Source organism: Salvia miltiorrhiza, chromosome 6 (genome assembly GCF_028751815.1).
Source record: "Salvia miltiorrhiza cultivar Shanhuang (shh) chromosome 6, IMPLAD_Smil_shh, whole genome shotgun sequence".
In the NCBI taxonomy this organism is placed as follows: Eukaryota; Viridiplantae; Streptophyta; class Magnoliopsida; order Lamiales; family Lamiaceae; genus Salvia; species Salvia miltiorrhiza.
The window spans coordinates 39,867,152-39,939,240 of record NC_080392.1 but is presented as its reverse complement, the minus strand read 5'-3'; the positions used below and the strand labels follow the sequence as shown (position 1 = coordinate 39,939,240).

Genomic DNA, 72,089 nt, shown 5'->3' with positions numbered 1-72,089 from the left:
AAGGAACACTCTCTCTCTCTCTTAATTATCAAACCCGATTATCTCTCTCAAAAATCAAGAAAATAAACGCTGCAACATCTCTCTCTTTCTATTCTCGCAACAATCGGTTTTCTCCCCCGACAGAGCAATCGGCAGCCACCGCTACAACTGGATTTCGGCGAAGTCCAACATCGCTGCCGCTGCTTGGGTCGACGGGAGCCGCTGGAGCCTCGGCAGCCGCTGCCTCTCCTGGAATTGCTGCTGCTGCTGCTGCTCTGGAGTTGGCGAGAAACGGCAGAACAGCCGCTGCCGACAGAGGCCAGCTCGCCGGGCTGTCTTCCTCCGAAGTTGGCGCCGCTGTCTGCTGCTGTTCGCTGGAGTCGCGGCCTGGAGTTGCAGAGCTCCGACACCCACTACTCTCTCCCTCTCATTTTCCTCCTCTCGCCTACCACGCTCCGGCGGACAGCCACGACGATTGCCGCCGTCACGCCTGCCGCCTCCTGATCCAGCTCGGCGTCGCCCCTCATCTCCTCTCTCGAACTTCTGCCGCCGCGGCTCTTCTCTTCAACGGCGAGGAGCGTCGCTTTCTGTTGCTCCGGCGACTCACAGCGAGGTCGCCGCGTGGAGCTGCTGCTGCTGACTACTGCTGTTCAGCTCTGGGCCGCGACCAGCGGTGCTTGGCCTTCGGCCACGCCGCCCCGCTCAGCCGCCTGGAACTGCTGCTGCTCGCCCGGAGTTGCTGACTGCTGCTGTTCGTGGAGCACCAAGGCGAGCTTCTCGCCTAAAACCGCCGCCAAGCACTGAGTCGCTGCCATATCTTCAAAGTCGAGCGCGTTTTGCTGAGGTTGGGCGGATGAAGGTAAGTCGTCGTTGCTTAGTTTGGAGTCCGGCGAGCGGTCGCCGCCTCCCTCCACGATGCCGCTGCTGTTATTTCTCAGATTCTGCCGAGGTAGCAAGAGCGTCATCGTCGTCGTCTCGGTTCGACCGAACAGGGCCGTGTCCCTTCTTCCTAAAAACTAAGTTCGAAGCTTGTCTACTTGAAGTTTCAGTTCTCTATATTGTTTATGCAAGGCTAGTGGCGTGTTCTTTTGGTTCTCATGCTATTTAGTATCTCTTGATGCATTTGCCTTGTTTAAGGATTCTAGTCTGATGATTCTATAGCAGAAATATGCCATTAATTAATATCTCAGTACTTCTTATACTAAACATAGATTTTGTTGGGATGTGAATGCGAAGCATGAAAATGGAGAGAGTAAACTGGGATAATAATTACCTTGAATGATGCTTGGTTGATGTTCTGTATGAATGGTGATTTTGCTTCGTTTAAAATCCTTTGCAACTGCTAAGGATTTTAGGTAAGTGAGGATGCCTTTTATAGGGAGTAAATACTGAAGCTGATAGTGTGAAAATATGGTGAATAGTGCGGCTAAATTGAGGCGTGGTTGAAGAATTTAATTGATGAGATTTTCTGCTGACAATTGAGATTTGTCTGTTGAATATTTTCTTTGACTATGTAGGAGTGAAATAAAAACTAAGCACGGGTGAGAATAGAGTGGCTGAGGGACCATGGCGTGCTAGATTTAATACACGGAATAATATCTAAATTAATATCGTAGATTTAATTCTTCACAATGCGGAATAAATTCACGACTCAAGAAATAATAATAATAAATAAAAAAAAATAGAAAATAAATTCTATTGTGATTAATAATTAACATGACTTAACTAAGTCAGTTATGAATCTGAACTGAATAATTATTGGCTTACTCAATAATTCTCATCGTGGTTTTACTCACGCGAAGCTAACTGGCTTAGAAATAAAATAATAACCCTGCTTCAATTAGAAAATAATTCAGTGTCCTAAGCTGAATTTAAATCATAAATAATTACTGAGCTTGATTTACTGAAAGATGAATTAATAATTATCGTATTACTGGATTTAAATATAATAAAAGAGCGGGTTGTTACAACAAGACCCAAATAAGACTTAATAAAACCCAACACATTCAAATAACATAGACTTTAATTAAATCATGTAGTATTAAAAATAATATTAGCATATAGAATTAATCACATATTCATATAATTCATTTTATGCAATGCACAAAATTTCAAAAGACTAAATTTTTATATAAGGCTTCTGAAAATAAATTTTGTTGAAATTTAAAATATAAATCATTTTTTCATTTTTCCGGCGTAAATCATCATATTCTAAGTTTAAAATAAATTCTAAACTTAATATAAATAGGCGGGGTGTTACAGATAGACTGTAAAAATAATTCTAAATTAAATCTGTAAATTTAAATTCGTTTGCTCATCTAATATCTAAATTAAATCCGAAGATTTAATTCTCCTCACAAGCCGGAATAAATTCACGACTTAAACAAGTACAAAAATAATAACAACTAATAATATAAATAATATTTCTACTAAATAACATGACTTTGCTAAGTCAGTTATGAACTTGGAATAAAAATTATTGATTGCTCAATAATCCTTATAGCGGTTTCTCACGCGAAATAAAATAATAACTCTGCTTCAAGTATTATATAACTCAAAATCATAAGTCGAAAACAATCATAGATCAACATTGGGTTTCATCACTGAAAGATGCAATAATTAATTATCGCATTACTAATCTTAAATAAAATTAAGAAAGCGGGTTACTACAGTACTTTTACATAAATAGAATTTATATCAATATCTATATTGGTTTTGTTTATCTTTTAAAAAAATTAATAAGAATAAAATAATTTATATTATCAATTAGTAAATTATGGAGTTTGGGAAAATATGTCAATAGAACCGCGCGGTTCTATAATCCTCTATTATTGATATGTGAAAAAGGAAATAATATTAATATTTTTTTTTCAGTTCTAACTTTCTTATAAAATATAAAAATATATCATCTATACATAACAATAGAACCCCCACTCTCCTCTTTCATTTTTGATCCTCCCCTACTATTTAGTGCAACCATTATTCATTTGTCTTCCATTATAAACCATAAGAGCACCCATATTGGTGGGCTCATCGCCCCTACTCGAGTCGGTTGTGGTGATGAGCCAACCGAAGCAAGGGAGGGGGAGCTCGAGTTGACGCATCTGAATGAGCCCGACTCATCTGTCCTTTTTGTTGAGTTTTTCTTCCACTTAATGTGTAGTGACCCGCTCTTTTATATATTTTAAATCCAGTAATGAGTGTTTATTTTTGTTCATCAGTGAATGAAAATGGATATTATTCTGATATGAATTCAGCTTATGATCCTGAATTTATATTGTTAAAGCAGTCAATGATATTATTTCAGAGTTATAACTGACTTAGCAAAGTCACGTTATTTATTTAAGCGAGATGAAACTAGATTTTTTTTTCACTTAAGTCGTGGATTATTTCCGACTCGTGAGTTAATTAAATCTGCGGATTTAATTTAAATATTAGAACAACAAACGAATTAAATCTACGGATTTAATTTAGATTCACTTTATAACTTATCGATTTTAACGAGATATCACATGTCGAAATCGAGATTTATGTAAAAATTCAGTATCAAGCAGAATCGAAGCCAGTATTTTATTACAGTTACAGAATAATCGAGACATAGATAATACATCATTAATCCTCCTCTACATTTTTTTTTCTTTTCTTTTCTTCCCACTAACCTTTGTTTCCCACTTCATTTTGCCATCAACTTCACTATCATTATCTTTTACACCTTTCTAACATTTCTTTACGTTAGTGGCTAGCACACTTAAGTGCACCACCAAATTCCCTCTTCTTTATTGATCTATCAACCTTTAAACCACCACCTCCAAAGGCTTAATCATTCAGCCAACATACTAATCATTCATTCTTCAAGAATTCAGAGTAAGTACGTTAATTCCTGCTGCCAAGCTTCAATAGGTAAGCTTCGACTTATATTTTCTCCATTTCATTCTTGTTTCTCCTGCATTTGTAAAGAAAAACATTTGCAATTTCAGCCTAAATTTCTCATTGAATACAATAGCAACAGGCAGCCAAACACCAAACTTCACGAGGTATATACTAAGCTCCTTTATTTCGAATTCAGTTGCATATCATCCAACAAGTATATTCAGTTTCTAAAGAATTCAGAGTATACATATATGGTATAGTCATTTTTATCCATATAGAAACAACAAACTTCACTTATACAAGATTATAGAAAGACCAAAGCTCACTAGACTTATGGACAATAGCTTTAAATATTTCGTTTCCTTCCATGAGAATCAAGAAATGCATTAAGAACCTCCATATAGACAGTAGCAAAGAGAACCACAACAACATTTTATTTGTGAAGTAGAAGAAGAATGACTAGAGAACTTAGCTTAAGAAAGGGGTGGCTACCCTATTCAGCCAAGACGAGATGAAGATTCTGACGATAGCTCTTGCTGCCGATCGGAGTCAAAACGGTAGCAGCGGTGGCGTGGCGTGGCTCGAGCCTTCGACTCCGGAAATAGCAGAAACGGCGGACCCCCTGCTCGCCGGACTCGTTGATTGGGCGTATTTATACGCATTTATTTGGGGGATTTTTCTATGTTTTCTGTGTTTAATTTGTATTAAATATCATCTTTAGGATATGATTATGATCTTATATGTATTTTGATGGTATTTGATAGGTTTTGGAGAAAAATATTTGATTTTGAGAAGAATTTTGAAGCTTGAGGCTGTGGAGAATAGAACCTGAATTGCTGTTTGAATTGCAACTATTGAAGACAAAATTTGTCGAGAAGAGGGGATGAATTGCAACTGTTTGAATTGCAACTATTGAGGCTGTGGGCCTGTGCGCCACTTTAATTTGACTAGATTAGTTTTATTGTTAGCTAGGGCCTTATTCACGCCACTTTAATTTGACTAGAATTAGGTTTAGACTTTTTTTTAACTTATATATATATATTAGTATTAGTTGGAACATCAACAAGTCAGATATCATAATTCAGACGGCACTTTGGGAGGAAAATTGTGGATGCAATTTTGGATTCTCAATTCAAGTTTTATTCCTTCATCTTTCCTTTGCAATTAATTATTTATTTTGTTTGATTTATTTTGATTATGAGTTCTAGCTAAATTTCTTTATTCCGGCATTGATTAGGGAAGCACTAGCAAAATTATTCTGTGAGATCTAATTGTTCTTATACTTTATTTTATGCTTGCATCTGCGATTCTCCATGTTTAATGATATTAATTGTTTTAATCCATTAGATAGTTGCAAATATTTATTGGGTTAGAATTAATTATATAGCCAATTGAACCGGCCATCCGTAATTGTGGTTTAGGTTTGATTAGTGGTAAATTGACACATCAGGGTCAAAGGAAAAACAGTCTTAATTCAATAATCCTGCGTCAGAGTTTATTGGTTTTGAATCGGGTTTCTCTAGATATTAATGCTATCGGCTCATTAAACCTATAGAGCGTCTCTTACGGTTGTCAGTCGATTAGGGTAGTAATTAGTGAAGCGTCTTCCTGGTTACCGAATAATTAAGGGGAGAAATAAGATCACGTCAGAAGCGTCTTCGGTGGTTATAACTGGTTTGTTTGCATAATTTAAAGTTATTTTTGCATCGATGATCGGAATAATTGAGCTAGGGTGGACTTAATTGATTGCTGGAATTCTTTTATTAATTGTTGGAATTTTTATTCATCTTTTAGTTAATTGGAAAAATTGGTTTATTCGGATTTTATTTATTTAATTTTAAGTTTAGTATTTTCTATATTTTCTTCTCAAAATTTCGTGGTTACTTTGCAGACTTTAATTAGAGAAATTCTCGCCAGTCCCTTGGGAGACGATTTTGCTTACTGCTGTCTGCGCAGTGTGGGCATACCGGCTGACTGCCGGATATTTTTTGTGTAAAACGACCCACCAAATTTTGGCGCCGTTGCCGGGGATTGGTTTTAAGCAGGATTTTACTGATTTCAGTCTGTCTTTTATTTTTAGTTATTTTATTTTTAGTTTATGCCCCGTTCTTCTCGTACAGGCGTATTAGTTTTTGATCCAGAAATCGAGAAGACCGCACGAAAGTTGAAGAAGCAAGCTAAGGAGTGGAAAAAGAGATCCAATTCTGCTCCACCGAGTCTTGAGGATCAAGAAGAAATTGAAGATCCAATGGGTGACCGTAATAATAGGGATGAGGAGAACGATAGAGAGATCGTTGATCCTCGACAGGAACCACCTCAACTGATCAGAGAGTTAGGCCGTCATAGAAGCAATCTCCCTTTGTGCATTGTCCTTCCTGCCATTAATGGCAACGCTGAAATACGGCCTGGTTTCATTCAAGTGCTACCCAAATTCGGTGATTTACCTGGAGAGAGTGCACACAAGCATCTGGCTGAATTTGATCTAGTTTGCTCAACTCTACGCCCTCATGGTTTTACTGAAAATAATTTGAGGCTATTGACTTTTTCTCATACTTTGCAGGGTAGAGGGAGAGATTGGCTTTTTGATCTTCCTCCTGGTTCGATTAGAACTTGGGGAGATTTAGAAGAACAATTCTTGCGAAAATTCTTTCCTGAGTCCAGAGCTGCAAATTTGAGAATGGCCATTAGCAGCATTAAACAGAAGAAGGCGGAGAGTCTAGCCGATTATTGGGAGAGATTCCAATAGCTGTGTCGCAAGTGTCCTGATCATGGATTTTCTGACTACCAATTGCTTACTAACTATTTTTATCGTGGTATGTCTTCTTTTGATAGGAAAATTGTTGACGCTGCTTGTGGTGGAAGCTTGACCAATAAAACTTTGGACGAAGCAAAGCAACTCATCGTTGACATGGTTTCAAATGGCCAACAATATGAGGATGAGGATGATGATCGTTATAGGCCAGTGCAGAAAGTAGAAGATTCCAACATGAACGAGAGAATTGATGCTCTCACCTCTTTAGTTAGAGGACTTGCTGTCTCTAAAACTCAACACGTTCAATGTGGAATTTGCTTTGAAAATAATCATCATACTGATGCATGTCCATCTCTGCAGGATAATAATACTGAGCAAGCGTGCATGGGATCCGCTGATGAGCAAGAGATGAACGCACAAAGGCAAAGGCGAAACGACCCTTTTTCCAACACCTACAATCCAGGGTGGAGAAATCACCCAAATTTTAGGTGGAGACAGCAGGAACCAGGGATGTACGCGCCGAATCCGCCGCAGGCTGGACAGTATGCCCATACCGCACGTCCTGCACCGAGTTCTGCACCCAATATGAACGATATCATGAAGAGCCTCGCCCAGAGCAGTGAAATTGTGAAGAATTTGGTGCAAAGTCAGCAGGCATTCCAGCATGAAACTCAGGCAGCGTTGAGTAATATGGGCACACAAATCACGCAGTTAGCCACTCAGGTGAACAAGCTGCAGGCGAATCAAGGCCGACTTCCTTCTGTCACGGAGATGAATCCCAAGGAAAATGCAAGTGCTGTAACTACAAGAAGTGGGAGAATTCTAGTTGAGCCACAACCTAAGCAGCAGGACAAAGAAGAAAAGCTCGATGAAGCCAAGGACAATGCAATTAGTGAGAAGTCACCAGAATCCACCGAACCTAGCTCTTCTAAGGTAAGTGGAAAACCTAAGGTTTCAATTCCTCAATCATTGATTGCACCACCTTTTCCTTCTAGGTTGGCTCAGAACAAGAGAATTGAAGAAGAGAAGGATATTCTAGAAATCTTCAAAAAGGTAGAAATAAACTTGCCCTTGCTTGATGCAATTAAGCAAGTTCCCAGGTACGCAAAGTTTTTGAAAGAGTTATGCTCTAAGAAAATGAAGTTTGGGAATGATGCGAAAATTCGAGTGAGTGAGAATGTTTCTGCTGTTCTTCAAAGAAAATTGCCCCAAAAGTGTCGAGATCCTGGTATGTTCACCATTCCATGCATTATAGGTAATAAGACTGTTGAGAGAGCCATGTTAGATTTAGGAGCGTCCATAAATGTCATGCCTTATTCTGTGTATAAGGATTTGCAATTAGGACCTTTGAAAGACACTCGTGTTATCATTCAGTTAGCTGATAGGTCTACTGCATATCCCGAAGGTGTTGTTGAGGATGTCCTTGTCAAGGTCAATGATTTGATTTTTCCTGTGGATTTTTATATTGTTGATATGGATGATTCTGCCTCTGCTAAGCAATCTTTGATTCTTTTAGGGAGACCATTCATGAAAACTGCTAAGGCAAAAATTGATGTGGATAGTGGAATGCTTAGCCTTGAATTTGATGGAGATATTGTCACATTTAATATTTTTGAGGCTATGAAGCATGTTGAGGATCCTGAATCTGTGTTCATGATTGATGTTATTGACCCTTTGGTTGAGGAATTTGTTAAGAATTTCAGGGAGGATGAGCTTGAGCAGGTTATTTTCAGTTCCCTAACTGAAGAGAACATCAAAACTGAGGAGAATGAAGCCATTAGAGATATTATCATGCAGCTATACTCAACGGAGGAAATTCCAGTTCGGCACTTGTCGAGCAGGATGCCCATACCGACTAGCACAGAACCGATTTTGCCCTCTGTTGTGAAGCCACCGAAGCTGGACTTGAAGGTACTGCCCCAACATCTGAAATATGTGTTTTTAGGAGAGGATGACACGCTGCCAGTGATCATCAGCAATGAACTCAGTGCAGAACAAGAGGTAAGGTTGGTAAGTCTTCTTAAGATGCATAAATCTGCCATTGGATGGACTATAGCCGATATCAAAGGTATTAGTCCCTCTACTTGCATGCATAGAATCTTACTTGAGCCTAATAGTAAGCCGTTTAGGGATCCTCAAAGAAAATTGAACCCTGTCATGAAAGAAGTTGTGCTTAAAGAAATTCTTAAATTGCTTGATCCAGGGATTATTTATCCGATTTCTGATAGTACATGGGTCAGTCCTGTTCATGTGGTTTCTAAGAAGTCTGGTTTTCAATTGGTTAAGAATAAGAAGAATGAGTTGATTCCCATGAGGTTGCAAACTGGTTGGCGTATGTGCATTGATTTTAGGAAGTTGAATAATACTACTAGGAAAGATCATTTTCCATTACCTTTCATTGATGAGATGCTTGAGCGATTGGCTGGTAAGGAATTCTTTTGTTTTCTTGATGGCTACTCTGGATATTTTCAAATTTTTGTAGCTCAGGAAGATCAAGAGAAAACCACTTTTACTTGTCCTTTTGGCACTTTTGCATGGCGTCGTATGCCGTTTGGATTATGTAATGCTCCTGGTACTTTTCAGCGTTGTATGATGAGTCTATTTTCTGACATGATTGAGAGTTGCATAGAAATTTTCATGGATGATTTTACTGTGCATGGAGACTCTTTTGACCATTGTTTGACTAATCTTGAACAAGTTTTGCAGAGATGTGTCGACACTAATTTGGTGTTGAACTTTGAGAAATGTCATTTCATGGTGAGAGAGGGGATTGTTCTTGAGCATGTGATTTCTGCAAGAGGAGTAGAAGTTGATAAGGTGAAAATTGATTTGATTGTTAAGTTACCTTATCCTTCTAATGTGAAAGAGATTCGTGCTTTCTTAGGCCATGCAGGTTTTTATAGGCGTTTCATAAAAGACTTTGCAAAGACTGCTCAACCTCTCACTAGGTTGCTTCATCAAGATGTGTCTTTTGTGTTCGATGACAAGTGCAAGGAGGCCTTTGATTTGTTGAAGAGTAGACTCACCACTGCCCCCATCATTCAACCACCAATTTGGGGAGAGCCTTTTGAAATCATGTGCGATGCAAGTGACTTCGCCGTTGGAGCAGTGCTAGGGCAGAAAGTTGGGAAAGAGAGCCATGTGATTTACTATGCTTCCAAAACTCTCAACCCGGCTCAATGCAATTACACAACCACGGAGAAGGAGCTTTTAGCCATCGTTTTTGCTTGTGAAAAATTTAGATCTTATTTGATTGGCTCTAAAGTTGTTGTTTATTCTGACCATGCAGCTCTTAAGTATTTGCTCTCTAAAAAAGAATCTAAGCCTCGCTTGATCCGTTGGATTCTGCTTTTGCAGGAATTTGACTTGGAGATTAAAGATAAAAAGGGAGCCGAGAACTTGGTAGCTGACCATTTAAGCAGACTGCAGACTGTGTCGGATGGTATGCCCATACCAGACGACTTTCCAGACGAACAGCTGCTGCACATCGATGGTAACACTCCTTGGTATGCTGATTTGGTTAATTTTCTTACTGCTGGAGTTTTTCCTAAGGGAATGGAGACAGCCCGTAAGAATAAGTTGAGGAGCCAAGCAAAATACTTCATATGGGATGATCCTTATTTGTGGAAGACCTGTGCGGATCAAGTGATACGACGTTGCATCCCTGATGAGGAGATTCATTCCATTTTAAATTTTTGCCATGCTCATGCTTGTGGAGGTCACTTTGGTCCCAAACGAACAGCACGTAAGATTCTTGATTGTGGTTTTTATTGGGAAACTATTTTTAAGGATTCTTACAATTTATGCAAAAATTGTGACAAATGCCAAAGAACAGGTAATATCTCTTCTCGCAATGAAATGCCTCAAGTCCCTATTTTGGTTTGTGAAATCTTTGACGTTTGGGGAATGGATTTTATGGGGCCGTTTCCTAGTTCTTTTGGGAATTCTTACATTCTTTTGGCTGTTGATTATGTTTCGAAGTGGGTGGAAGTGAAGGCCACCCGCACTAATGACTCTAAAGTTGTTGCAGGATTCCTTAAAGCTAATATTTTTAACAGATTTGGAGTGCCCCGTGCCATCATTAGCGATCAAGGAACTCATTTTTGCAACCGCACTTTGGAAGCACTTTTCAAGAAATATGGAGTCCATCATCGAGTTGCCACGGCATATCATCCACAATCCAACGGTCAGGCTGAAGTTTCTAACCGAGAAATCAAGAGCATCCTTGAGAAAACAGTCAACCCGAGACGAAAGGATTGGAGTTTGAGACTGGACGATGCGGTATGGGCATACCGCACTACATTCAAGTCACCGATTGGTATGTCTCCGTACAGGCTGATTTTTGGGAAGCAATGTCATCTACTTGTTGAGATGGAGCATAAAGCTTTTTGGGCCGTGAAGGAATTCTGTTTAGATGAGAAAGTTGTTGGCAAAGAGCGGAAATTTCAACTGCAAGAATTAGAGGATATTCGATTGGAGGCGTATGATCATGCAAGTCGTTACAAGGAACGAACTAAATTTCTACATGACAAATACATTCGAAGGAAATCTTTTGAAGTTGGGCAGAAGGTTCTCTTGTTTAACGCACGCTTAAGGATTATGCCAGGAAAATTGAAATCTCGTTGGTTGGGCCCGTTTGAAGTTGTTAGTGTGAGTCCTCATGGAGCTGTGGAAATCCAAAGCCTCGAAACACGAAAGTGTTTTAAGGTTAATGGACAATTACTCAAGCCATACTATGCTGGAGTCGAGATGGAGTCGTTCAATGCGCTCAGCCTGACGTCTCCAACCATTGTCTAAGGATTTTGAACTTCTTTTCTGTCCAGCCAAGGACGTTAAATAAAGGCGCTCATCGGGAGGCAACCCGATTTTTCTTGCCCTTGTTTTGTTTATTTTTTTATTTTTTTTTCTCTTAAAAAAAATTAAAAAATAATAATAATAAAAAAAAATATAAAAAAAAGAAGAAAAATGTTGTTTTGTTTATTTTCGTTTTTTTTTCTCTCTCTTAAAAAAAAAAAAATTCCCCCAAAATTCCCTCAATTTGGTTTCCCCCAACGCCACCCCCTCCATTCCGCCGCTGCTCCGTCCGTCCACCCCTGCCCCGACCACCAGCGAACCGCCCAACCACCATTCCCCATCGCCGGAAGCTTCAGCCCCTCATCCACCTACATGATTCCAGTTCAGGGAAGTTTCTTTCTTTTTGCTTTTCGTTTTTGAAGCTTTTGATTTCTTTTAGTTGACTGCTGTTGTTTCTGTTTTGGTCTGTCATACTCTCACACAATGAGGACATTGTGTTGTCCAAGTGTGAGGGGGTGTCTTTGTTCTTTGTTTTGTTTGTTTTTGCCTTTTTGCTCTGTTGGTCTGTTGGTTTGGTCTTCGAGTCAGTTTCGAGTCCTTTGGCAATGTTATGATGGATGATGTGAAGAGTTGAGATTAGGATATTGGATTTGGTATGATAGGCTGTTGCTCTTGTGATGGAATTATTCATATGTTTGTAGGTGTTCTTGTATGAGAAAAACGTGCAAAATTTGATCAAAATTACTTGAAGCCTACTAAATTGTGAGGATTGAGCCTTAATGAGCACACATGACTAGCTCTTATTGTTTCTTTGATGAGTGATTGATTCGAATTTCTATGCTGAATTTCTGGTTTGCCCTGTTGCCATAGTCAAGACTGAGTTTGAGAATTTAATGCATGAAAATGATTAAGGCATTTAGGAATAACCATTATTTTGGCCTGAACATATTATCCGAACCTTCACTATTCCCTTAGTGAGCCGTTTGTGCCTAATTTGCTCCTGTTTTGTTTGATTAAAAGTCACATATATTGAGCCTTAGCCTATTTTAGCCTGCTTTTGTCCCTTGAAAATATGTGAATGCACTAGGTTATGACGAGATGAGAAATGAGTATTCCTATCATTTTAGTGTGTTGAGTGATGATTCATTAAGTTATTGGGGATATATATGTTGTTGAAAAAAAAAAAAAAAAGTGCAAAGAAAACAAAAGGGCTTATTGTGTATACATTCTGACTCAACCTAGAACACCTCTAGTTTGACTTGCAATAGAACAAGGACATCCTAGTGATGGTAAGTTGACCCAGTGTCATCTCTCAAGGAAAGTTTTTAAGGGCTTCTAATTGTATCGCAGGAAAAACAGTAAAGAAAGCAGTAAAGAGATTGATTATTAAGCTAAGACTTGGAATTAAAAACTTAATTAAAAACCGAATTATAAAACTAAACTAGGCGAATTAAACTATTAAATCCTAGGCAAGATTTTAAAGAACTTAAATTAAATCTACTTATGAAATTAAATACTTGTAAATTTAAGGACTTCTAATCTAGGCATGAAACTAAAGTGCATAATTTAAATTGCATAATTAAAAAGAAAGCATGATCATAAACGAAAAACGTAAACATGATTAAACTAAATAAATTGAATTGAAATACGAAATACCGTAAACGTCTTGAACGTGTAATTGTGTCACTCAATCACAATCCAAGAATAAACTAAAAACTGAATTGAAATCTAACTTAGAACAATGAAAACTCGAAAACTATGAAAAACTAAGAAAGCAAGTAAATCCTAAGCTTTGGATGCCAACAGCTATCTAAGATGGCGTCTAAAACTAGGGAAAGAATTTTTTATACAATGAAAACTATGGCCCTATTTATAGACTTCAACTCCTTCTGGATCACCATGGAAATTACCATGCAAAGCCGGACTCTAAAAGGAATAGAATCGTAGATGATAAGGTAACTCCAGCTATGACGCGCTCAGCAAGTAATCTCCACTCGGCGGAAATCGCGGCTCTCGCCAGAGGAATGGTTATCGCCAGAGGAACGGATGACTTCTCTGATCTTGTCAGCGGAATGGGTTCCGCTCTGGTATTGATTCCTCTGACGTATCTCCCCTCTGGCATATTGACTCCTCTGGCGCCTTGATTCTTCTGGCGCTTCCTCCGCTCTGGCGTATTGAGTTCTCTGACTTAGCGAGTTCTCTGACTTAGCGAGTTCTCTGCTCTGTCTGAGACGATTTCTCTGCTCTGGTCTGGTCTGGCGTAAAAACGCCATTTTTAGCCAAAAATCCCCAAAATTATACCCTTCCACCATTAAAACCTAAATCTCCTGAAAAGCATCAAATACACCATAAACGCACCAATTTCCAGAAGATTTATCTTACAATGAGCACATTCAAACCCTTAAAATTAGAACAATTAAGCATAAATCAACCCCCCCACACTTAGCCTTTTGCTTGTCCTCAAGCAAAATTCGTATGAATCATAGGAAGATATTGATTTCAACAATGCTAATTTCCATCCAAACATTCATCAAGTCAATTCAAAATTTTACAATCAACACACATCTCTCGATCATGCAATTAACTCAAAGTTTAAGAAGCAACAAAACAGTAATGTAAGCAATTCGATCAGACCCAATTCTCCGCTAGAAGTGAATTCCCTAATGTGATCGCCTTTATAATCAATATCACCATTTTTCACACTTTGTGTGCTTGAGATTTTTCGACAGTTGAGTCATAATTCGTGAAATAAAAACCATTTGGATATAATCCAAAGTCTTTTCACGTGGTTTCCCATGCTCATAGTTAGACTAGAGGAGCAGAGACTCAGAGCTATCACGTTTTAGAACAGGCCAGATGTTTCAGAGCTGGCAATTTTGAAGTTGGCAATTCGTCCAACATTTTCACAGATAAGATACGATCGTAGGCAATCACAATGACAACACTCCTTCTAGCATCTACCGGACAAATCACGTTTTACTAACTTACAATCATGTTGCAACAAAACTCAAATTCTTTGCATAAACAAGAAACATATATCAAGAGTAAAACAAGAATAACCACCATTCATTCACCAACCCAAAATTCGCATCGAAAACCATCTACTCTTCCACAAATTCATATAAATTAGCAAGATTCGAGACTAAAAACTAAGCATAGAAAAATCAATTTTACCCAATTGACAATAAAACACAATAAAACACCCCCCCACACTTAAAGCATGCCATGTCCTCAGGGCACAAAAGAAATAAGAAAAGTGGAGAAAACGTCCCTGATTATCGGCATTGAGACACTGAAGCATCGTGAGAGGCGGTGAAGAGGGAAATTTGCGGTCTGTGCAGAATGGAGAGTGGCACGCTAGCAGAGCAGCGCAAAAAGGTGCAGCGCGAACTGGGCAGGGACGCGCTGGCGAGGCTGCACTGACTGCAGAGACGCGCTGGTGAGGAGTTAGAACTGCGGCGCTGAAGTCAAAACATGAACACCACATCAAAGTATCCGCGCAAGCACCAAAACTTAGGAAAGACACAAAACAACAACGGAAAACAAAGAAAAACAAAAACAAACCAACGGTGGGTTGCCTCCCACCAAGCGCTAGAGTTAGAGTCGCCAGCCCGACTTCAGATCTGACCCTTAGTGAGGATCATGCAGAGTGTGAGACTCCACCACCATCGGAGTACTCCGCCCATAGTAGGATTTCATGCGATGTCTGTCTCCTCTGAAATTCTCCTTAGAATGGGCTGCGCCAGGCTCAAACACGTCCTTTGGCAACACGCCTTCTTTATTCAGGGACAACGCTACCGATCTGAACCTCGGCTTTTCCTTTTTCTCTTCTAAGAACATGTATTTGAGATTGGCTGGGAGTTCCTTCAGTTCCAGCGCTGGCCTCGTGGTTCTCATCTGTTCATCAATGGGCAGCTCCGTATGGCAGTGCAGCACTGAGCTCGGCATAACTGGCTGGGCAGAGCGGGGCAGCACAGAGCTCGGCATAGCTGAGCTGAAGGGTGCAGCGCTGGGCAGTGGAGAGCTGAAGGTTGCAGAGCTGAAGGTTGCAGAGCTGAAGGGGGCAGCGCTGGGCAGTGGAGAGCTGAACTCTTTAGCTTCCCGAGCTAGCTCTTCCATGTCTGTCGATCCAGCATAGACTTCCACACACTCCTGCTCCTGTAAAAATACCTTCTCAACCAAGCCATCAATAGGATCTATAAAGGAGCATTCGTTGATAAAATTTGCAGAAGGCATAGCACGACTATCATGCACAGAGAAAGACACTGACTCCCCTAACACAGTCATTTTAATATTTCCATCCTTAACATCAATTAAGGTGTTAGTGGTTGCCATAAACGGTCTTCCTAACAGTAGTGTGTGCTCTACACCATTTTCATGCACCTCCCCAATGTCGAGAACCACAAAATCTACGGGAATAATCAAGCCCCCAACATTCACTAAAACATCCTCTATGATCCCACGGGGGTATCTAACGGACCTATCGGCGAGTTGTAGACACATGCGGGTGGGTCTCAAATCACCTAACTCTAATTGTTTGAACATAGAGTAAGGCATAAGGTTAATTCCAGCACCCAAATCTAACATTCCCGTAGCTTCCTTACCATTTCCTAAAGCAATTTTAATCACGAAGCTACCTGGGTCGCGTTGCTTTGGTGGCAGAGGCTGCTGTATGATCGAGTTCGCAATTTCTGAGACCAGAACCTTCTCATTATCCTCGAACTTCCGCTTGTTGGAGACTAACTCCTTGAAAAACTTTACATACGCTGGGACTTTTCTGATCATATCCAGGAGGGGCAGATTCACGTTCACCTTGGCAAGCATGTTGTAGAAGTCGGCGAACTGTTTATCCATCTTTTTATTCCGCAATCTGCCCGGAAAAGGAATTGGTGGCCGATAAGGTGTAGTGGATTTGTGTAGTTTGGCCTCTTTTCCTTCCTCCATCACTCCGTCTTTTGGCTGATCTTCCTTCTCTCCTTCCTTTTTCTTCTGCTCTGGTCCTTTTTCTTCATACGGGCTCGTCAGAGTGGAACTTGGCAGAACTGAACCTTGTGCGGTGGAATTCTGCAGAACTGACTTCTCCAGAGGTAACTTCGGCATCTCTGGACTCGACAGAGCTGGCTTTGCCAGAGGTGACTTCGGCATCTCTGGAATCGGCAGGACTGGCTTCGCCAGAGGTGATTTCGGAAGCTCTGACTTTGGCATGGCTAAACTCGTCAGAGCTGGTGATCGTGACAGAGTGAACGGCTTTGTTAGAACTGGCGGTCGGATCAGCTCTGGCCTGCGAGTCGGCTCTGGTACCTCCACTTGATTGTCTACCACTTTACCACTACGGAGAACAGTGATAGCTTGAGCCTGATGAGTTTGCAAGGGTTGACCATGGAATTTTCCGGGCTGCTGTTGCTGCTGCAATTGGTTCAAAGTGCCCGACAGTTGCCCTACGGTGGTCTCAAGTCTTTTTATGGTGGATGCTTGAGACTCCATATTCTGTTTAGTCATCTCCATATTTTGCTTGCTAATCTCCATAAAAGCTTGCAACGTATCTTCAAGTGATGACTTCTGGAGTTGAGCATGTTGCTGCGAAGGCTGAAAACTCCCTTGCTGTTGATACCTCGGTGGATATTGTTGGGGAAAATTTTGTTGCGGTGGGCAGGGCTGCTGACCTCTCCATCCATTATTGACGTTCTGCCCTTGATTATACTTCTGCGGTCTGCTCTGCCCTTGGTTATAGCTCTGTCCTTGATTATAGCCTTGCCCTTGATTGTAGTGTTGCACGAATCCAGGTCTGCTCTGCATTTGATTATAGCTCTGAAATCCTTGTGCCGCATAGACCTCAGCTTGTCCTTCCGGAGTAAATTCTCCCATTTGATGACACTCATGGGCTCCATGGCTGACATCTCCACAAATACCACACGGCTCTACGTACTGCATGGCTGGATTCGGCGAGGTTGAACTCTGAACTGGAGAATTTTCCATCTTGCCCATCTTGAGATGCTCCACTTGTCTCACAAGATCGGCTACTTGCTTCTGCAGCTCAAACTGATTTGTCACCGCGCTGGCATCAACTCTTCTTCCACGGACAGATTTCTGTTGGGAGCTTTCGGCCAATGTCTTGAAGATCTCTTTCAGGTCTGCCGCTGTCTTCCGAGCTATGTTTCCTCCTGCTGTGTTATCCACCAGAAATTGAGCAGTTTCTACTAACCCATCGTAGAAAAACTGCATCAACATCACATTAGTGAATTGATGTTGAGGACATTGGCGGAGGAGTTCTTCATATCTCTCCCAAGCTTCGTGTAAAGGCTCGTCCGCTCCTTGGGTGAACTCCATTATTTTTGTTCTCAGCTCCTGTGTCTTGTGACTTGGGTAGTATTTCAGCATGAACTTTTCACAAGCATCTCCCCACGTAGTGATAGAGTTGGGCGGCAGAGATAGCATCCACGTCCTCGCCCGGTCTTTAAGTGCATAAGGGAAGCACTTGAGCTTGAGTTGATCCTCCGTAAGAGTAAGTAGAGGGATTGTTTGCACTTGTGTGCAAAAATCCCGGATGAATTGCAGCGCATCCTCGCTTGGCATCCCGTGGAACACCGGCAGTAGATTCGAATCATTAGGTTTGAGATTGTAGTTTCTCACAGCAGCGGGAAGCACGATTGCCGACGTGTTGGTATCTCCAATTACCGGCCTGGTGAAGTCTCCCATATATTCCGTGTTCTTGGCCATCTCCTTCTTTTCCTTGTTTAAATCCTGCTCAGTGTGAAAATTGGCGGAGCTGGCCTTTTCCTCCTTAGTGAGTTCTGCCGTGGCTGTGGTCTGCTCTGGCTGGTCAGAGCTGGATGCCTCCTCTACTACGGTTTGCTCTGGAACGTCAAGATCGGAGTCAGAGCTGGAATTGGCGAGGCTTGCAGCGCTATACTCGCAATCAGAGTCAGAGTATAACACGGCTACTCTGGTATGTGTGCGAGTGTTATCTAGCGGGGGAGTAAGTTTTCTTTACAGACTACGGCGTCCCTGCATACACAACACTTAACACACGGAGTAAACGCACCGGAGGGAGAGAAAGGTAACAAAAACGAGAAAAACAGAAATTTAAATAAAGCAAGTAAAAACGACACAACTAAAACGCCTAAAACTTTCCCCGGCAACGGCGCCAAAATTTGACTCAACCTAGAACACCTCTAGTTTGACTTGCAATAGAACAAGGACATCCTAGTGATGGTAAGTTGACCCAGTGTCATCTCTCAAGGAAAGTTTTTAAGGGCTTCTAATTGTATCGCAGGAAAAACAGTAAAGAAAGCAGTAAAGAGATTGATTATTAAGCTAAGACTTGGAATTAAAAACTTAATTAAAAACCGAATTATAAAACTAAACTAGGCGAATTAAACTATTAAATCCTAGGCAAGATTTTAAAGAACTTAAATTAAATCTACTTATGAAATTAAATACTTGTAAATTTAAGGACTTCTAATCTAGGCATGAAACTAAAGTGCATAATTTAAATTGCATAATTAAAAAGAAAGCATGATCATAAACGAAAAACGTAAACATGATTAAACTAAATAAATTGAATTGAAATACGAAATACCGTAAACGTCTTGAACGTGTAATTGTGTCACTCAATCACAATCCAAGAATAAACTAAAAACTGAATTGAAATCTAACTTAGAACAATGAAAACTCGAAAACTATGAAAAACTAAGAAAGCAAGTAAATCCTAAGCTTTGGATGCCAACAGCTATCTAAGATGGCGTCTAAAACTAGGGAAAGAATTTTTTATACAATGAAAACTATGGCCCTATTTATAGACTTCAACTCCTTCTGGATCACCATGGAAATTACCATGCAAAGCCGGACTCTAAAAGGAATAGAATCGTAGATGATAAGGTAACTCCAGCTATGACGCGCTCAGCAAGTAATCTCCACTCGGCGGAAATCGCGGCTCTCGCCAGAGGAATGGTTATCGCCAGAGGAACGGATGACTTCTCTGATCTTGTCAGCGGAATGGGTTCCGCTCTGGTATTGATTCCTCTGACGTATCTCCCCTCTGGCATATTGACTCCTCTGGCGCCTTGATTCTTCTGGCGCTTCCTCCGCTCTGGCGTATTGAGTTCTCTGACTTAGCGAGTTCTCTGACTTAGCGAGTTCTCTACTCTGTCTGAGACGATTTCTCTGCTCTGGTCTGGTCTGGCGTAAAAACGCCATTTTTAGCCAAAAATCCCCAAAATTATACCCTTCCACCATTAAAACCTAAATCTCCTGAAAAGCATCAAATACACCATAAACGCACCAATTTCCAGAAGATTTATCTTACAATGAGCACATTCAAACCCTTAAAATTAGAACAATTAAGCATAAATCACATTCATTCATGCTTATGCTCTATATGTATATGTTAGAGTTGATGCATACTTTTTGAGGATTGTGGATATTTTGAGGAGCTACTCTAGAGTTTTATTGATGGAAGGTCTGGTGTGTTGCATGTTTTCAGTCATATATTGAGCCTTTTTTTTATCCCTTTTCCTTGTTTATCCCACCTATACGTACCCAAGCCCCATTACAACCAAAATGCAAGACCTTTTGATTTGTGCATTGGTTCCATATTTTGGTGGAGATAGTGACATAAGGGCAAGCTGTGTTTGAAGGCATGAAGTTGTGAATTGTGTGAATTTATTCTGTCCATAATTGTCTTTTGAGAGAAATTGAGTGAACTTGGTGAGGCAGGATTGAATTTGCACAATTTTGACTTGAATGAGGAACATGGTATAATTTTCTGAGCAAGAGCATAGTTAGTGGTTTGTGGATGACTGTATCTTGATCAAGACTTTGAGTATTATTTATCATATTGTTGCCAAAGCTTTGTTTTTGCTGTTTTGAGTCTTCTTTTGTTCCTTCCCTGTCGTTTTGTTCTTTTTGGTGCTCGAGGGCGAGCTTTGTTTAAGTGTGGGGGGATTTGATTGGGCGTATTTATACGCATTTATTTGGGGGATTTTTCTATGTTTTCTGTGTTTAATTTGTATTAAATATCATCTTTAGGATATGATTATGATCTTATATGTATTTTGATGGTATTTGATAGGTTTTGGAGAAAAATATTTGATTTTGAGAAGAATTTTGAAGCTTGAGGCTGTGGAGAATAGAACCTGAATTGCTGTTTGAATTGCAACTATTGAAGACAAAATTTGTCGAGAAGAGGGGATGAATTGCAACTGTTTGAATTGCAACTATTGAGGCTGTGGGCCTGTGCGCCACTTTAATTTGACTAGATTAGTTTTATTGTTAGCTAGGGCCTTATTCACGCCACTTTAATTTGACTAGAATTAGGTTTAGACTTTTTTTTAACTTATATATATATATATATATATATATATTTTTTTTTTTGATCGAGCAAAGTCATGTTAGATGTTAGTAATTAGTTCCCCATCCACTCCAAGAACCACCTTATCTCTCCATTCACCAAATCCACCTTATATCTCCAATCTCCAATTCGCTCCCAAGAGGGATCGAACCCGGGTCACTTCACTCAAGTGAGGACCCGGGTCACTTAACTTATATATATATATTAGTATTAGTTGGAACATCAACAAGTCAGATATCATAATTCACATCATAATTCAGACGGCACTTTGGGAGGAAAATTGTGGATGCAATTTTGGATTCTCAATTCAAGTTTTATTCCTTCATCTTTCCTTTGCAATTAATTATTTATTTTGTTTGATTTATTTTGATTATGAGTTCTAGCTAAATTTCTTTATTCCGGCATTGATTAGGGAAGCACTAGCAAAATTATTCTGTGAGATCTAATTGTTCTTATACTTTATTTTATGCTTGCATCTGCGATTCTCCATGTTTAATGATATTAATTGTTTTAATCCATTAGATAGTTGCAAATATTTATTGGGTTAGAATTAATTATATAGCCAATTGAACCGGCCATCCGTAATTGTGGTTTAGGTTTGATTAGTGGTAAATTGACACATCAGGGTCAAAGGAAAAGCAGTCTTAATTCAATAATCCTGCGTCAGAGTTTATTGGTTTTGAATCGGGTTTCTCTAGATATTAATGCTATCGGCTCATTAAACCTATAGAGCGTCTCTTACGGTTGTCAGTCGATTAGGGTAGTAATTAGTGAAGCGTCTTCCTGGTTACCGAATAATTAAGGAGAAATAAGATCACGTCAGAAGCGTCTTCGGTGGTTATAACTGGTTTGTTTGCATAATTTAAAGTTATTTTTGCATCGATGATCGGAATAATTGAGCTAGGGTGGACTTAATTGATTGCTGGAATTCTTTTATTAATTGTTGGAATTTTTATTCATCTTTTAGTTAATTGGAAAAATTGGTTTATTCGGATTTTATTTATTTAATTTTAAGTTTAGTATTTTCTATATTTTCTTCTCAAAATTTCGTGGTTACTTTGCAGACTTTAATTAGAGAAATTCTCGCCAGTCCCTTGGGAGACGATTTTGCTTACTGCTGTCTGCGCAGTGTGGGCATACCGGCTGACTGCCGGATATTTTTTGTGTAAAACGACCCACCACTCGTGCGCAGCAGTGGCCATTCGCGAGCTTCCCGGAGACAACAGCAGCAGGCGGCGTACCTCCTCCTCTAGAACCCAGCAGCGGCAGAGCACGGCTCGAACCCACCGACTCCGGAGGGCAACAACAAGGTGGACCTTTTCCTGGTCGCCGGAGTTCAGAAAATAGGAGGGTCAGGCGGCTTAGCTGCTGCCCGTCGATCCAGAGAGAGAAAAGGGGGGTGGACGGCGGCTGGACGCGAAGCTGGTCAGCGGAGGGAGAGATGGCGGGCCGATTAGCTGTTGCTCGGCCACGACCGGAGAAGATTCGAGGGAGCAGAGTGAGAGGCGGATCTGGTGGTGAGCGGAGAGAGAGCAGCGGCGGCGGCTTTTGTCGTTGCTGTCGCCGGAAACGGACTGAGAAGGGAGAGCAGTGGGTGACGACGACTTATCGCCGCAGCTCGCTCCGGCGAGCTCCGACGGCGGTGACTTCGGGAGAGAGAGATAGACGAACGGATCTTGAGAAGAAAAAGAGAGAGATTGAGTTGAAAGAGAGAGAGAGAATGTATCTGAAGAAAAAAAAAGAAAAGAAGAGAGAAACGTGAATTTAGAAAAAGAGAGAACCGAGTATGAGAGGAGAGTTGGGCTCTTTTATTGTAATTGGGCTTTCTTTATTTTATTGTAATTGGGCTTTCTTTAATTATTGTAATTGGGCCTCTGATTTTATTTGTATGGGCCGATTTTAATTATTGTAATTGGGCCTCTGATTTTATTTATATGGGCCGATTTTAATTACTGATTGGGCCTCTGATTTTATTTATATGGGCCGATTTTAATTACTGATTGGGCCTCTGAATTTATTTATATGGGCCTTTGATTATTCACTTATTTGGGTTGCTGTATTATTTCAGTTGGGCCTTATTTATTTTACTCAGATGGGCCTCTATTACATTATTTCATTGGGCCGAATTTATCAAATTGAAGCCCTCTATTTTATTTTAATTGGGCTGTTATATTATCTTCGTTGGGCCTCGTTTGATTTATTTAATTGAGCCCAGCTAATCAAATTATTTATTTATTTGGCCAAGATTTATTTAATTACTTGAGCCGATGAGTTATTTCAATTGGGCCTCTCATGTTAATTATTCAATTCCACTTCTACTTAATTAATTATTAGGCTACCTTATGTTGAGCCTTTTAATTATTTAATCTTATAACATTACTTGTTCCTATTTATTAAGCCCTATTAATTATGAGGTTATAAAGCGAATAAGTCGAAGTTTTTATTTAATTCTTTTCTATCGATTACCTCGAGTAAGATTATTTAATTAGTGGAGTATAACATCCTGAAGAGAATAGATTAATTTTAGTTAATTATCCGGCTTCATGAGATGAGACTTAGCTTTTGATTAAATTCGATAGCCTGGATTAACAATAGAAATTCCCTAATTATTATTTCAGAATAATAATTCATGCATAAAGATCATGCATAATTAATTCTGTATTCTCATTATTTGAGGATTTTGCTCGAGCAATATCTTATTTATATTCTCGTAATAAAGGTCAAGCACGTGATTAATAATCAGTCAAGGAGCTACTGTACCACAGAAAGTTTCTAACAGGTGGGCATTACTTTCATATATATCAAATGAGTTTAAATGTTACGTTCAAGCAAGTTATTTCATGACTAAATTAATTGAAGTTATTTCAAATATTGTCTTGCCATAAAATGTTTCAATTTCAGTATGATATCTATCTGATGTGGCTTTTATCATGTAATCGAATTCGGGTCTTGAGCAGTTGATAGCTATCCTGCCAGGGCTAGTGTACACCAGTGACCGTGAGTCATCTAGCGGGTTGGCCGGTCAAGTGACCGTGAGAGGTGGCCACCTCTCCGGCACAAAGTTCCAGATATGATAGATTACAAGAGAACTTAGACTGCAGTCGAACTTTAAGAATCACAAATGAATTTAGTAAGCTTGTGCCTTTTTAGCGAAAAACTCCCTTGTTGTACTGTTTATGATGGCATGACAATTTACAGTTTTGAAGCATGTATTTTTATACTTAGGCATATGTGCCCACTGAGTACTTTTGTACTCAAGCCCTGCATATATTTCTAAATGTGCAGGTTGAGCAGCTGCCGATGGTGATGAAGTGACGAGCGGGACTCTTTCGTCTTATTATGTATTAATGAACTCTAGGGTTACATGTCTTCATACATGTAATCAGAAGTATTCCGCTGCGTACTCAGAAGTTTTATGTTATTTTGGATAAGTCGGAGTTATCCGAACTTACTAATTATTTGAGTCTATACGACTAAAACTCCGTTATATTATAAATATCCATGTTGTTAAAAATGATGAAATGTGATTCTTCCTTGTTTGATTATTCCCCTTTCTACCCCGCTTCTAATCTCCCTCCATTAGTCACGGTTTCCCCGGCTTAATTATCCTTAATTAGGTCCGGTCGTGACATAATGTGGGCCCCACATTTTTGACAAAGGAACCCACAACTTTTGACATTTGAGAAAAATTGTTGTTCAACAATTGGCAGCAAGAAAAAGATTTGCAGCCTCCTCCTATGAGTTCCATTCTACAATTGCGGCTATAGGTGGCTATAGGGGAAGAAATTTGCAGCCTCCTTCATCAACAATTGCGGCCAAAATTTCACTATAAATTGAGGCTCATTCTGCCAAATGAAAGTGTGCAGAAGTGTGAGAGGTGTGAGGCAAAACAAGAGAGAGTTTGGTGAGTGCATTTTGAGAGAAGAAAATTGTGAGGAAAAATCATAGGATTTTTCATCTCTCTTAAAATAGTAGCTCAGTCCTCTTGTGTTTTTCCAAGTTATTAAACTTGAGATTTGTGTTTCCCCTATTTTGTGTAGGGAGAATTTTGTAAGCCTACTATATACATAGTGGAAGATTTCTAGACTACGGTCTCGTGGTTTTTCCCAATTTGGGTTTTCCACGTAAAAATTCTTGTCTCATATTTTCTTATATTTTGCACCAAATATTTTTCTTGGTTTGGATCCCATTTTGTAATCCAGCAAGAGGGAAAAGAATTATCCTGGTTCCGCTGTGCAAGTGTCATTTATTTTGACACTCTTGAATATTTATTCACCACTTTTCCCAACACTTTTCCCTCTATGCATGCAATACATGCGCTTGAAAAAAAATACAAACCTTGAAGCTCAGCCACTGTGATGCCCCGCTATTTTAAATACATATTAGATTAAATATGTGCATTAGTTATAAAATTCTTTTAATTATTTATTGTGACTATTTTGTTCAGATAATATTATTTCCGCAAAAGTTTGTATAAGAGATACAGAGCTGCGATTTAATATTCAATCATGAATCAAACCAATAATTAAATTATTGGTTTAGCTACACGTTTGAAACTTTGAATTACCAGCTGATTGATTCAATAGTATTAGAAATTTTAGATTTATAACCGATTTCATAAATCGTGTTATTTAAACCGAATTGTTAGAATTATAACTTGAGCTTATGTGAATAATAATTTTATGAGTTAATATATAAAACTATCCACTTTCATATTGTAAAGATAAAAATTGTCCACTAACATAAAAATAATAAAAACTGACCACTTTTTGATTGAAAAGACATAAATACCCTCATTTAAAAATATATACTCTCTCTCTCTCTCTTCCACTCTCCTTCTCTCTCTTCTCCCTCACGTACACTCCTTTCCCCCTTTTCTCTCTCTCTCTCCCTCGCTCCCTTCGAGCTCAGATCGCCGGCGAAGCGCCGCCGCCTCGGCCTCGTCGCCTCTGCCATCTCCTGGTTCGCCCCCGGCCTCGTCGCCTCTGCCATCTTCTGCTTCACCCCCTAGATCTGAAGACAACGCCGCTTCGTCGCTTTTTCACGGGCGGCGGCGCCGAGCTAGGGTTTCGTCGGATCTCTGTGGGGCTGTGATTAGGGGTTAAGGGTTTTGTCACTTTGCTGGAATCGATCGCGAGGACGGCGGCGGGTCGGCGGTGCTGGAGATTGAGCTGGTTTTGGCGGGGAATGGTGCTGCGACGTGGAGGATGAGGGGGTCGAGAAAACGCAGCCACCGCTTCTCTCCGTCGGCGAACCCGAAGTATTTGAGCTTGTCACCGTTGATCTCCTCCCCTGCCTCTGCCGTGAACGGGTAGATCGAATCTGGTTCGCCTTCTCCGCTGAGTTTCGATGTTGGAATGTTTGTTGCGCGAAAAAGAAATTTCCTTGTTTGTTGCGCAAATCTGGTTCGCCTTCTCCGCTGAGCTTAAGGCTGTTGCTTGCACGAAATTTCTTGTGTTGATTTGTGGTAGAAATCACTCATTAATCTAGATGTAGATAGATTAATTTGTTGGTACAGGGCACGATCATTTGTGGTACAAAGCATTTGTAGATAGATGTAGAAATCACTTATTTTTCGCAGATTGATTTGTGGTAGAAATCGCAGCTCGATCATTTGCAAACAGATCCTCAACTTCCAGGAATCACTTAGGCTGCTTTGGAAAATGCAGCTTGATCAACGGGGGAAGTTCGGTGAGATCGATCGTGGACTTGCCCAACAGAATGCTCTTCAGCTTCGGATCGCAGTTGACTACGTTTCTATTGACTGGATCCTGTAGAAAGGAAAAGCATTGGCTATCGAGGCATAAAGATCGCAATGTGATTCAATTTTGCAAGAAACTCAAGCAGTTTATTACCAAAGGAACCATGCTGATTTTATGTGCTCTATACTTGGTCACTCAAACTGTTTGCATGCTTGCTGATGATCAATCAACAAATTATTCTACTTCAATCATTGCAATGGCATCGATCACTAATTAGACTGATAAGAGTTGCTGACTTAATTAGATAACAAAAGAGATGGAAATTACATTAACTACTTGCTCCAATCTAATGATGAAAATTCTAAATGAAACAACAAAAGAAATGCACAAGTTCCCTTGAAACTATCAAACAGTATAATTCAAGCACCTGCAGCCCCCAAATAACTGCAATAAAACTATCAACATTATCTATTGCTATACAGATATTATGTGCTCCATACTTGGTCACTCAAACTACCATATCCCAAAATGTTTTGCTTGAATGTAAAGCAAAAAGAGTTGTAATCAAAGCATCTTAATATAATCCAAGCAAAAAGGTCGGAACTGTCTCATTTCAAACTCCTTCAACTGACCATTTTCTTTGGACGACATTCTATTGCAGTCCAGTATATAAATGGGCGGTGAATATCCACCGAGATAGCTACGCCTCGTAATTTTTTAAATGATTAATTAATTAGAATATTTTCGTTAATGTTCTTGAATTCACGGTCAAATTTATGAATTCACGACTTAATGTTTTTGAATTCACGACCACATCTATGAATTCACAATTTAATATTCTTTAATTCACAACTAGATCTATGAATTCACAATTAAAACTCGAATTTACAATCAAAATAAATTTTAGTTTTAGTTATGAATTCAAACTTTAAAAACTCAAATTCACAACTACTTGAATTCTCAACCAAAATAAATTCTAGTTGTGAATTAAATTCTGATTGTGAATTTTACTGGTTGTGAATTTCCAATAAAAAAATTCTTGCTATGTATTAAATTTTGGTTGTAAATACACAACCAAAAAATTCTTATTGTGAATTCGACTATTTAGGGTTTAGGGTTTAGGGTTTAGGGTTTAGGTTTTAGGGTTTAGGGTTTAGTTTTTAGGGTTTAGGGTTCAGTTCAGTTTCAGTTTCAGTTTCAGTTCAGTTCAGTTTCAGTTTCAGTTCAGTTGTGAATTCACAACTAGGGTTTAAGTTTAGTGTTTCACTTCAGTTCAGTTGTGAATTCACAATCGTAACAATTCACAACTAGGGTTTAGGGTTTAGATTGGGTTTAGGGTTTAGGTTTTAGTTTTTAGGATTTAAGGGTCAGTTTCAGTTTAGTTCAGTTTCAGTTCAGTTGTGAATTCACAACTAGGGTTTAGGTTTAGGGTATAGTGTTTCAGTTCAGTTCAGTTGTGAATTCACAATCGTAATAATTCACAACTAGGGTTTAGGTTTAGGGTTTAGATTGGGTTTAGGGTTTAGGGTTTAGGGTTTAGAGTTTAGGGTTTAGTTTTTAGGGTTTAGGGTTCAGTTCAGTTCAGTTCAGTTTCAGTTTCAGTTCAGTTGTGAATTTAATGTTTCAGTTCAATTCAGTTCAGTTTCAGTTAAGTTTCAGTTCAGTTCAGTTCAGTTGTAAATTTAGTGTTTCAGTTCAGTTGTGAATTTACAATCGTAACAATTCACAACTAGGGTTTAGGTTTAGGGTTTCAGTTTAGTTGTGAATTTAATGTTTCAGTTCAGTTGTGAATTTAGTGTTTCAGTTCAGTTGTGAATTCACAATCGTAACAATTCACAACTAGGGTTTAGGTTTAGGGTTTAGGGTTTAGGGTTATAGTTTAGTTGTGAATTTAATGTTTCTGTTCAGTTTAGTTTCAGTTCAGTTCAGTTGTGAATTTAGTGTTTCAGTTCAGTTGTGAATTCACAATCGTAATAATTCACAATTAGATTTAAGAATTCACAACCAGGTCGATGAATTCACAACTTAATGTTCTTGAATTCACAACTAGCTCGATGAATTCACAACTTAATATTCTTGAATTTACAACCAAATCTATAAATTCACAATCAAAATAAATTACAGTTTTAATTGTGAATTCAAACTTTAAAAAACTCAAATTCACAACCAAAATAAATTCTAGTTGTGAATTAAATTCAGGTTGTGAATTCGACTGACTGTGAATTCACAACCAACATAAATCTGGTTGTGAATTAAATTTTGGTTGTGAATTCGTTTGTTGTGAATTCACAACCAAAAAATTCTAGTTGTGAATTAAATTTTGGTTGTGAATTCGACTGGTTGTGAATTAAATTTTGGCTGTGAATTCGACTAGTTGTGAATTCACAAACAAAAAATTCTGGTTGTGAATTCGACTGGTTGTGAATTCTCAATTCACAACCAGTGTGAATTCACAACCAAAAAATTTTGGTTGTGAATTCACACTGGTTGTGAATTGCGGGATTTTTTAAAGGGGTGATGTAAAGTGGACATTTTTTTAATTTTTAATGTGGAAGGGTATTTTGGTAACAGTGGCCATTTTTTAATATTTTTATCTTAGTGGACAATTTTTAATTTTACAATATGAAAGTGGCCATTTTAAAAATCCACTCCCAATTTTATTATTTCACGCTATATGTGTTTAGTATTAAGTCGCGAATTAATTCCGACTTTCACGAGTATTTAATTAGCAAGAACTGGAGAATTATTACAGAAACGAGTACGAACTATGAGAAATTAGATCTCGATAAATAGTTACATCAAAATCCTACACTATTCCACCATCCCCTCTAACACCTCATTACTTCAGCCACCTTTCTTTTCAAAAGCTACAGATTTTCTGGTGGCAAATTTTTCTTTTCAAAATGCTGCAAATTTGTTTTTCAAAGTCTGCTGACATCTCCTCAAATCACCTCAACTCTCTACGGCATGATCCGCATTTTTCTCAAAGGCTGCAAATCCTCCTACTCCCTACACAAATTTCCACTCTCTTAAATTCCGTTGTCTACGGAACCCACCTTTAAATTCACATAATATCAACTAATACTTAGCACTCTACTCTAGCAAGAACCACACCGGTGCAGAGAAAGGTAAGAATAAGTTCAATTCTTATGCACTTCCTTAACAGCTTCTCATTCAATAACCTTATTCTTGAATCATTCTCGCAGCCAACACAAAATCAATCGAACTCCAGAACAACAACGGAAATCAGAAAGCTTTCTTCAAGGTTTCACATTCTATAACTCACTAGCTTCATCATTCATATATAGAATTATTTTCGTGATATTCGAAATGAACAGAGGACTTAGAATATATATATATATATATATATATATATATATGAATGTGCTCTGCTTTCATTCAAAAGAAATTCTAAACTAGAGGACAGAAAACCAAGTTTCAAGCTAAAAATCAGGTCTTTACACCAATTGAGTTTTCTGTAAATTATTTCAAATTGCAAACCTATCGTGAGTGATAAAACGAGAGAGAGAAGATGGTGGACTGTCGGAGCTCTGCGACTCACGACGACGGCGACTCCGGGAGAGTCGGCTGTCGGGCTCTTGCTGCCAACAGCAGCGGCCGACGATGGCGCTCCTCCAGTGAGCCCCTGACCACCGGACGAGCAGCAGCAGCTCCAGGCCGCGACTCCGACGAAACAGCAGCTGCAGTCGGCGGCGGCTCCAGGCAAGCCAACGGCGGCGGCAGCTCCGAGCGAGACGAACTACTGCAGGCCAGATCCGTCGACCTCAGGCGAAGAAGCAATAACTCCAAGCGGCGGCGACTTCACTGGGCAACTTCCAGCGGAGCAGGCGGCGGCGCGACGTCGGAAACGAAAGAGAGAGAGAGAGACGTGCGTCTTTGTGTGTGTGCGTGGGTTGTGAAAGAAGAAAAGAGATAGAGAGAAAGAGGCGTGAAGTGAGTTATAAGAGAGAGAAGGTTTTGATTGGGCCTCCCTCTTGGGTTAAAAAAAAAAAAAACTGATTTGGGCTCCTCTCCTTGGGCCGAATTTTTTTTAAAGTAATTATATAATTATTGGGCTTTGTTTTAAAATGGTTAATTGGGATTATACTTAAGCCCAATTCATCTTTGATTTATTTAAAAAGGGTTTTAATTAATTGTTAATTTGACTAAGTTTTATTAATTACTTAGTTCCTTTAATTAGTTAATTATTGAAACCCTATTTTATTTTATTACTTCTAATTAGAATGGATTATTCCATTAATTAGACTTATTGTCTTTATTATGGACTAATCTAGATGAGAATTATTTATTGATTTAAGGGAATCATTTTTTTTCATATGTAATACCCGGGCTTTTGATGACGTGTTTAATTGCTTAAGTTTGAGTAATTAGGGTATAGATCCCTTGTTTGATTACTTTGTATAGAGATGAGGAGTTATATGAAGTTTTGTTGTTATATTTTAAAGATGTTGAGATGTTCTTTTGATGATGTGAGGATGATGTGTGATTTTATATCCGTAATTGAGTTTGAGTATTTGAATAATTCGAGATAATTATTTGAATGAGAACGGTGAACTCGGAAGTGAGATCTGAGTCCGTTAAGACGTTTTTGAAATTTTTGACTTTTTGACGATGAATAGTAAAATACTGCTATTTCGTCTTTTTGTCGACTTTCAAAATCTTACGTGCACGTCGTCGAGAAATATTCTTAGTTTTTCGATACGAGTCCAATAATGAAAGTTTTTATTTGTGGACGACGAGTGAATAGTAAATCGGGATTTCTCGATAAACGAACCGAGCTCGTTTATCAGAATTTCGAGAACGAGCTTGCGTTTTCTATATTTATATAGAATTACGAGTGTAATGAAAGTGAGTAGGAGTTAAGAGTGTGAGTAACGAAGAATGTGGGTAATTAGTCGTTAAAACGAGACGAAACGGGATATTTAACGACTAACGGGTTAATATCTTAAATATCTAAGGCTACCCCACCAAAACCACCCCCCCAAACCGCCCAACACCCCTTTATCTACCTCACTCACGGCTGAATTCAGCCAACACACTCCAATCATCTTTTCTCTCTCACACACAAACACCAAGAGCACACACTCCCTCCATTAAAGCTTCTTCAAGCTTTTGAGCTCCGATTTGAGCACCGAGACGAGCGCCGATCATCTTTTTGATCACGTTTTTACGTAGGTAACATCTCTACCTACGATTTCATGGTTTTCTTTTCGATTTTCGTCGACGTCGAAAAATGTCGATTCTCGACTTTATTTTGAAACGACGTCGGATCGTCGTGAAATTTTAGTATGTTGTTCTTGGGTAGATGTCGAGCATGTTTAATGAAGAGAGTAAGAACGGAATGAACCGTAGCTATGAAACTCATGAGGGCAGCCCCGTTTTTCACACATTAGCTTGTCTTTCGATTTTTGTTTGATCGTTTTGACTTGATATTTGTGCTTAGGGGTATGCTAGAATCGATATATATTAAATTCGTATTTTTTCAAGCACGAAAATTGTATAAGTTTTTAGAGTATGATTATTTAAATTCGTGAAGTTTGGGATGTTGCATAATGAATATTATTGCGTATATGTGTTCTACGATATCACATGAGCATGCTAATTGATTTACAATTTATGGATGATAATTGTTGAACGAAATTAAAATTGGAATTCTGTCAAAATTTTACAGCAGTTTCAAGCTTATGTTTTCGATGAGTTTTCATTGCTTGATGGCTCTGAAATTTTAATATGTTTATCTATGATATGTGTATTTCGTCGCTGCAAAATTTCATGTCTTTTGGATGAGGTTTGCTATTTTAAAGATATTTTGAAAAATCATTGACAGAATCTGTCAACTGTTGGTAGACTTCACAAAAACGTTTATATCTATTAATCTATGAAGGATTTTGCATCACCGTTTTTTTTAAACGAAACTAGACTTCAATAATTTTCTAAAAACATAAGATTTCGATTTTTATGACCTCTGAAACAGAGCAGTTTATTATTTCAAAAATGCCCTGTTCTGCTGTCATATTTTTCCAACAGTAAAAGTGTATGAGTTTCATTGTTTATTTGGCAGATCATATGAACGTTTTCTCTTGTGAAATTTTAACCAAATCTTCAAGGATACCTTTAGTTTTGGCTGATTAAATTTGATGGAATTTTATTAAGGTTTGCCTTGGTTTCTAATGGCCTAAACAAAATTGGCAGAAATTGTCAATCTTTGACAACCTGCACTAAAAGAGCAATATCTCCAAAAACCTTTAACCTTTTTGGTTAACTACCATTTTTAGAGTGAACTACACTTCATGAAGTTTTTGAGATCAATTGGTATGATAGTTTATGATGATTGAGTTGGTTGTTATGAATTTTTAAAGATGACACAAAAACAGCAAAACTTTCTAGAAAATAACTTGATTATATTTGTTTTGATGGATGATACGATATGACTAAATGGTGTGAGTTGTGAGAGTTATGATTAACGCACATAAATGTTGGTATCTGACACTCGAACAATTGGTGTCGAGTATAAATGATAGTTTACTGATAAAGAGTTTTGATGATTTTGAATTGTTTGGTTTGCGTTGAAAAGAAGTCAAGATGTTAAGTTTTGAGTCGAGAGACGAGTTCACGTAGTGAGATTCACGCGTTGAAATCTCGTGGCTGACATTATATATGAATAGGTCATGCTGAAATTTTTAGTGAAATTAGAATTTGAGCATAGTCAATTCTTGTTGACCCGTGACTCAAATACATGCCTAATGGAAAGTTTAACTTTCTAATTGGTTAATTAGACGAGATGAGAGCGAATAGATCTGCTAAGAAAGTGGACTTTTCGATGTGTTAAATATTTCTTTTAATTGAAGCGCTGCTAATTATAACATAAGGATGTTATAATTAATGAGTAATGACGAGAGATAATAATTGTTATATTGATTAACAATCAAGAGAGATGAACATTAGAGATACTAATGTTTCATAAAAGAGATTAGATTATTAATCGAGGTTTCTTTTATAACTTCTCACCAATTCTTCATAACGATGAAGGTCCTTTTGGGAAGTAACGACTTGAGGGAGAGAGTGACGTTACTCATTGATACAGAGACACAACGAGGTGGGCATTACTTTTACTATACGTATATAGAGATCCCCTGCGTGTCGTAGGCCTCTTATACGAATGAATGCATGAGATGATCTAACTGTTAATTTCAGTTTCATATATATATCAAATGAGTTTAAATGTTACATTCAAGCAAGTTATTTCATGACAAAATCTTTGAGTTAAAGTTATTTCAAGTATTGTCTTGCCATAAAATGTTTAAATTTTAGTATGATATCTATCTGCTTTGGCTTTGCCAATGATGCAATCGAATTCGGGTCTTGAGCAGTTGATAGCTATCCTGCCAGGGCTAGTGTACACCAGTGACCGTGAGTCATCTAGCGGGTTGGCCGGTCAAGTGACCGTGAGAGGTGGCCACCTCTCCGGCACACAGTTTCAGATATGATAGATTACAAAAGAACTTAGTCTGATCAGACGAACTTTAAGAATCACAAATGAACTTAGTAAGCTTGGGCCTTTTTAGCGAAAAACTCCCTTGCTGTACTGATTATGATGGCATGACAATTTACAGTTTTGAAGCATATATTTTTATACCTAGGCATACGTGCCCACTGAGTGCTTTTGTACTCAGCCCTGCATATGTTTTCTAAATGTGCAGGTTGAGCTGATGTGATGATGGTGCTGCAATGAGCGGAGTCTCCAGGGTTGTTAATAAATAGTTAACCTGTCTAGAATATGTCTTCATACATATGTCTAGCTACTTTCCGCTGCAAGATGTTGTTGATGTTATAGTATGTTATGTCATACTTTGAGTCTTAAGAGAATGGTTTCATATGATGTATAACTTGATTAATGATATTAATTAAGTTTTATGTTGTCTTTCATAGACTGTTCAAAAGAGTATTAATGAGTAAATACGACGATTTTTCTTAGGTTGAGTAAGATTTACGGTTTCAAATGACGCCCCTTTCTTTCCCTTATTCTTTAACCCCATCCCTAGTCGTAGATCACTCGGCTTAACTATCCTTAGTTAAGGCGGGCTGTGACAGAGTGGTATCAGAGCGAAGGAAAGCTCTGAATTAGAAGTCCTGAGTTTAGTCTAGAATGAGTCACTAGACTAATAGTTATTAACAACCGTGAGCTCAGCGCACCATCACACCAGGCTCAACGAGGTATGTAAAATTTCAAAGTTTATTTGACGTTAAATTTTGAAGAGCATGATGTTGAGGTTATATGATGAGTTATGATGTTACACTTTAAAGGTGCATAGTTTGAGTTTGAGGATGACAACATGATTAATAATGAGTTATTATGTTGTAAGAGCATATGTTGATGTTACATGATGAATCATGAGAGCGTTTATATCATATGATGTTATATGATTGAGGATGCATAATTATGAGTTATGATGTGATGTATTTGAGATGTTTTGTGATGAGATTTGTTTGAGCAGTTGTGATAAGTCACGATGATTTAGATGAAGGAATCTAATGTCATTGTTAAGAGAGATTTTTTTTACTAAGTAGAAGGATGAAATGAGAACTTAGAGCTAAAGCTTGAGAGAATTAGCAATTGCTTTAAGTACTTGTTGGTTTGAGTTATGAGTTTGAGTTATGAGCTTGAGTATAATAGCATGATTAATGATGAGTTATTAGCATGCTGCAATGAGATATTGTACGATATGTTGAGTTGTTTTGTGACGCGAGTTTTGCTAACGCAACCTTAATGGTACTTGAGGAGGTATCATGAGCCATAGTCTTTGGAGATGGCTTTGAGAGAGAATTGTTGAGTTGTCTTACTGAGTCACGATGATTTAGATTAAGGGATCTAATATCATTGTTTAGAGATATTCTCTACTGAGTAAAGATGGGACGAGATGAGAATTTAGATGTTTTGAGCTTGAGTTTTAAGACAACAGTACTACTTAATAGGAGTTTTGCTAAGTTATGTTTTGTTTATTTCTGTTGCTGGAGCCAAGTAGAGTTAGTTCCTAGAGTCACCTTTAAGTTCTCCTTATAGGTTGGCCAGGACTGTTGGCACTGCACGAAAGTGGACTGTTGTGAGATCGAACTCAGGAAAGATCGGATACGAGGACGAGGCGTACAATATGTGGTACAGAGATACCCTAGCAGATTTTCAAACACATGTTCATAGACTATGAAAGGATAAAAGCCTTATGGTTGTTACTAGACTGGATGGCATCGTGCACCTAGTCCCCGTGCTACCAATCGAGTGGTAGGATTGAGCAAGGAAGAAAGCCACTCAATATGATGGGACATGTCGTCTTGAGCATTGGACCCACAGGAGATGGGATTTGTTACAGATACCCAGATTTTCTATGCGGATCTACTGACCGGATGCCTGTTTTCTACCAGGGACTCTAGAAGAGTGTAGTAGATATCGAGTCGATCCTTGAGTATCAGTTACCAAAGATGATAAAATGATAAACGATAATGAGGACGAGAAGTAGCCGATGAGGGCTAGAGTTGATGAGGATGAGAAGAGAAGTCGATGTAGGCTAGAGCTAAGGATGATCTTGAGAGTATGCGCGGTACACCCTCGTTTTTGATTAGTTGCAATTACATTGCGATGTATATAACTTACTTAGGAGATACTGGTACTTGAGATTTTGACATGATGATAGATAAGCATGCGAATATAGTACCCTACTGATGTTAAATAGATGGATGTTCCTAGTGTGCTAAAGTAGCAACTAGATGAGTTAACTGGTAGCAATTACCGTAGGAGGTTCAGACCGAGACATAGTACTATTAATGGTGTTGGTTTAGAAGGGACATTACGATAGATACTATGGTTTTTGTAGGGTTTAAATAACCCCTTTATGTAAGCCCTCTAAAAAGAGGCATTCTACTGATGGATATATTAGGTTGACCAGAGTGGTCTTTTTGTTAGCATTTCGTGAGTGCTTATTGCCTTACAGATGAATGTTAAGGTGACCGTGAGGGTTTCCTTAAAGTTGAGTTAGTAAATTGAACTTGAGTTTCGAGGATGCTTAGAGCGTTGGTCGAGTTGAGTTTTCCTTTTGTGATTTCAAAAATGCCTCAAAGATGTCATCAAGAGTGTGATGTCAAGGATAGGCGGGATAATACTCCGCCACCACCACCGCAACATGAGAGGAGAGTCGAAAAATATTGAACTTTCGAAACAAGAGTCTAGAACATAGGACCCTGAGTTTAAGCTTTTAGCTTGCTGGTGTGAACTTAAGTTTTGTTATGTATAGTATGTTGAGGGTTTAGAAGACACAGAATTTCCAAGTTCGGGATAATATATCCCGTGTGACTGGGGAGTGATTATGTTGGACCTGGCCAGTCCGCATGATCCAAATCTCAGTAGACGTGTTTTGGGTTTATAAACCCATATGTTTCAACTTTCGGTTGAAAAGCCAGATGGGTTCTTACTCTAGGTCATTTTGTTCGACCTGGTAGTTACTTCATTCTACCCTCTGGTCATTCATTTGAGTCTCTTAAACAATTTGTTTTGATGTCGTTCTATGGTTGAACCCTTACAACTTTTGAGTTATCCTAGTAGATTTTTTTTTTATGTATAAGACCCGTCAGAGGACTTTAACACCTGAGCAACTGGCAAACTACACTTGAGAACAATTGAAGACTACTCTTGAGAAGTATGTACAGAGGAGTACAGTAAGCAGCGAGAGGCTGATTATCGAAGTTTGATGCAAGGAAAGAAATCGGTTGTAGAGTATAATCGAGAATTCTGTGAGCTAACACGTTCGCTCATCAGAAGATGGATATTGATGAAGAGATGTCTGAGTTTTAAGTGCCGGTTTAAGGCAGGACTTTAAGGTAGTATGGGCAAGTTATTGGATGCACCAGTTAGAATCCTGTTTAATACAAGAGCCTCGCATTCTTTAATTGGTTGAAGCATGTTACCTTCAAACTCGAACCAAAACAAGCTAGTCCCGAGTTGAGAGTAATCACTCCTGTAGGAAGAGCTACTACAGTTTCTCACATGATTTCTAACTTAGAGCTTGAGTTAGGATCACTAAAGATGAAAACAAGAACCTTGCACTTAATGCATATGTGGAACGTAGACATTATTCTAAGGATGGAATGGTTAGCAGAGAACTTTGGCCCGATTGATTGTAAGAAGAGACAGATAGCTTTCCAACCACCTGGGAAGGAACATACATGTTTTCACGGCATTGATAGAAAGAAGAGAGTTCCAATCATTTCGGCACTTCAGGCGTCGAAATTGGTAAAGAAGAAAGGAGCACAAGCTTACCTAGTTTACTTGAATGATGAAGGAGAATCAAGTAAAAACTTTGAGGATGTAGCAGTGGTAAGGGAATATAGAGATGTATTTCCCAATGTCTTACCAGGATTGCCACCAACAAGACAGTTGGAGTTCACTATCCACCTAGACCTTGATCAGCACCAGTGTCGAAGGCACCCTATAGAATGGCGCCTAAGGAGCTACGAGAGCTGAAGATTCAGCTACAAGAATTGCTCGAGTTAGGTTTTATTAGACCTAGTGTATCCCCGTGGGGAGCACCAGTCCTTTTTGTAAAAAAGAAGGATGACACGTTGAGAAGGTACAAAAATTATCGAGAACTGAATAAATTGACACTCAAGAACAAATATCCTTTACCGAGGATAGATGACTTGTTTGATCAATTAAGAGGAGCGAGCTTTTTCTCGAAAGTTGACATGAGATCAGATTACCACCAGTTGAAATTTTGACAGAAGAATATACGTAAGACAGCTTTTCAAATGAGGTATGAGCACTATGAGTTCATAGTTATGCCATTCGGTTTGGCGAAGGCACCAATAGTTTTCATGGATCACATGATCGAGTGTTCCATCAATAACCGGATAAATTTGTCATAGTTTTCATAGATGATATTCTCATCTATTCGAAGAATGAGCAGGAGCGCCAAAACATTTGAAAACGATGTTGGAAACGCTAAGAGTTGAGAAGTTTTTGCCAAATTCACCAAGTGCGAGTTTTGGTTGAACGAAGTAACTTTTCTAGGACATATTATTTCATCCGAATGAATTAAAGTTGACCCTGCCAAGGTACAAGCTGTACATGAGTGGAGATCACCAACTACGCCTAACGAGATTTGCAGCTTTTTAGGCTTAGCAGGATACTATCAGAGGTTTATTGAAGGATTTTCCACGATAACAAGACCGATGACACAATTACTTAGAAAAGAAGCTAAGTACAATTGGAAAAAGGAGTGTGAAGAGAGTTTTTAAGAGCTTAAAGGAAATTGACTACAGCACCAGTGCCGCTAGTCCCGAAAATGGATAAAGAGTATACCATCTACACAGATGCGTTAGAGAATGGGCTAGGATGTGTTTTGATGCAAGAAGGAAGAGTTACAGTCTATGCATAACGATAACTTAGACCCCACGAGATAAATTATCCAACGCATGATTTAGAGCTTGCAGCCGTTGTGCATGCCCTGAAAATTTGGAGACATCATCTCTACGGAGTTAGATGTGAGATTTTCATGGACCACAAAAGTTTGAAATACTTTTTCGAGCAGAAGGATATTAACATGAGGCAAAGGAGATGGCTCGAATTAGTAAATGATGTTGACTGCAACATTAATTATCACCCTGGCAAGGCCAATGTAGTAGCCGATACATTGAGCCGGAAGGTCTCGTCAAAGTTAGGATGTCTTCTCACGAGAGAGAATGAGCTTATAAAGGACTTTGACAAGATGATGATAGAAATGATAAAACCACCAGGGACGATAGCGAGTATTGTTGCGACGATGCCTAGTTTGAGGAAAATGATGATTGAAGCATAAGGAAAGATGAGACAATGAACAAGTTACGAGAAAGGATAACAGCAGGAGATCTCAAGAGTTACCAAAAAGCATCAGACAATGCTATCTTATTTGAGGGGAGAATATGCATTCCCCGCGATGATGAACTTAAGAATACGATCATGAGTGAGACTCATGATACGCCTTACACCGCCCACCCAGGAGGCACAAAGATTTATTAGGTTGTGAAAAAGAGATTTTTGTGGGACGGAATGAAACGAGACATAGCTTCGTTTGTAGAGCGATGCTTAGTTTGTCAGCAAGTGAAAGCATTACACCAACGACCCTATGGGAAGTTAAAACTGTTGGAGATTCCCGAGTGGAAATGAGATCACATAGCGATGGAATTTGTGATAGCTTTACTGAAAAGTCAAATAGGAAATACAGCAATTTGGGTGATTGTAGATCGACTAACAAAATCTGCACATTTCATACTGATCCTAATCGCGTATGGACCAGATAAGTTAGCACAATTGTACGTTCGTGAGATTATAAGATTGCTTTGAGTACCGATGTAAGATCACCTCAGAAAGAGATCAATAAAAAAAAATTTTACATCACGTTTTTGGATGAGTTACAGAAAGAGTTGGGTACAAGGATGAATTTTAGCATAGCAGACGATAGAAGATATGATAAGAACTACTATCCTTGATAGAGGAGTACATCGGGAGAATGTATTGCCACTAATTGAGTTTTCCTATAAGATGTGAGACAAAGTTTCGAGGTAGGTGACAAAGTTTTCTTGAAGGTTTCACCCTCAAAGGGGATGAATAGGTTTGGAGTTAAAGGACAGCTTAGACCCAGAGTTATAAGTCCTTATGAGATTTTGCAAAAGATAGGTCCAATAGCATATAGGTTGGCTTTGCCACCTAGCTTTGGAAATGTGCATAACGTGTTTCACGTGTCACAACTAAGAGGATATAATTTTCGACCCAAACCATGTGGGTTACTAAGAAGAAATGATCTTAGAACCAGACTTGAGTTATGAAGAGAGACCTCAGATGATGCTAAATCATAAGAATCGACTATTGAGAAATAAGTCGATCGCACTGGTTAAAGTCCAGTGGAGACGTTATAGTTAGAAAGAAGTGGAAAGAGAGCTTGATGATATGATGTGAGAGAAGTGCCCGAAACATTTACAGGAGGTACAAATTTCGGGACGAAATTAATTTTAAGGGGGAGGGTATGTAATACCCGGGCTTTTGATGACGTGTTTAATTGCTTAAGTTTGAGTAATTAGGGTATAGATCCCTTGTTTGATTACTTTGTATAGAGATGAGGAGTTATATGAAGTTTTGTTGTTATATTTTAAAGATGTTGAGATGTTCTTTTGATGATGTGAGGATGATGTGTGATTTTATATCCGTAATTGAGTTTGAGTATTTGAATAATTCGAGATAATTATTTGAATGAGAACGGTGAACTCGGAAGTGAGATCTGAGTCCGTTAAGACGTTTTTGAAATTTTTGACTTTTTGACGATGAATAGTAAAATACTGCTATTTCGTCTTTTTGTCGACTTTCAAAATCTTACGTGCACGTCGTCGAGAAATATTCTTAGTTTTTCGATACGAGTCCAATAATGAAAGTTTTTATTTGTGGACGACGAGTGAATAGTAAATCGGGATTTCTCGATAAACGAACCGAGTTCGTTTATCAGAATTTCGAGAACGAGCTTGCGTTTTCTATATTTATATAGAATTACGAGTGTAATGAAAGTGAGTAGGAGTTAAGAGTGTGAGTAACGAAGAATGTGGGTAATTAGTCGTTAAAACGAGACGAAACGGGATATTTAACGACTAACGGGTTAATATCTTAAATATCTAAGGCTACCCCACCAAAACCACCCCCCCAAACCGCCCAACACCCCTTTATCTACCTCACTCACGGCTGAATTCAGCCAACACACTCCAATCATCTTTTCTCTCTCACACACAAACACCAAGAACACACACTCCCTCCATTAAAGCTTCTTCAAGCTTTTGAGCTCCGATTTGAGCACCGAGACGAGCGCCGATCATCTTTTTGATCACGTTTTTACGTAGGTAACATCTCTACCTACGATTTCATGGTTTTCTTTTCGATTTTCGTCGACGTCGAAAAATGTCGATTCTCGACTTTATTTTGAAACGACGTCGGATCGTCGTGAAATTTTAGTATGTTGTTCTTGGGTAGATGTCGAGCATGTTTAATGAAGAGAGTAAGAACGGAATGAACCGTAGCTATGAAACTCATGAGGGCAGCCCCGTTTTTCACACATTAGCTTGTCTTTCGATTTTTGTTTGATCGTTTTGACTTGATATTTGTGCTTAGGGGTATGCTAGAATCGATATATATTAAATTCGTATTTTTTCAAGCACGAAAATTGTATAAGTTTTTAGAGTATGATTATTTAAATTCGTGAAGTTTGGGATGTTGCATAATGAATATTATTGCGTATATGTGTTCTACGATATCACATGAGCATGCTAATTGATTTACAATTTATGGATGATAATTGTTGAACGAAATTAAAATTGGAATTCTGTCAAAATTTTACAGCAGTTTCAAGCTTATGTTTCGATGAGTTTTCATTGCTTGATGGCTCTGAAATTTTAATATGTTTATCTATGATATGTGTATTTCGTCGCTGCAAAATTTCATGTCTTTTGGATGAGGTTTGCTATTTTAAAGATATTTTGAAAAATCCTTGACAGAATCTGTCAACTGTTGGTAGACTTCACAAAAACGTTTATATCTATTAATCTATGAAGGATTTTGCATCACCGTTTTTTTTAAACGAAACTAGACTTCAATAATTTTCTAAAAACATAAGATTTCGATTTTTATGACCTCTGAAACAGAGCAGTTTATTATTTCAAAAATGCCCTGTTCTGCTGTCATATTTTTCCAACAGTAAAAGTGTATGAGTTTCATTGTTTATTTGGCAGATCATATGAACGTTTTCTCTTGTGAAATTTTAACCAAATCTTCAAGGATACCTTTAGTTTTGGCTGATTAAATTTGATGGAATTTTATTAAGGTTTGCCTTGGTTTCTAATGGCCTAAACAAAATTGGCAGAAATTGTCAATCTTTGACAACCTGCACTAAAAGAGCAATATCTCCAAAAACCTTTAACCTTTTTGGTTAACTACCATTTTTAGAGTGAACTACACTTCATGAAGTTTTTGAGATCAATTGGTATGATAGTTTATGATGATTGAGTTGGTTGTTATGAATTTTTAAAGATGACACAAAAACAGCAAAACTTTCTAGAAAACAACTTGATTATATTTGTTTTGATGGATGATACGATATGACTAAATGGTGTGAGTTGTGAGAGTTATGATTAACGCACATAAATGTTGGTATCTGACACTCGAACAATTGGTGTCGAGTATAAATGATAGTTTACTGATAAAGAGTTTTGATGATTTTGAATTGTTTGGTTTGCGTTGAAAAGAAGTCAAGATGTTAAGTTTTGAGTCGAGAGACGAGTTCACGTAGTGAGATTCACGCGTTGAAATCTCGTGGCTGACATTATATATGAATAGGTCATGCCGAAATTTTTAGTGAAATTAGAATTTGAGCATAGTCAATTCTTGTTGACCCGTGACTCAAATACATGCCTAATGGAAAGTTTAACTTTCTAATTGGTTAATTAGACGAGATGAGAGCGAATAGATCTGCTAAGAAAGTGGACTTTTCGATGTGTTAAATATTTCTTTTAATTGAAGCGCTGCTAATTATAACATAAGGATGTTATAATTAATGAGTAATGACGAGAGATAATAATTGTTATATTGATTAACAATCAAGAGAGATGAACATTAGAGATACTAATGTTTCATAAAAGAGATTAGATTATTAATCGAGGTTTCTTTTATAACTTCTCACCAATTCTTCATAACGATGAAGGTCCTTTTGGGAAGTAACGACTTGAGGGAGAGAGTGACGTTACTCATTGATACAGAGACACAACGAGGTGGGCATTACTTTTACTATACGTATATAGAGATCCCCTGCGTGTCGTAGGCCTCTTATACGAATGAATGCATGAGATGATCTAACTGTTAATTTCAGTTTCATATATATATCAAATGAGTTTAAATGTTACATTCAAGCAAGTTATTTCATGACAAAATCTTTGAGTTAAAGTTATTTCAAGTATTGTCTTGCCATAAAATGTTTAAATTTTAGTATGATATCTATCTGCTTTGGCTTTGCCAATGATGCAATCGAATTCGGGTCTTGAGCAGTTGATAGCTATCCTGCCAGGGCTAGTGTACACCAGTGACCGTGAGTCATCTAGCGGGTTGGCCGGTCAAGTGACCGTGAGAGGTGGCCACCTCTCCGGCACACAGTTTCAGATATGATAGATTACAAAAGAACTTAGTCTGATCAGACGAACTTTAAGAATCACAAATGAACTTAGTAAGCTTGGGCCTTTTTAGCGAAAAACTCTCTTGCTGTACTGATTATGATGGCATGACAATTTACAGTTTTGAAGCATGTATTTTTATACCTAGGCATACGTGCCCACTGAGTGCTTTTGTACTCAGCCCTGCATATGTTTTCTAAATGTGCAGGTTGAGCTGATGTGATGATGGTGCTGCAATGAGCGGAGTCTCCAGGGTTGTTAATAAATAGTTAACCTGTCTAGAATATGTCTTCATACATATGTCTAGCTACTTTCCGCTGCAAGATGTTGTTGATGTTATAGTATGTTATGTCATACTTTGAGTCTTAAGAGAATGGTTTCATATGATGTATAACTTGATTAATGATATTAATTAAGTTTTATGTTGTCTTTCATAGACTGTTCAAAAGAGTATTAATGAGTAAATACGACGATTTTTCTTAGGTTGAGTAAGATTTACGGTTTCAAATGACGCCCCTTTCTTTCCCTTATTCTTTAACCCCATCCCTAGTCGTAGATCACTCGGCTTAACTATCCTTAGTTAAGGCGGGCTGTGACATCATATTACTTAGTCTATTAATTATTTTCTTAAATTAGATTATTATTAACATGTGCTATTAATCCAACTCGTTAGTCAAGTCTTTAATTTAGTTTTGTTATATAATCATAGTCATGATTATTCATAAAACTACTCGAGTTATTATCTTAGAATAATAATTTCTCGGTTAATAAGGACTTCATAGTAAACATGCATTCTCATTAATTAAGGATTCCCAAACGACTTACCTTATATTCCTATAATAAAAGGTCAAGTGTGGGAGTCGGTGCTATCGGGAGAATCACTGCCTCAGTAGCGAAACTCTACAACAGGTGGACATTACTTTCATATATATCAAATGAGTTTCATATTACAGTTGAACAAGTTTTCATGACAAAATCTTTGAATTGAAGTTATTTCAAGTATTGTCTTGCCATAAAATGTTTCAATTTCAGTATGATATCTATCTGATGTGGTTTTGCCAGTTATGTAATCGAATTCGGGTCATGAGCAGTTGATAGCTATCCTGCCAGGGCTAGTGTACACCAGTGACCGTGAGTCATCGAGCGGGTTGGCCGGTCAAGTGTCCGTGGGAGATGGCCATCTCTCCGGCACATAGTTCCAGATATGATAGATTACAAGAGAACTTAGACTGATCAGTCGAACTTTAGAATCACAAATGAATTTAGTATGCTTGGGCCTTTATAAGTAAAAAATCCCTGGCTATACTTTTGAAATGGCATTACAATTTACAGTTTATTAATATGTATATGATTTTCGGCATATGTTTACTGAGTACTTTGTACTTAGCCCTGCATATATTTCTAAATGTGTAGGTTGAGCAGTGATGGGTGATGATGGGGTGTCGTACAGAGCTTTGTCATATTTACAAAATAAACTCTTGGCGATACATGTATCATGTTCTCATTTCCGCTGCGAACACTCAATTATGATGCAATTTATTCTATTATGTCGGATTATCAATTCAAGTGATTGTATAAACACTTTAATCGGATGCTCATGACCGATTATTAGCTTTTATCTCTATATATATGTGACTTGTTCTCATATTATATCTCAATCTTAGTTCAAATCCTTTATGATTATTTATTACCCCTTTCTATCCCCTCTCCTAATTTCCCTTCCCTAGTCACGGTTTCCCAGCTTACCTATCCGTAGTTAAGTCCGGTCTTGACACAGAGAAGAGGAGAAATGGAGAAGAAAAAGAAGAAGCGGTTTGGGTTGGGCTTTTAAAAGAAATAGGGTTTTGCTAGTGGATTGGACTTTTAAAATAATTTATTTAAAGGGCAAATTGCATGAAAATACCCCACTTTATTTCAAATTTGATTTTTTGACAAACTTTTTTTTTGTTGCAAAAATTTGAACGAGCTTTCAATTTGTTGCAATGTCCGGCCCGTTAAATTTTCGGGCCAAATTAAATCTTAGTTGGCAGCCCGACTGCCAACGTGGCATTAAAAACGCCAAATCACACCCACCCTCCCCTCCCACGTCACCATCCACTCCCACGTCACCCCCTCTCTCTCTTCCCCCTTCCCTCTCTTCCTCCACGGCTCTTACCCTCTGTCTCAATTCCTCCATCGCCCGCCACTTCCTCCCTGAATTCTAGGACCTCTGCAGCAACGGTCGCCGCCCCCAAATTCCCAACAACTCGCCGGACTTCCGACCTCCATCGTCCCAGATACCCAACAACCTCGCCGCCTCCAAATCAGAAATTGAAGAATGAAGAAAGCGGCCACAGATCTGAAGCCCAGATCCGCCTAGACGCTTTGAAGCTTCGTCCTCCCCGCATTCACCACCAAACAACCACTTCGTCCCCCTCCGCTTCCTAGACCCCGTCGGACCCCTCCATTCCCCCATGTCAAAATCACCACTAAAGCTCTTTCCATTCACTACGATTCGAATGGGGAAATTGTTTAGGAAATTGCCTGAATTCCCATATTATTTCCAGATATGTGATTTAGGGTTTAGGGATTCGAATGGGGAAATTGTTTTTAGATTGGAGCTGGTTAATTGGAGAAACGATTTAGCAATCTCAGAAATGGAGAAAATAGGGAAAAGCGGGGAGAGGGAGGGGGAGGTCCGACAGGGTATGGGGAGGGGAAAGTGGCGGCGCTGAAGTGGGGAGGGGTAGGGGGCGGCGGGCGCCGACGATTGGTGGCTGTGGTTTCTGCCGCCGAGAGAGATGGGGGAAGAGAGAGAGAGAAGATGACGTGGGAGGAGGAGGAGGAGGAAGAGAGAGATAGTGGGCAACGTGGGGGTGACATGGGAGGGGAGGGTGGGTGTGATTTGGCGTTTTTAATGCCACGTTGGCAGTCGGGCTGCCAACTAAGATTTAATTTGGCCCGAAAATTTAACGGGCCGAACATTGCAACAAATTGAAAGCTCGTTCAAATTTTTGCAACAAAAAAAAAGTTTGTCAAAAAATCAAATTTGAAATAAAGTGGGGTATTTTCATGCAATTTGCCCTTATTTAAATAATGGGCTTTAAAATCAGTGGGCTTTGGCTAAACATTAAAATGTTCCATTTAATTATTTTAATTATCAGTTTTCTTAATTACTTTAATTTTAATAATTTAAATTAAACTAGTTTTAAGTTTATGTAATTTTTAATTATGTCTTTTAATTTAGGTAGTTTTAATTTTATGTAATTTTAACAATTGTGTTATTTAAATTAAATAAAAAAATACAAAAATCAAAACTAATAGATATGAGTCATGACATTGAATCATGAGTGGTCCCAGATGTGGATGAGCCAACAATTGACTCAACGGATATGGATGCTCTAAGACCAACAATAGCAACGACCTTTTTTATGGGTGGTCGATCGCCATGTCATATGAAAGAGGAAAAAAAAATTCAAGTTGTAAAAAATGGAGCAGACCACCCATGGGCTTGACGAGATCAACCCCAACCAGCAATACAACAACATTATGTTTGTTTTTTATTTACTTTTAATTATTTAATATTTTTAATTATTGTTTGTCTTTTATTTACTTTGTATAATAATTAAATATTTTTATTATTATTTAAAATTTTTAAGATATGATAATATGAAATGTCATCTTTCGATTAGTGGGTTAAATTTTTGGATATTAATATATTTTTTTAATATTTAAAAAATATCAAAATTTCTATATGGCTCTATCTTTTTTGAACAGCCACATGCATCCTTTATTTTGACTCTTCCTTATTTGAAGAGTCATATGCATGTTATATATATATATATATATATATATATATATATATATATAGGGGAGAGCTAAAATAAGTACACTTCTTAAGATATAAAATAAGAATCATTTTCAGCCCTTAAATCATTAAGATCTACGGTTGATTCATCATCCTGTTGAATGAATTCATGGTCCTGAGTTCGAATCTTAAAGGTATCAAAAATTTATTTTTCGCAATTCATATCTTTATACAGCGAATTCATACGTGTTCCACATAAAATTCATACATTTTCCTAATTCTTTTTTCTTATTTTAAGATGTGTATGTATATATATATAGGGGTGGGCTACCGTGAGAGCACATCTTAAAATAAGAAATAAGAGCAAATTTTCAATGTATGAATTTTATGTAGAACACGTATGAATTCGCTGTATAAAGGTATGAATTGTGAAAAATAAATTTTTGTCACCTTTGGGATTCGAACTCAAGACCATAAATCCATCCAACAGGGTTACGAATCAACCTTGGATCTTGATGATCTAAGGGCTGAAAATAATTCTTATTTTATATCTTAAAAAGTGTACTTATTTTAACCCTTCCCTATATATATATATATATATATATATATATATATATCGGAGAAAGTATAAGATCCAGAATTTCTCCTATAATTTCTACTCTCTGGGACTTCAACCTTGTATTCAGGTTGAGAAACCTGTTCTGGAGTTTTATTAATTCCAGATATACTGACTTTTTCAAAATCAGATAAAGGAACAGAGGTTTAATTTTTAGGAGATTTGAGTGATGAAGTGATAAAAATCTTTGTAATCAAATCAATGATGTCTGATCGGGAATGAACGCTTCCGCCGCTGTTGCAGAGGAGGAACCGATCGGCCGCAGTCCAAAGCCAGAAGCCGCCCCGCCGTCCAATGCCAGGAGCCACCCACGCCAGCAGCCCAGCCGCCCCCTTTCACACCTTTCTTCAATCAAAGGTCGTCTTCCCTCAAGGCTCTCTGTCGTCCGACAGTAGCCGCCCCCAGCCCTCGCCGACTCCTTCAATCGACGGCGGAAGTGCGGAACCATCAGATCTGAGATCTGGATCTCGGGGCTTGCTGCGCGACTTCCGCCTCTCGCCGACCCTCAGCTGCGCGACTGCACCGCGCTGCCACCTCTGCTCCCTCTTCCACAGCCGTCCGCCGCCGTGAGGCCCCTGCCGGCCCAGCCCACCGCGCCGAGTCCCTTCCCAGCCAGATCAACGCCCAGATCCGCCGCACTTAGGCCCCTGCCGGCCCCGACCACCGCGCCGTGCCGCTCCCCTGCGCCCAGTCCATCACTGGCAGTCAGCGACAGGCTCGCCGGTGATTGGAGTTCATGCCGCCGCCTCCATGGCTGATATCAGAGATCCCTCCTGCCTAGCTATGCCGAAAATATCGGCGAACTTTGACCCGCCTCGCCGTGAAACATCAAGCCCGACTAGGGTTTCGCCTAATGCTCGTGGAAAATCCACGATATCTCAGAGCGTAACAGCGGATGTTGCTGCTAAAGACGTAACTGCTGCGATTCAGATTGACAAGGCATCATACGCAAAGGTTTTAGGACCGAGTACGGTCCGTAAACAAAATGTTCCGGCGCACATGTTCTGTGCGCTTAAGCCGGAGAAGCATGGGGAGGAAATTGCTCTCACCATCCCCTTAGCACTTTACAAAAAACAGGTCGAGGAATTTAAACATGCTTTGATCGGGAGAGTGCTTCTTCGTAAGGGAGAGAAACACAAACCTAACTTGGAACTCAAACAAGATTTGCAGAAGTTATGGAACATTCAAGAGAGTTGGTGTCTGATTGCTATGGGAAAAGGCTTCTTTATTTTTAATTTCTCGATCCCAGAAGACAAAGCTAGAGTTAAACAACATCTGCTATGGGAACTGCCGTCCGGATCGGTTCGAATAAGGGAATGGACAAAAATGTTCGACCCCTATCGTGAGATCTCCTCGCTTTGTCAGGTATGGGTTCGAATATATAATCTTCCTGTCGAATGCCGTCATCTTGAGGTTATTGCTGGGATTGGAAGACATATTGGGCTACCTTTAAAGCTTGATAAAGCTTCGATCCAAGGGGAGTTTGGACACTTTGCTCGAATATTAATTGAAGTCGATTTATCTCTTCAGTTGCCGGATTCGCTGCTCATTAACTGTGACGAGGGCTCCTTTTATGTCGAATTTAGCTACGAAAATTTGCCTCATTATTGTTCTCGATGCCAGATCACAGGACATACGATTTCACAATGCAGAAAGGGGGAAGCAAAGAAGCCGGCTTCGGCTCCTGTTAGTAAACTCCAAGAGAAAGAGAAAGGAAAGGAAGAGAATCGTTGGAGGGAGAAGGAGCAACCGGAAACCTCAACTCATTCGGCGAAAGGGGTGAATGGATCGCTGACACAACCTTTGGAAGATTTGTATGGGCCAGATCTTTTGGAAAAAGTCTTAGTTCCAATTGATGATGAGTTAAGGAATGAGGAAGAGCAACTTCATACGAAGAATTCAGACTCAGAATCGGACGGTTACACGAGCTCTGCAGCTGATACGATTTTTGACGAACAAGAATTTGAGAATCAAGCTTTGGAGACTTTGCAAGATATTGTTGTACCAGACCCTTCGAGCAAAAATGATCAGGTTGTTGAGCATAGCGATGCTGTGGCAGCAGATATGATACAGCAGGCTCCTCGCCCTCCTACTTCTACTGATACAATGATTGAGAGCTCTCATATGCGGGAGTCCGAAATTGTGCATAAGGGAGCAGACAAAAGAATTAATTTACAAGTTCTTGAGACAACCATGAAAGTGAACAGAATTGCAGCTACTGTGGATAATAAATGCCCGGAGTTGGATCCGCCACCTAAGAAACGGGGAAGGCCACCAGGACAGAAAAAGAAAGTGTCAACTCGACCAGAGGATAGCATCAAAGGGAGACTCAGAAAACCGGAGCAGTTGGACAACTCTCGGCCATCTTCAGCGGAGCTGCTAATAAACAGAAATTTGACAGAAGCGATCGCTTCAGGACAGAAACCGAGGGATTTTGCCATCATTAAGGAAAAAAATACCAGCATGCAAACTATGAATAATGTTTCTGCTAAGATTTGGTCTAGTGAAGTGGAACGGGAGGATGCCCGATCCACACATCATCAATGATTTTAATGAATATCCTTGTTTGGAACGTCCGGGGACTTACGGACGAGTCTAAACTCATACTCAAAGAGCACTGCCGCTCTTTCTCCCCTATGGTGATGGGCATCATTGAGCCTAAAGCTAAATTTTCTAAAGTTCCTGCTTCTATTTGGAATTCCCTTAACGTTGTTCCTTGTCATCAAAATGCGAGATTGAATAAACGTTCTAATATTTGGTGTTTTGTTCATCTGGATGTGATTACTACTGTTGTTTTCTCTTCTGAGCAGATGGTGATTCTGGATTGCATTCTTAATAACTGTAATTTCAAGGTGGCGATTGTCCATGGGGCGAACTCTCATATTCTGCGCCGCAGACTTTGGATTGATTTGTTGGACCATGTTAATGGTCCCTCTATTTTTATTGGCGACTTCAATGCAGTCAAGGGTGCTCATGAGCGTAGCAGTGACTGTATGCCGAGTGCTACCTCTTGTCAGGAATTCAGGGAGTTTATTGAAACTACTGGTTTTATTGAACCGCCTTCGGTGGGTCTCAAGTTCACTTGGTCTGGTAGACGTTTTATGCCTTCTCATGTTGAATCGACTATTGATCGGGCTCTTATTTCTGAGGAGTTTGTGGATAGTTGGGCTGACGTTCATTTGCAGGTCCTTCCTAGGATCTCCTTGGATCATTCGCCCATTATTTTGCGTTGCAGCAATTCTATTGTTACAGGTCAGAGATTTTTTAAATTCCTGCATATGTGGACGCTTCATGGTGGTTTTCATGATTTGGTTGCGGAGTCTTGGAAGCAGAATGTGGACAGCAACTGCCCTATTTTCGCTGTCATGATGAAACTTAAACGTCTTCGTGGTAATATGAAGATTTGGAATAAAAATGTGTTTCGACAGGTGGACAGCATGATTACGGAAGCTAATGCGGAGTTGTTAGATGTTCAGGGTCAGATTGCGTCGCAAGGTTACACTGAGGAGCTTTTTGACGCAGAAGTGACTATTCAAGCTAAAGTTAATACGTCCCTCGCCAGACAGAATAGTTTGCTACAGTAGAAAAGTAGAGTGACTTGGTTGCATGATGGTGATAGAAATACTGCCTTCTTCCACAGTATGTTGAGATACAAGAGAAAACTTCATGTGGTTTCTCACCTTAATATTGGGGGTAATGTGGTTTATGATCAGGTCACGATCAGTCAGCACATTGTGCAATACTTTTCCAATCTTTTTGAAGAGGATAATCATGCTGATGTTGACATTGTGGAGATTGAGGCGAATATTGATTCTGTTATTGATGATTATCATAATGCCCTCCTCACAAAAATCCCGGATGAGGATGAGATCACAGCGACTATTTTTGGTATGGATGCCTCTAGTTCGCCTGGTCCTGACGGCTTCTCTGGAAAGTTCTTTCATCACTGTTGGGGGATTATCAAGGAGGATATCTTTAGGGCGGTTCGCACCTTTTTTCAGAAATCTTACTTACCAAATGGTTGTAATTCAAGCCGTTTGGTTCTGCTCCCCAAGAAAGATGAAGTCCAATCGGTCACGGATCTTAGACCAATTGTGCTCTCTAACTTCTTCTATAAAATTATTCCCAAGATCCTTGCCACGCGATTGAGTGTTGTGTCTGCCAGATATGTGACAGCTAATCAGTTTGGCTTCATTAGTGGTCGTTCGATTCATGATTGCATTATGCTCGGTTCGGAGGGGATGAATTGCATGCGGCGCACCGGGGGTGGCATTAATATGGCATGTAAAATTGACATCACTAAAGCTTTCGATACTCTTCGTTGGGATTTTCTTCTCAAAGTGTTGAGAGTGGGAGGCTATGACAGTAAGTTTGTGAGATGGATTGAAATCATTCTTCGTTCGGCACGTCTCTCTATTTTATATAACAGCAGCTCTCATGGCTATTTTGCTTGCTCCCGGGGTGTTAGGCAAGGTGATCCTCTGTCGCCTATCTTGTTTGGTATTGCTGAAGATGTTCTGAGTTCTCTTTTTCACAATTGTGTTGCTTCCGGTCATCTTGTTCCCATGAGTATGAGACGTGGAAGTCTATTTCCTACGCATATTTTATATGCGGACGACATTCTTGTGTTTTGTAAGGCGACGGTGGATAATGCTGCTACAATCAGGAACATCTTGCATTTTTACGGTTCGATCTCTGGTCAAAATTATAGTCCAGCTAAGTCCAATATCTTCTTTTCTGATAAGGTCTCTCAATCTTTGAGACGGGCCATTGAACATCACCTGGATTTTCGGATGGGGGCTCTGCCTTTTCAGTACCTAGGTGTTCCTCTTTTTGTGGGGTGAACTCGAGCTTCTTTTTTGCGTCCGATTCATGACAAGATTGTGAATAAATTTTCCAGATGGCGTGGGAAGCATTTATCGATGGCGGGTCGGATATGTCTTGTTAAATCTGTTATTCAGAGTTCTCTAACTCACTCGATGATGATTTACAGGTGGCCTCGCTCTCTGTTGAAGGAGTTAGATGCACATTGTCGCAACTTTATCTGGACTGGGAATGCTCAGAAGAAGCCCAACTGCACGGTGGCTTGGGCTAGAATTTGTGCTATCAAAGAGGAAGGTGGGTAGGATGTTAGATCCTTCTCTATGATAAATCGTTGCTTTCTCATGAAACGGGCTTGGAAAGTTATTTGTGGTACGGATTTTGATTATGACATCATGCGTGACAGGTATCTCACGCCGTTCGGTCAGACTAAAGCGGTATCTGCCCCTTCTTCGATCTGGATGAGTCTCCGCAGCGAAATTCCTCAATTAATCAGTGATACTTATTGTAGTGTCGGTAATGGCCAATTGGTTAACTTCTGGACAGATGATTGGCTGGGTTTTCTGATGGCTGATAAATGTGGTGTGCCTCACTTCATGCGAGATTTTCTTACTCAGTCGGTTGCTGAGTACTTTTATGATGGTATCTGGCATTTTACTCAAAGTTTTGCGGATACCTTCCCTGAGATTGTTTGTAAGATCCTTCTTGCTCCGGTTGGTGATGATTCTGATATTCGATATTGGAAGCCGTCTCTTCATGGGAATGTTACTTCGGCCTTCGCTTTTTCTCATCACTGTCACAGATTTCCTAAAGTCAAATGGGGGACTTGGCTTTGGGAGAAGCATATTCCGGTACGTCATTCTCTGGTTAGTTGGCGGATCCTTCATGGCAGAATGCCAACTTTTGACAGGCTTATTCAGCATGGTTTGATTATGCCTAATCGTTGCATTTTTTGTATGGCTGAGGGGGAGTCCATGGATCATATTTTTTGGCAGTGCTCGAAGGTGCGCCCTCTTTGGCACAAGTTTTTGGATTGGTTTCAGCAGGCTCATATGTTGGATGCTTCGGACCTTCACAGTTTCTTTGTTCACACTTGAAATCAGAAGATGAGTTCTCAGATTGCTTGCTTATGGAAAGCAGGAATCATTACTTTGATTTGGAGTTTATGGAGTCAACGGAACAGATGCATTTTTGAGGATGAGAGCTTTGCCCCTATGCGTATCCTGCAGGTGGTCAAGGTAGATTTTTTGGATATGGAGAATAATTTCACTAAATTAGGTTCAATGCAAAATTCTTTTGATGATCTTTTGGTGGTTAAAAAGATTGGGGTCAGACCGCGGGCGTCTCCTCCTCCGGACTTTATCAATGTTTATTGGTGGCCTCCCGTCAATAATTGGATTAAGGTTAATACCGACGGCTCGGCGCTTGGTGCTCCTGGCAAGATCGGTGCCGGAGGTGTCTTCAGAGATAAGTTCAGTTGGGTTAGGGGTTGCTTTCATGTGAAAGGAGGCATCGGTTTTGCGTTAGAAGCTGAACTTCTTGCTGTGATTACGGCAATTCAGATTGCTCATGCAAGACACTGGCGTCAACTTTGGATTGAGTCTGACTCAACCTATATCGTGCATCTCCTGCATGAGAGATCAACCTCGGTTCCGTGGCGCTTTGCGGCTGTTTGGAAAAAGATTCTTTTGCTCCTAAAGGATTTCCAAATTCAAATTTCTCATATCTATCGCGAGGGGAATAAAGTGGCTGATATTTTAGCCGCAGATGAGCGACATGAGGGCTGGTGGCCTCATGAGATTGAGGTGATTCATGATGCTGTTAGACTGGATATTTCTTGTCATAGTCATATTCGGATCGCAGGTTAGCTGGAAGTTTTTTGTTTGGATGGCGATCGTGGGAGTTTTGGAGGGGCTGCATTGATGAGCTGCGCTGTGGCTTTGGTTTGTAGAGTTGCTTTTGGCGTGGTCGTTGCTTGTTGGGCAGATCGCGCAATCGGAGTTTTCACAGCGTTTTAGTTTCCGGCGACGGCCTCACTCCGGCCGAAACTATTCATTTTATTTCTTCGGTTTTTGTTTGGGTGGTAATCTCGGCGACGGAATATAACCGGCCGAGGTTTTACCTTTTGTCTTCTTTGTTCGAGCTAACGGCGACGGAGTCTCACCGGCCGTATAGCTTTCCTTTCTGGGCTACTTGGCGACGGCGTATCACCGGCCAGTTGCCTCGGTTTGGTCTTTTTGGCGGGGTGAGAGCCGGGTTGGTTTGGGGACGATGGTTAGGCCGGAGTTCCGGAAAATTAACCCTCCGCTCTCGCCCCCCTTCTTTTCGTTTTTTTAGACGGATACTCTTTTTCCTTTCTACGGTTTTTCCCTATGGGTTTTCCCTATGGGTTTTCCGTAGAAAGGTTTTAATGAGGCTCGGCCCTTAGTCTGCTTCTCCTGTGCTTTCAAGGGTTTCTTGGGTTTTTTTTCTTTTCCTTTTTTAATAAAATCGCATTTTAATTAGATAAAGGAACAGAGGAAGTAGAAGCTCTAGAAGTACTTAAAAGTTCTTCATATCTAATTTAAGACGAAACCTTCTAGACTTGAACTTGATTTCAACATCACCATCAACATACTGAACGATGCTTTCAAATTCTCTTTTTTCCTCTTTATATATATATAGGGTTAGGTTCAATGAAAAAGGCCTAAATGTAAGAAAGAAGAGAGAAGTACTCTCATCCGTTGATCTTCTCAAATCTAACGGACATGATTTATCGACACCATGTTCAACGGATTTTTTCATTGAACATTCATGAACATATACAATATTGGGGGGTTCTGGGTTTCGACCCCGATATGTTCAACGAAAAAATCCGTTGAACCTAGCGTGAATAAATCATGTCCGTTAGATTAGAAAAGATTAACGGGTGAGATTACTTCTCTCTTCTTTCTTACATTTAGGCCTTCTTCATTGAACCCTGGCCTATATATATATATATATAGGGGCGCGCTCCAGTGAGACCCCATAATTTTCGTGAAACACTAGGACAATGAATAAGACATATAATACTAATGAACAAAACGTATATCTAATGAACAAGATGTATATACTGATGAAAAATAAAATTTAAAAAATTCGTAATGAATAAGACATATATACTGATGAACAGGGCCGTATATACTGATGAACAATGCAGTATATGCTGATGAATAACAAAATTTAAAATATTCTGCTCCCTCCAGGATTCGAACCCTGCGAAAAAAAATCACCCTCCAGATACAATATCAGCCATAGGATTGATAAAATAAACGCACCAGACCGTGCCCTAGATCTCACTAAAATTATGGGGTCTCATTGGAGCGGCCCCCTATATATATATATATATATATATATATATATATATATATATGAAGTAAAGATTTATTAAAGAAAAGGAAAACCAAAGACAGAAACACCCTTGAGAGCACAGAGAAGCAAACTAAGGGCCGAGCCTCGTTAAACCCGCTTTGAGCAAACTAAGGGCACATATATATATATATATATAGGGTAGGGTTAATATAAAAACCCCTCTTAAGATGAAAACTAGGAACCAATTTAAAGCCATTGATTTAAATAAAATAGAGGGCTGAGATTAAACTACAGATGCACAATTTTGATTGCATAGATGCACAATTTCAATTGCATAGATGCACAATTTCGATTTGCTTGAGTATTTTGCATTGTTGGTTTCAATTGCATAAATTGCATATTTTTTAAGTGCACAGTAAAATATACTAGATGCACAGTTTCTTTTGTTGACTAAATCCTAACCATTAGATCTAATATTTAAAAGGTCAAGATTAGGTTCCTAGTTCTCATTTTAACAGAGGTTTTTATTAGAACCTCTTTATATATATATATATATATATAGGGTCGCATTCAATGGAGACCATTTCTTATATAGAGAATGAAGACCAAATCAAGGCCATTCATCTCAATCCAATCAATGATCCAGATTATTTCATGATTTGATTTTTCATGTAATTAAATAATGGTTAATTATATTTATTTAATCCAGAAAGGGCAAAAACGTCCACTCAAATCTACTGAAATATGGGATCCCATTGAACAAATCCCGAAAATTCATCTTTTTCCATTCTGGGACCTAATCCGTCAATGAACATAATAGATGAACATTAGTATGTTCATTGTTTTCCTACGAACATTTCGACGAACATCAGTATGTTCATTGGTTTTTCTACGAACATATCGACGAATATCAGTATGTTCATTGATTTTTCTACGAACATATCGACGAACATCAGTATGTTCATTGGTTTTCTACGAACATATTAACGAACATCAGAATGTTCATTGATATTTTCTACGAACACTTCATTGACGATATGCAGATCTGCAAATCCGGCGACGGCGCGGCACGGCGGTCGCCACCACGAGCGTTCTACCATTGTCGTCTTCATCGGCTTCACCCTGACGACGCCGGGGCAGCACAACCTCGAGAATCCTCCGCCTGCGACGCCGACGGAGCAGCAGAAGGAGGAGGAGATGGAGGCGATAGGGGAGGAAGGCGGTGGAAGGGAGAATGGAGGGGATGGCAGCGGAGCAGAAGCGGCGGAGCAGCAGAGATGGGAGGCGGCGGAGCAACAGGGGATTGGGGGAGGCGGCGGGAGAGGGGGGAGAGTGATTGAGAGAGAGAGCGTGAATGAGAGAGAGTGAGTGAGATTAGGATTAAATAGAAAATGACATGCTTAACCTTTTGATTATAAAATAAATTAAAATTAATAAATTTAATCAATTAAATTACCACCATTAGATTAAGTTAGATCAAGGAATCAGATTTGTCTTCATTCTCTATATAAGGGAGTGGTCTCCATTGAACTCTCCCCTATATATATATATATATATATATAGGCCAAGGTTCAATGAATAAGGCCTAAATGTAAGAAAGAAGAGAGAAGTAATCTCATCCGTTGATCTTATCTAATCTAACGAACATGATTTATTCACGCCATGTTCAACGGATTTTTTTGTTGAACATATGGGGGGTCGAAACCCAAAATCCCCAAAAATATTGTATATGTTCACGAATGTTCAACAAAAAAATTCGTTGAACATGGCGTGAATAAATCATGTTCGTTAGATTAGATAAGATCAACGGATGAGATTACTTCTCTCTTCTTTCTTACATTTAGGCCTTTTTCATTGAACCTAACCCTATATATATATATATATATAGGGTTCAATTCTAGGGAGAAGTTGTAAATGAGATTAATGAACTTTTCAATTAATTCTTTGAACTTTTCAATATAAATGACGAACTCACAAATCTATTTAATTTGTTAAAAAAGATGCTACAACCAAGAATTGAACACCAGATCAACCACGAGTTCATAAGAATTTACAGTAAAGTTCATCAAATATATAGCGTGAATAAATCATGTCTGTTAGATTAAAATAATATCAACGGATGAGATTACTTCTCTATTCTTTCTTACATTTAGGCCTTCTTCATTGAATCTTAGCCTATATATATATATATATATATATATATATATAGGAATGAGATCATATAGATCCCAATGCTTATAATAGATCCCTAGATCCAAATCTTGACCACACATTTATGACATGTGGCGCATCAAGATGGTGACACGTGGCAAGGATTCCAAGGCAAAATCTAGAGGGGTAAAATTGGAATGTAATTTTCGGATTTAATAATTAAAAAATATATATATTTTTTTAGATTTTCTCAAAATAGATATATTTTAGATGCATACAGTTTCACACAAAGATGCATAAAGTTTTCACATGAAATGCATAACTTTGAACAGAAAAATGCATTTAATTTTTCCAGTTTTGGTATTTTCACCACCCCACCCCATACCACCCCCCAATCCAGCCCACACCACCCCCCAACCCTCCCTATTACCACCCCCCAAAAATAGGCATGTTTCACATGCATATAAAATCAAACAAAAATGCATAAAGTTTTCACATAAAATGCATTAAACTATACAAAAAATGCATTTCATTTTAATAAATCTGGTAGTTTCGCCACCCCACCCCAGCCCCTGCCCCCTGCCTCCCCACCCCACCCACCCCCCCCCCACCCCCACCCCCCCCAAAATTTTTTTTTTTTTTTTTTCAAAAACTGATTTTCTAATTGCTGGCCCACCCCCACCCCCACCCCCCACCGACCCACCCCCCCACCCCCCACCCCCCCCCCCAAAATTTTTTTTTTTTTTTTTCAAAAACTGATTTTCTAATTGCTGGCCCACCCCCACCCCCCACCGACCCACCCCCACCCCCACCCCCCCACCCCCCCACCCCCCCCAAATTTTTTTTTATTTTTTTATTTTTTTAAAAACTGATTTTCAAAAAAAAAAAAATTTTTTTTTGGGGGGGGTGGGGGGTGGGTGGGTGGGGGGGGTGGGGGGTGGGTGGGTGGGGTTCTGGGGTGGGGTGGGGTTCTGGGGTGTGGGGGGTGGGGTTGGGGTGGGGTGAAATCTTATGCATATTTATATGAAACTTTATGCATTTTTATATGAAAGTTCATGCATTCTCGTATGAAACTTTATGCGTCTAAAATATACCTATTTTGAGAAAATATAATTTTTTTTTTTTTGAATTTCGAAAATTACATTCCAATTTTACCCCTCTCCAGATTTTGCCTTGAAATGCCTTGCCACGTGTCACCATCTTGATGCGCCACATGTCATAAATGTGTGGTCTAGATTTGGATCTACGGATCTATTATAAGCATAGGGATCCACCGGAACCCAACCCTATATATATATATATATATATATATATATATATATATATATATATATGGGAGGAGAATAAATATTTGGTTGGTAAAGATTAGCAGTTGATTTTGGAGGAGAATAAATATTTAGGCTTAGAGTATTTGTTCTAAATTTAATTAAGTCCTAAACTTTTGATTAGTTATTTGTTTGGGCCTTTTGATTCGAATTTGGCAGCCCAATTTTTGGAGTGGGCGGCTGATTGGTGATTAGGGGATTAATTCCCTTGTTTTGGAGAATTCCCCCAGCAGCCAACTTTATATATATATATATATATATATATAGGTGTTTAGTTTAGTTTTTTTTTAGGAAGTAGAGCTGCTAGTTAGTTTAGTTAGGTGTTTAGTTTTATTTCTAATTATCTCTAGTGCTACACGTTTATTTGCTTTTAGATTAGGTGTTTAATTTTTCTTGCTTTTGGACTTTTGCTTGGAACTTGATGGCTGGATTATTGAAGTAACAACAGACGGTTTCTTTTTAATTTCAAGTGGTGATTTATTTTTATTGCAATTTATTTTATTGTTTTATGTTTGCTTTTATTTATTTGATTGTTGCTAGTTTAATTATGAATAGCTAATTTTTTTTAATTCGGCGAGAATAATGAAGTATTGATTTAATAATTTGTGAGACCTAATTGAGCATAAAATTGGTTCCTATTGATTTCGATTTATTCCTAGGGTTTAAAGATAATTCTGTTTTTTTTTTGATCGGACAAAGTAATGTTAGATGTTAACAATTAGTACCCCAAACACTCCAAGAAATCACCAAGCCTACCCTTATCTCTCCAATCACCAAATTCTGATTTTATTTAAGTCTGATCAACTTAGGTTTAATTGGATTACAGTCAATTAGCACCTCCAATCCGTAATTGTTGGAATATGGCTGATTAGTGATAAAGCTACCATGTTCGTAGTAGGAATAAATTGGTAGATGAATTATTACTAGCGTATCTAGGATAATTTATCTAAATTGGGCTCCTTCATCTTAATGCTACTCCGTATTAGAATATTAAATCTAGGTCTGGCGTCTCCAGCTAGGTTATATTTTAATAAGGGAAATAAGTAGGTCTGGCGTCTCCAGCTGTTTATCGATACAGTAAGTAGGAATTGGGGTACGTCCATTGCGTTTCACGGTATCCTATAATTGGTTGGTTGATAGGGATTAATTAATCATTCGCTCAAATTGCAATCTCAAATTCCCCGGCAACGGCGCCAATTTGGTGGACGTCATATTCCACCAAATAATTCCTGCAATCTTACCAAGAATTAAATGAGTATAGTAACAAGCAGGGTCGAACCACAGAGAACGGGTAATTGCAATCAAATTCCTAAAGATCTAATTTTTGGTGTAGCCACCACGCCTTAAGGTGATAGAAAAATTAATTTACTAAGAAAATAAATAAATCAGCGAAAATCACACTAGAAATAAATCAAAGAAAAGGTAACTCGACTCGAATAAATCCATATTAATTTAATGACTCTGATCATCGACGCAAAGATTAATTAATCCCTATCAACCAACCAGTTATAGGATACCGTGAAACGCAACGGACGTACCTCAATTCCTACTTACTGTATCGATAAACAGCTGGAGACGCCAGACCTGCTTATTTCCCTTATTAAAATATAACCTAGCTGGAGACGCCAGACATAGATTTAATATTCTAATAGCATTAAGAGGAAGGAACCTAATTTAGACCAATTATCCTAGATACGCTAGTAATAATTAATCCACCAATTTATTCCTACTACGAACACGGTAGCTTTATCACTAATCAGCCCTATTCCAACAATTACGGATTGGAGGTGCAAATTGACTGTAATCCAATTAAACCTAAGTTGATCAGGATTAAATAAAATCAGAATTGTCTTTACACACAAGGAATAAATCGAAATTAATAGGAATCAATTATATGCCCAATTAAGTCTCACAGGTTATTAAATCAATACTTCATTATGCTCGCCGAATTAAAGATTTAGCTACTCATAATTAAACTAAGAACAATCAAATAAATAAAAGTAAGTATGAAACAGGAAATAAATTGCAACTGAAATTAAAATAAATCACCACCCAGAAGAAATCGAAGGAATCGTCTACTGGTACTTTAATAATTCCCCACGCCAAGTTCCAAGCAAAAGCCAACAAAATCAAGGTAATTCTAAGCTAAATGAAACGTGTGCTACTTGATGATTCCCAATTAAAAACCTAACTAACACCAAAAGTATTAAAAACGTGTAGTGCTTAAAAGGAATAAAAACAAATCCTAACTTTTAACTCTACTAAACTTGCGGCTCCCCTCAAAACTAAATTAATCCTCTAATATTTATAATACTCCCTATTTGGCGGCTGAGTGGAGCACAAGGTCAAGGGATTTAATCCCTCAAATAATCGTCTCTTAGCCCACTAAATGGGCTTAATCGGCCAACACCACAAAGGCCCAAAAATAAATAAAAACAAGAGTTTAAGGCTTAACTAAATATAAAATAAATAATTCCAAGCCCAGCTCTAATTATCTCTTCAAAATCATGCCAACTTCATCAAAATTCTCGACTTTCATCATCTCCCGGCATCTGCCATCTTCATTCTCCATCCACGCAATTCATGCGCCAAAACACCAACGACTTGGGTAATATCAAATAAAATCACACGATAAATAACTCAAATTTAGACAACTAAATCACACACATCAGGTGTATATATATGGGTGGACTAAAATAATAACACTTTTAAATGTATAAAATAGGAACAAATCTTGTCTATTAGATCTTGATTGATCTTGTGGCTTGAAATTTGCCTAATCGGAACATATTTCGTAATAAAAGAATTTCAGATTCATGCATAGAATATAATTCGTAACGAAAGTACTTTCAGTTCGTAATAAGAAATATGTATGAATTGCAAGGGAAATAGTTATGAATTTTGGATCTCCATATAATTTGATCTGGGCCATTAATTCACTATGATCTAATGGACATTGATAGAACATCCCACCCTCCAATATAAAGTCGATGATCGGAAAGGAAACATGTTATGGTGAAATCGCGGAGAATAAGAGAACTCCACTGAGAACAATTCTTCACAGCCAAATTCCAAATATTTTTTATATTCCAACCAAGTTTATTAGTATGAAAGAGATAATCGGATTACAATGACTGAACTGGTATTTATAGACATTACAAAGGTAAGCGTACAATGACATTTTTGCTCTTCACACGCACTCTTCATGCACGGACGCCCCTCCGGTGTCATTATCACGTCGATCGTCCTTTTCTAACTACTTTGCAACTTTTCTACCTCTGTTTAGAAGGTTGTTAGGTGATCTACGCAGGTGTATCCAAGATGGACTGCGCAGGCTTTTGAGGCCAAGACATGCTCCCTTTCGCGATCTTACACATACACAACTTAGTAGTTTGAGCTGATGAAGCTCCCCGATCTGCGCAGATGTATCCCTAAGTGGTAAAATTTTGCGCAGGCTTATGCAGTAATAATCACTGATGGAGCTGTGCAGGCCATGTGGAATTTCATGCTTTCTCAGCTGCGTCGGTGCTTTGAGTTCCCCTGGTTGTCCCAGGTCTTCATTCAAGCCTACATTATTTAGTTTCTCTCCACGTATATAATAATAAATAATAAATATTATGCATGAATAATCATTGGCCCAAGAGTCCTGCGCTGAAGAGGATCTTATCCCTCATCAGACATGATTTGCTCGTATTTTATACACTTAAAAATGTTTTCATGGTAGCCCACCCCTATATATATATATATATGTGTGTGTGGAAGGCTTACCGTGAAAACACTTCTTAAAATAAAAATAAAAACATTTTTCAATGTACGAATTTTATTGTCACACCCCAATTCTTGAAAGAATAAACTAAAATCGAGGTGCGACTAAAATCATAGAAATGAACAAGGAAAAAACCTTGTGAAATTCAGATAATAGGATAAAAGGTTGGGCAACGCCCTTTGAATGAAGAAAGATAGAAATCAAGTGGTACTAATCAATCAACAACATTCGAAACTTCAGGATCACAAGTTTGGTTTCATGCTTCTGATAACCAACATTAAATATCATAGAACTAGAAGTTGAGAGTCTACACTCGATAAGAAACATAATTCAGAATTTAACATAAAGGTTTTAAGATAGAGAAACATAAGACAAATAAGAGCTAATGCAACAGCGGAAGACAAAATACGGAGTTGAACCCTAGCCTCAGCTCTGCCCCGTCAGCACCGACCAATCAACCTGAAAACATTTGAAAGTAATTTTGGGCTAAGTACTAATGTACTTAGTGGGCTAGCATTTTATAAACATTTCATAATCATAAGAGCAGTTTATCCAATTATACTTGACATGACTTAGAAGGTTTTAAATTGAAATAACTTCTAAGCATGTTAAAACATTTTATTATATTGCGCGCAATTGTCACACTCCCTTTCCGTTACTCGCTGTGATCCCGGACCTTTTAGCCACCGACGGATCCATTACTCCTGCTTACTTGAACTGAGTGCGTAACCCAGCCAAGTTCCCATTTGGGACCCAATGCTCCGGAACACATCCCATCGAGCACCCTTATAACGCCTCATACATGATTAGTGCCCGATGGAGATCAACCCACCAGGTCAGCTAATATGTGTACACAATTCTCAAATAACGTGTTAGGTCAAGAGATGTTAGGTCCGGGGGGTCTCGAATAGGTGTATGGGGGGGGGGGAATACACCTATAGGCTATTTTTACAACAATCTACCGACCTCAATCAGAGGGATCTCAGTCAAAGATTAAAGCGAAACTTTGCATGCAAACAAGACACCTGTTTTACCGAAATTAGTTTTGACCAACAGGGTTGACGACTGATACCAAAAAGGTCGAACTCATTTGCCATGAGATCGGAGAAAAGCTTGTTTGTCGGGAGCTGACTGAATCCTGGCTTATGCTGATGAGCGACTGAGTAGATCTGCCATTCTCCACGTGGCAGTGCTCGAAGAATCTTCAGGTTGATTTCTCGTTGAGTGTATTTGTCTTTGGAAATGGATTGAACTTCATTTAATATAAGATTGAATCTTTGTTCCATTTCCTCGACAGATTCATTCTTGAGCATGAGGAAGGAGTCGAACTTCTGGCAAGCTATGGATAGCTTATTCTCCTTGATTTCCTCAGAACCTACGCACATTCTTTCCAGAATGTCCCACATCTCCTTTGTTGTTCCGCACTTGATGATCTTCATGACATGCTTATCGGGAACAGTGCCGGAGATGATACTTTTGGCGAGGTTGTCTAACTCATCTTGCTTCCTTTCTTCTGTGGTGAAGTCTGCCATTGACTTGGGCTGTACATCATCGTAAGGATCCTGACGGAGATCAGCAGGAACCCTTTTGATGGTTTCGGTGATGGTGATCGGACCGCTGGTGATGACTTCCCACATTCGGCAATGTTGGGCGGTGAGGAAGCTTTCAAGCCGAAACTTCCATATGTCGTATTTTTCAATACTAAACATAGGTAGAGAAGATAATCTGTTGTGGTTAGTCTCCATCAAAAAAGAGAGAACAGGTAATGGCAGATAGAGCAATTAGCAAGCACAAAAAGAAAGAGTAAAACTTTTTCGAGACCATTGAGACAAATGATCTAGTTCAAATAGAGACTAGTCAGAAACAGATAGTTCTTGCGAACAACCTGCTCTGATATCAATTGTTAGGTCCGGGGGGTCTCGAATAGGTGTATGGGGGGGTGAAAAATACACCTATAGACTATTTTTACAACAATCTACCGACCTCAATCAGAGGGATCTCAGTCAGAGATTAAAGCGAAACTTTGCATGCAAACAAGACACCTGTTTTACCGAAATTAGTTTTGACCAACAGGGTTGACGACTGATACTGAAAGCTCTTCAGTAAAGAGTTATCAGTTAAGTTACTGAAACTTAACTGATCCAAGTAAGGGCTTCAGTCGTGTTTGCAAAGATAAAGATGATATCACTCTTCCTTACTATCAGAGGATAGTTCAGTCAGATTGATATCATACGCAGCGGAAATTAAACTTAGTTTCGAATAGCCTCGGTGGAGCAGATAGTTGGATTAAGGTTTCTCTTTGCTGTTAGTCAGTGTTCAGTTTTATCAATAGAAATAGCACAAGTATGAATGTAAAACTGAAAGCTGTAAATAACACAAAGACTTTTACGTGGTTCGGAAAAACCCTTTCCTACATCCACGGCTGGTTGATCAGACCAACAATCCACTCCGCAAGTGCTTGCCTGGTGCACGGCAAACCGTAAACTGAAGATAAACTCTCTTCAGCACCTACACACCTCGCGTAGGATTTCAGCACCTACACACCTCGCGTAGGATTTCCCCACCTACACACCTCGCGTAGGATTTCCCTGCTAAGCACACCTCGTGCTCAGACTTTTCCACTCAGAGTTCAGAGTACCTTCCTGAACTCCGAATCACTCAAACACTCTTATGGGGGAGAGGTTTAAACGAGTGCCAACTATACTTACAAAGAAAGAGTTCTTTGAAGCAAGTTTGACCTTTGGCTTCTGGGTACACAGATATATGCCTAGGGTCTAAGAGAATGTATGTAATCAGCAGTGACTGATTTTGGCTTTGTAATTCTCTTCTTCGATTCAAGCTTTGGGCGGTTAAGCTTTAGGCTGAGTAGCAATTTCGGCAGAGCTTCAGCTTATGTCGTTGAATCGGTGAAGATTGAAGTGATCCTCGAGCGCTATTTATAGGAGAACTCTTGAATAGATCCGTTGGCGTAAATCGTCCTCAAGATTTCTTCCGTTGGAGAGCAATTCGAATTTGGGCTGAGGCTTCAATCTTCGAGGTTCCTTGTCTGTGTGGAAACGGCTCTCTTTGATGGACAGGACATGTGACATCTCTAAAAAGTAACCACCAGATAGGAATGACCTCTGCAGAGATAAGATATTGAGATCTTTGCATTTAATGCGGCTGTACTTGTGCGTACGTGGCTTCCTCTGAACATTGGAAGATCAGTCATAGGAGGAATGTTCAACTGATACTTGACTTTAGTATCAGTCCATTGCGCGCATTAAATAATCAGTCTTCAACTGATTCTTTAACTGATACTTCAGTTGGTAACTCCAGTCTTCAGTCTTCGACACCGCAACTAAACTAGAAACGAACTCTAACACTTGAGTTCAAAACGATTCTAGTCTATTACAAATAAGTCCTATGATTTTTGGTATCATCAAAACAAGGGTTAGGATATTCCACAAGGTTTCCAACAATTTCCCCCTTTTTGATGATGCCAAAACCACACAGCAGTTCTAGTCAACAAAAAGACTGAACTCACAGTACAAGTTCTAAACAAGGGGTGAAAACAGTTCCCCCTTAACAATAGAACCTAAACAACTTGTACTTAGAGCAAGAACGAAAACAGTTCTAAAACAGAACTAAAAGAAGACAGAAAAACCATAATCAGAGCCTGGACAAAGAGTCATTGTGTTCAGGTTGAGATCAAAAAGAAGTTCATTTCATTAATAAGACTGATAAGCCATCAGTCGAGGTACAGTGCAAGACTTACATTGGAGTAAAAAGAAAAACAAAAACATCATGGGTAAACCATGGACTCCAGCAGTCTGCTTGGCTGCGCCTTAAACTTCTTGATCTTCATCTTCTGTCTTCGTGTCTTCAATGTTCCTAAGCTTGTTCCACTCTCACTTGTGTTCCGTTGAATTGAGGTCTTTTCCTCTTGGCGTATCTTCCTCATGATCATCGGATGAAATAGAGTCCAATGATCATGTTGCTTATCCGTCTTAAGTCCATTAGATTGTTCTTCTTTTCCCTTTTTTGGCAACATCAAAAAGAAGGACGAACAAAAGAAGGAAGCACATAACATGCGAAGGTAAGTTCGCATGAGGAAGATATTGGGGTCATGGGGATGCAGAAGGCGAAGGCATAGAAGGAGGTTAGGAAGAAGAAAGAAATGACGAGGAAGAAAAGAAGAGAAGCAGAGGGTTTGAGAGGTGAGGGTTGTCAAAACAGAGGAGATTGTGAGGGTCTCCCTGTTGACATAGCGCCGGTTGACAATGAGTTCCAGCTCATTGTTGTTGCTCCGCATTGGTTCTTCATGAGAGAGCGAGAGGCCTTTCGTGAAGACGATGAAGTCTGTCCTATTTCAGACAGGTACTTCAAACCGATGCACCGGGCATGAGGATGGAAGACGCTCGCTTCGCTGGATACAAGTGAGGGTAGAGCAAACTTTGACGCCGGAGAGACGTTGAGATCCAGTGGAAGGGTCCGGTGAAGACCAAGACTATGAGCGTCATTTTTCCACTCCATGACTTTGCAGTCATAGATTTCTCTTTTAGTCGGAACAATTTTTCTCTGCAACTTTGGAAACAATTGAAACTTTTTCTCACAGTGAAGGCTGTGGAGAGTTGTTAGTTGATGCAGAAAAACTATGAAGACAACATGGTATAAATAGACAAGATGTGAACCATGTAGAAGATGAAAAGGTTTTTCGAAAACTGTGCCTTAAATGCAATTGAAGAGAAATTTCGCGTCCGCCGTCACTGCGGGGGACTTTGAAAGGCATCATTACATTATGTCATGTCAATGAGCGTTTCAAGAAATTTTATTGCAGAGGCAAAAAGGTTGGAAGGATTTTTGGCAATAAAATCAGGACAAGTTCAATCAAAACAGATTTTCACTTTATAAAAATCTTGTCCTTTTCGGATATTCCATTTTGACAAACATGGTTTTCGTACCTCAATATCGCATGAATTGTTGTCATTTTCCCCCATGAATTGATTGCTAATATGTGTTTGTATCCCAATTTTGAGTTTTGTTGAGTTTTAATTCTTTGGTGTAGTTTTGGAGTGATTTCAGGGAAAATCAAGAATTAATTGGAGGATTTTGAAGACATGAGATCGAAGTACGTCTCGAGAGGAATCCGTGAGCGCAAACGGCGACCAAATCCGAGTCCGGACGAGGGAGAACGGAGCAAAACGAGCGGACTGTGCAAAACGCCCAGTACCCCGCGGTCACCACCCGCGGCCGCGGGGTAAGACCGCGGGTCAGCTGTTCCCGACTCAGGAGACACCCGCGGTCACCAACCGTGGCCGCGGGGCGGGACCGCGGGTCCCCTGAGCATCCCCCACGTTTGAAGGCCGCGGACGCGGGCCGTGACCGTGGGAAAAGGGCGGGGCTCCCCCAAATGGACCCCAAACGCGATTTTAGCCTCAAAACTCCATTTTTCTCTTCCTTTCCCCATTCATTCACCACACACACCCACTTCATCTTCCCCAACTCTCCAATCCCAAACCCTAGCCTCCATTCTCTACCATTTTTTCTCTCTTCCACACACAAAAACAACACCAAAATCAAATAAAGAAGGGGAAGACTTGGAAAAGAGCTCATCAAGACTACATGATTGAAGATCAAGATTATAGGATTTGTCTATGAATCTCTATCTCTCTATATCTTTATTTATGTTTTCTTATGACTTGAGATTTGCTTTTATTATGAATATGCTTGGCTAAAATCTCTTATCTTAGGGATTAGATTAGATGAATTTGTAATGGATTGATTTCTTTGTTCAATATATATCTTGATTGTGCTTATTGTTATCTTTTCAAGTCCTAGATTTATCTCTTGTATGATTGGTTGGCCACCTTTTGTGCATTTCTAATTTGTGATTTGAATCGGGAGAGGATAATTACAATAGATTAGGAGTTTGATACATATCATCTCAATAAACCGGGAGGTTGAGAGGTGGGTGAGGGCTTGTTGATCTTTTGTGCTCTTGGGAGTTATAGGTTAGAAATTGACCGGGGACGGCAATTATGACCCGTAATCTACTGTTTTAGTCGTCCGGGAGGGGGCTAAAACTAGTGGGGAGATCGCCCTAGATAAGTAGGCCATATCAAGATTTATATTGATTTAGATTGAAGTTCATTACGATCCATCGAAATCTAGTCCCTAGGATAACTTTCATTCGAGTCATTCCCCAATTTATTAACTAAGTTTATCTTGTTGTTATTTTATTTACTTGCTTTATTTAGCTTTTTTTTAGTTCTCAATATCTCTTCATCTTTGGTTTGTCTAAATAGATTGAAAACAACTTATTAATAATATTTAGAAGTTTGAATTCACCAATCCTTGTGGGATACGACCTTGCTTCCCTATGTTGCAACTACACCGTATACTTGCGGCGTGGTGAAAATAATAGCGAACAAGTTTTTTGCGCCGTTGCCGGGGATTGGTTGAGTTTTTACTTTTGATATTGTGAAAAGTTGTTTTTATCTAATTTAGATATTGTTTTTATGTTTGTTTATTTATATGTTTATTTGTTTTTGTTAGAGAAAATTGCTCCACAACCGTAAAAGCGGCACCAAAAATGGATGATGGAAGGAATGAGTTGGTTGAGCAACTCCAACTACAATTGGCGTTGATGCAACTTAAGTTGCGTGTTTTGGAAGCCAAAAGAAATTGTAGGCAACCAATGATCCAAAAAGCCTTCCAACCAACACCTTCCTATGGTGACTTTTATGACATGGGGTGCAATGCCATGGAGTGGCAATCACCATTGGAGTATGAGGACCATTTCAATAGTTGGAATTATGAAATTTCTTATTCCACTCAAGAAGGCTTCCAAGGGGGAAATCGATACTATCAAGAGGAGAAATCAAATTCAAAAGACGATCTCCTTCAATGCTTCATAGCTACACAAGCTTGGATAGAAAAAAGTCTAGCAAAATCGGAGGTTATGCTAGAAGAGCAAAGAAGGTCTTTGGCTACCACTATGGAAAATCAAAAGCGAATTGATGATTTGTGCATGGCCATTAGCCTTCAAAATGGAACCTTGTATGAGGAACCAATGCCAATGCTAAGTGAAGAGCCTCAAGAAGTTGAAGAAGAGTATGAAGAAGATGAGGATCAATTCTCCAAACCCCTTGAAGTCGAGAGCCCAACTTTTCCGACACAACCTCTACAATTTCAAAAAGATGAAGATTTCACAAGCTTTAAAGAAAGCAAAGTCAAAAATTTTGTCGATCCTTACCTCGCCACAGGCGATTCTATGAAGGCTTGCTTCTTTCACTTTTATTTATCTTCATCTTTTGATTTTCACTTTGATTTGTCTAATAAGGAATTGTTTGAGTGTGGTGGTACTCTAGATGGTGAACGAGATTACCATGACGCCCGGGATGTCTCAAGAATTGCAAAGCCACCATATTTTTGGGTCGCGGTGGATGGAGCATGCAAATTTGATGAGAAATGGCCACCACCTAAGCCTCCACCTCGTTTGTGAGTACGAGACAAGTAACCATTTTCTCCTTCATCCAAACTTATTTCTCCTTTGTGTGAAATAAGTTTGGGGGGAGGGTGAAGATGGGTTACTTATCTCGTTTATCCGTTGTTTATTTATTTAGTTAGTTTAGTTTTCGAATAATGAGATTTTGTCTCTGTTTTTGAGCTTTTCATTGTCTTTTGTTTTTGAGCTTGATTGTTGAAAAACATGAGTTGGATGAAATGTGTGTTGGGCTTATGATATGAATGTTGCTTTTGAAAAGAAATTGTGTGTATCACTTGTGGATTATGCATGAAAAGTTTGAACTTGTGACAAGTGAGTTAAATGTTTTGCCTCCAAGAACTTGATAATGAGCTTGTAAGATTTGAGCCATTGATTGTCATATTATCACAATCTCATTTTGTTCTTGAGTGTAAATCGATTGAGCATGTATGTTGGTCTCTAGAACTTGCCATGAGTCCTCTCTTGAAAATAAAAGTAGATGTGTTGTTAATATTGAAGTGATTTAAGGCCATCTTTGTTAGCCACTTGACCTCAATTGTGCCAAATTCTCATATGATCCTAGTTTACCCCTTTTGTGCCTTGTAGCCTTTCTTTGAATGAACCAATGATAAAGGGGTAGAACTTAGAGTGTTAGTGGTTGCTTTGATGAAGAAAAAAGTTTGAGAAATGATTGAAATTGCTTATCAAGCTTTGATTGTGTGAAAATCACTAATCCCCTATGAGCTCAAAAAGAAAAAGAAATGAAAATGAATGTGAATAAAAGAGCATAAAGGGGAGTGATTTGCCTTTTGAATCATAGCCATGATAGATATCACTAAGGATGAAAAGATGAAATGTAGGGATTTTGGTTTTTGATTGATAAGAGAAATGGTGAAGTTGATTTGTTCATTGTGATTGATGGATTGTGGGATGAGTCACTTTGCCTAAAAAACTACTCACCTTACCAAAGAGCCCTCATTACAACCCAATGAAAGCCCTTTTTGATCTCTATTTATAACACATTGAAGCATAGAGAGTTAGGACAAATGGCAAGCCTATGGTAGATTGCATGCATTGTTTCGAATTGAGTGTAAACACGTCCATTCTAAACACTTGAGAGTCGAGTGCATCATTGAAA

The 72,089-nt window shown here is 39.0% G+C and overlaps 2 protein-coding genes and 2 long non-coding RNA genes across 4 annotated transcripts; all 4 read left to right on the top strand.

Annotated features, from left to right (window-relative positions):
- The first annotated feature begins 4,493 nt into the window (after nucleotides 1–4,493).
- Nucleotides 4,494–6,595, top strand: LOC130990905 (uncharacterized). The gene is made up of 2 exons (XM_057915133.1): nucleotides 4,494–4,985; nucleotides 5,741–6,595. The coding sequence occupies exon 2, from the start codon at nucleotides 5,948–5,950 to the stop codon at nucleotides 6,593–6,595; it is 648 nt and encodes a 215-aa protein (XP_057771116.1). The 5' UTR covers nucleotides 4,494–4,985; nucleotides 5,741–5,947.
- A 24,950-nt stretch (nucleotides 6,596–31,545) lies between these two features.
- On the top strand, nucleotides 31,546–34,393 carry LOC130989500 (uncharacterized). Its single transcript, XR_009090651.1, has 3 exons — nucleotides 31,546–31,642; nucleotides 33,497–33,563; nucleotides 34,168–34,393. It is a non-coding gene; the product is annotated as an uncharacterized LOC130989500 (long non-coding RNA).
- Nucleotides 34,394–41,236: 6,843 nt separating this feature from the next.
- On the top strand, nucleotides 41,237–44,121 carry LOC130989499 (uncharacterized). Its single transcript, XR_009090650.1, has 3 exons — nucleotides 41,237–41,371; nucleotides 43,225–43,291; nucleotides 43,896–44,121. It is a non-coding gene; the product is annotated as an uncharacterized LOC130989499 (long non-coding RNA).
- Nucleotides 44,122–51,731: 7,610 nt separating this feature from the next.
- LOC130990904 (uncharacterized) lies at nucleotides 51,732–63,297 on the top strand. The gene is made up of 7 exons (XM_057915132.1): nucleotides 51,732–52,930; nucleotides 53,084–53,212; nucleotides 53,318–53,762; nucleotides 54,141–54,716; nucleotides 54,758–54,774; nucleotides 57,285–57,573; nucleotides 63,172–63,297. Exons 1-7 carry the CDS (start codon nucleotides 51,732–51,734, stop codon nucleotides 63,295–63,297), a joined length of 2,781 nt encoding a protein of 926 aa, XP_057771115.1.
- Nucleotides 63,298–72,089: the final 8,792 nt, after the last annotated feature.

Coding starts and splice junctions, on each gene's coding strand:
- LOC130990904 (XM_057915132.1), top strand. CDS start 51,732: ATGTTGAGATACAAGAGAAAACTTCATGTGGTTTCTCACCTTAATATT. Junction 53,213..53,317: donor GCTATCAAAGAGGAAGGTGG/GTAGGATGTTAG, acceptor CATGCGTGACAG/GTATCTCACGCCGTTCGGTC. Junction 53,763..54,140: donor TTTGGGAGAAGCATATTCCG/GTACGTCATTCT, acceptor CGTATCCTGCAG/GTGGTCAAGGTAGATTTTTT.
- LOC130990905 (XM_057915133.1), top strand. CDS start 5,948: ATGCCCCGTTCTTCTCGTACAGGCGTATTAGTTTTTGATCCAGAAATC.